Source organism: Balaenoptera ricei, chromosome 3, assembly GCF_028023285.1.
Source record: "Balaenoptera ricei isolate mBalRic1 chromosome 3, mBalRic1.hap2, whole genome shotgun sequence".
In the NCBI taxonomy this organism is placed as follows: domain Eukaryota; kingdom Metazoa; phylum Chordata; class Mammalia; order Artiodactyla; family Balaenopteridae; genus Balaenoptera; species Balaenoptera ricei.
The window spans coordinates 23,258,674-23,330,762 of record NC_082641.1 but is presented as its reverse complement, the minus strand read 5'-3'; the positions used below and the strand labels follow the sequence as shown (position 1 = coordinate 23,330,762).

Below are 72,089 nucleotides of genomic sequence, written 5' to 3'. Positions count from 1 at the left end.
ACATGAAATTACCAAATTGATGCTGTGTGTTTGAACCTCAATATGACTATTATTATATGACATTATGATTACGTGACAGTAATAAAAAATTCATGGGAATGTCCAAATTTTTCATTAAGCTGCAGTGAAGTTATCATTCCCTCCTGAAAAAATTTTAGAGGCAGTATAAAGACAAAAAGAAAGTTTCTCCTTATTAGATTTTAATAATCATGTGCATTTAATGAAAACATTTTATACCATATAAGAATTAAATCATGTTAATATTTTATTTTCTAAAGATATGTACCCATATTTATATTATCAATAACCATTCCAGGCTTCCAAATAATTTTAGAATAAATATTCAGAATTCAGAATAAAGTGCCATTGCTTGCCTTATTTTAACCATTGTTGTAGAGTCCTAGTACACTGGGCAGGTCAGTAGAGGGGTTTTCAAAACCTATAGATTACCTACTGCTGACAGGGGACTATTTAAAATTCCACCTTCCATTCTGAACTTCCTTAGCTGACGTTATTACTGTATCTGCAATCAGTGAATTTCAGATAACAATTCTTACGGTAAAAAATGATGACAAAATAGGACTTACTTTCCTAATACCTGGTTTATCAAGAATTGCTGGGTATTTTTAAAATATTTTAAGTTAATTGAAGATTAATAAAACACCTAAAGCCTCATGCAATTTAAAACATAGATTGATAGCTTTTGTATTAACGCATTGTAAAACATACCTCCAATAAAGTCCTGAGGTAACAGCTGTTATTTTGCCAATGAAGAAATGATTCTGGAATAAAATTACTTGATATTATTTGATAATTGAACCTGAAGAATTATGTTGTGGATGTTCAACTAATTGCTAGGAAATGTCTTTTTTTCCCAAATCCATATGCCAAGTTCAACTGCCCTGATTTTTTTAAATCCCCAGATCTCTCTTTCACTGAGATCCAACATAGTCTCTCCTCCTCATAGTAGATATTAAAACCTACATTGAATAAAATGCTCATGAATAACTTTGGAACCTGCATATTTAGGTTCACTCTTAGTGCCATCACTAGAAGCTGTGCCAGTTCAATTAAGAATTTAACCTCTCTGTAAAACCTAAAAAAGCCAAACTCATAGAAAAAGAGGATAGAATGTAGGTTTTCAGGGGCTGGGAGGCGAACAAGATAGGGGATGTTGGTCAAAGTGTACAAAATTCTAGTGATTGAGTAAGTTCTGCGGACTTTATTTTTTTAAAAAAGGAATGGATTTTTAAAAAACTATAAATAAAATTTTCTGTTCCTCAAAAAATAAATAAATAAAATAAATAAGTGCTCATGAGATATTAAAAGGAAATGCTGAATGATGCAATCTTTTCTTCATTAACATAGTCTCCTTTAAAACTGTTTAGAAGTACTAATTTATCCCATTCTTTAAAAAATATAAATCTTTACTCTGCTGAATTTGTACTTAATCTTTTATTGGATAATTAATCTATGATAACACAAGGGTCTGGGTTGTCAAATAAAACTCAATGTAAATAATAGATTTTACCCAGCACCAAATTCCAATTGATTCAAGAAATCAAAGGATTTCTTGCAGGCTCTGCATGCCAACACTACTTGAAAATGAATCTTTGTTTTTCTTTTTTTCTGAGAAGTCTAAGCCCATCAGAGAAAAGTCCATAAGACACCTTTTCCTTCTACAATAGGATGAATTGGGTTTTGGATATAACTGACAAGTTTCTTTTCATCAAAACACGTGGGATCAATAGGGAGCCATTTCAGTTATGAAGCATCTCTGCTTTATAACACATTTGCTAAGAGTCTGCATGACTAGCCCTCATGACTAGCTATGTCCCCTGTAATTCCAATTTCACATATATTGAAATGAGCAAATTTGACAGACTTTGTATATCTTGCTAAAAACATTTTAAAGATAAGAATTTTTCACTCCTTAATACCATTAGTGGGTTTACCAGGAGGTCTTGTTAATAGCAGGTTTTCAAGGATATTTGATTAAGATCTTTCATTTTTCCAAGGAATTCCATAGTGCAAATATCTGTCATCTCTTTGCTTAAATGAAAATTTGATGATCTCTTGCGCATATTCTACATGAATATCAGGCATGCTTAAACAAACTTCTTCCACTACAGACCTTATTTATTTGTTTATTTTATTGTGGTAGAATACACATAAGGTAAAATTTATCATTTTAATCATTTTTAAGTGTACAGTTCAGTGGCATTAAGTATTTTCACATTGTTGTGCAGTCATTACCACTACCTCCAGAACTCTTCTCATCTTGCAAAGCTGAAACTCTATATGCATTAAGCAATAACTCCCCAGTGTTCCCCCAGCCTCCACACCCAGCCTATTCTACATTCTGTCTCTATGATTTGTCTATACTCGGTACTTCAAATAAGTGGAATCATACAATACTAGTCCTTTCATGTCTGGCTTATTTCACTTACCATTATGTCCTCAACGTTCATCCATGTTGTAGCATGCGTCAGGACTGCATTCCTTTTAAAGAATGAATAATGTTCACTGTAAGTATACACCACATTTTATTTATTCATATGTTTATGGACATATGAGTTGTTTACACCTTTTGACTATCTTTAATAATGCTGCTATGAATTTGAGTGTACACATGTCTGTTCAAGTCCCTGTTTTCAACTCTTTTGAGTACATACCCAGAAGTGGAACTGATGGATCATATTGTGATTTTATGTTTAATTTTTTTGAGGAACCATCATACTGTTTTCCACAGTTGGCTGCACCGTTCTATATTCCCATCAGCAGTGCACAGGTTCCAATTTCTCCACATTCTTGCCAACATCTGTTAGTTTCTTGTTTTGTTTTGGTTTGGTTTTTTTCTTGATAATTGCCATTCTAATGGATGTGAAGTGGTATCTCCATGTGGTTTTGATTTGCAATTTCCTAAGCTTAGTGATGTTGAGCATCTTTTCATTTGCTTATTGGCCATTCATACATCTTCTTTGGAAAAATGTCTATTCAAGTCCTTTACACATTTTTTTCAGATTTTTTTTTATTGTTGAGCTGCAGGAGTTCTTTACATATTCTTGACATTAACCCATCATCAGATGTATGATTTATGACTATTTTCTCTAATAGGTTGCCTCTTTCTTTGATGCACAGAAGTTTTTAATTTTGATGTAGTCTAATTTCTCTATTGTTTCTTTTGGTGCCTGTGTTTTTGATGTCACACCCAAAAAGTCATTGCCAAACCCAGTGTCATGAAGCTTTTAGACCACATTTTGGATATATTACCAAGGAGTAACATATTTGTTTTTCAATATTATTACAATTACATAAGTCATTGATTTTTTTAGATAAGGATTATTAATGAGCAAATGTCAACATTAGATTACATATACTGGTAATAATGCCTCTGGAGATCTTTCATGTTAATACCATCAGGACAGTCAACATTAATAATAACAGGCTCTTGTTAGATTGCTTTAAGAGGTGTTACGTGGTAGTATAAGAATGTACCCTTCATTTTCTTCAACAAACCTACCTTTGTTTAGCATAGTTCTAAATGATTAGCTAACACTAAAACTATGGCTCTAAATTATTTGCCAAATTCACGTATGCTATGCCTTTACTGCCTTGAACAGGAATTAAATAAAGTGTAATTATACAGACCTAATTGGAGTCACATTCTACATTATGCCTATTACTCCCCCAAACTGTCAAGGTCATGAAAAACCAGTAAAGTCTGAGAACCTGTCATATACCATATTAGACCAAGGAAACATAACAATTAAATGTAATGTGGTATTTTGGATGGAATCTTGGAACAGAAAAAGAACAATTGTGGAGAAAATAGTGAAATCCAACTAAAGTCTGGATTTCTGTCAGTAGTAATATACCAAAGTTGGTTTCTTTGTTGTTGTGCATAATGATAATGTTAGATATCAAAAACAGGGGAAAACAGGTGAAGGGTATATCGGAACTCTCTATTATCTTTGCAACTTTTCTGTACATCTTAACTATACTAAAATAAAAAGTTTACTTTTTAAAAACTATACATATATACTTATATTTATGTATAGATAATCATAAAAAGATCAACTATTTTAAACTAAAATTATTATTAATTTTGGCAGAGGTTTCCTCACTATAGTCTGTTTAAAAATATCAGTCCATATAACTAGTTATCTCAATTGATTAGGTTGGCATAGAGTATATAAATGGTTTATCTTATAGACTATATAAGTAATATTGTTTAAAGCTAGACATTCTATAATATATTACTGAAAATCTGTTTTGAATGAGGAACATTTGGACCGAAAATTAACTTGAATCTTTTTTTTTCTTATACTAACTATAAAATTACTAGGGCTTTGCAATATGCATTAAAATTTTTGTGGCTTCCATGGCTGAATGCTTGCTTGCTCAAGCAGATCAAAGGGAATATATTCTGGGAAGTCTTTTGAGCAGAGGGAGAATTAACTCCCTTACAGGCACATACATCTGTTAAACAACTGCACTTTCACAGAATATCAATTTTACCTTCACCAATTTCAGTTTTATAATTCATTCAAAGATGTTTAACTATCTTCAAGTAATACTATGGTATAGGTTCACCAAGCCCTAAAGCTAACTGTGCATCATTTCCTAAAACAAATACTGATTAATCAAACTCTAATAAGTAAACTCAGGACACATATATATATATATAAATATATATATATATATATATAGAGTATACCAGAGTTTGCATAACAAACAAAGGAGTAAGATTATCTAGCACTAAATTAAAAATAGAAGAACGTGGGTGTTGCTGAAAGTTCAATGGTGGGGAAAAAAAAAATGCTACTCAGGAAGGAATGGTTGCATGACATACCATTTCCCCGCACTTATATATATACTAGTATGCTGCTGGTCTATGTCAGACCAGGAGAGAAATACTTATGCAAGATGATTAAATTGTACATCTCACCCCTATACATGCACATTATTTCCCTCCCAGGTATCCTTTTTTTCTGAATGCATTTGATGCAGTAACATTAACAATGAAAGTAATCACTGTATATAAAGTAACCACTGCGTATTTCATAAGAATTTTATCAAAGATATTTTTAGTGCTGTCAGTCAGTATATTGTTCATGAATATTTGTACTTTTGCATTGTCTCTGTATTTATCTAATGGTTATTACAATTGTATAGCTAAGCAGGTTTGTTTTTGTTTTGCAGCAACATAGCATAAAGCTAAATTTTAGCCCATTCAATAAAATCATACTCTATGCATTTCAATTTTCTTCCAATCTCTGGTTTATATCTAAGCCTTGCCTTTTCAACTTATTTCCTCTCAGTTTTAGTTTTTGTTATTTTGTGTTGTGTTTATTTTCCTGCTTAAGAATAACCCTAGGCTCAGTCTGAATCTTTTTTAAGGGAAATGCAGATTTTTAATTAAGCTTAAACAATGTAAACTCTAGAGATCCAACATTTTCCCTGCTGGTGAAAGCATGTTTTTCCACATAGTTGTTACTAGGCTTCTGTTATCTAAATAAATCAAGAATGCTATAGAGGTTGACAAAATGCATATGTAAGTAGAATTATTTGAGGTACAAAAACCACTCAAAGATGTCAATGTTTTTCTTTTTTACAGTGGCACCTTTTAACTCTTGGATGAGAGGTTACAATTTTAAGGCTTTCTAAGCAAATGGAGTCTAATAAATTTAAATATTGCCTCTTAATCCAGAGGCAAATTTTTGGAGTGCAGAGATGAAAACAGAAATATCTCTCTTTTGATAAACTTTGGTCCTAGATTTAGCATAAATCTAGTTCGCTAGAGCTAGAAATAGGAGCCCTCTTAAAGGCAGAAATCATGGCTCTGACAGAATTGAGCTTTTAATAAACTGATCAAAAGTGGCTGGTCTTACAGTGTAATTATTTTGTTTTTGTTTATTTGTTTTGTTGTCACTGTGTGTATGTTGTGTGTGTTTATTCTGAGGTTGATATGTAAGAGCATGACTCAATATCTTCAAAAATCCCTAGGATGATCTCAAACTTGATTGCAAGAACAGATACGATTTTTTACCAGTGTTCTATGTTCTAATGCACTACTTCTTGATGTCACAAAGAGAGATTCATTTCAGATTGATCATTTCTATTGTTGGGTCTTGTGCAGAAAGGGGAGAAATTCTCAGATATTTATTTTGTTAATCCTTTGACTTTTTATCTCTGGAAGGTCTTTGTTATTTATGTTGGTTCTATAAATCTTTCTATGATGTATTCATTTAAAAATACTCAAAATGGGGCTTCCCTGGTGGCGCAGTGGTTGGGAATCTGCCTGCTAATGCAGGGGACACGGGTTCGCGCCCTGGTCTGGGAAGATCCCACATGCCACGGAGCAAGTAGGCCCGTGAGCCACAACTACTGAGCCTGCGCGTCTGGAGCCTGTGCTCCGCAACAAAAGAGGCCACAATAGTGAGAGGCCCGCGCACCGCGATGAAGAGTAGCCCCCGCTTGCCGCAACTACAGGAAGCCCTAGCACAGAAACGAAGACCCAACATAGTAATCAATCAATCAATAAATAAATCTTTAAAAAAAAAAAAAAATACTCAAAATGAATGAAATGTCCTAACCTAGCACATTGCAGGGATTTGAAAGAGCTTCTCAACATTTCATTAAAATCTCCTACTACATACTTATATATCTGAAACATTTATAATTTAAAATAATAAAAGAATACCAATGTTAGCCATAAAGACTACAAATTCTGGGACAATCTGGAAAGGTTTAAAATTCTTTCTAGATTAAAAAAATGTGGTATGAAAGAAAATACATTTCACTATAATTCAGAAATCATAACTAATATTGATCAGATTAGTTAGAAAAGTCTTCATGAATGGAAGGGTCCAGTCTGGTCCTAGTAAGATAACCTCTGTATAGTTGGAAAAAAAAAAAAGGAGACTAATTTATATCAGGAGGAAAAGAGTTTAAAAACTGTGGACACTACAGAAGATATTAAGTAAACTGCCTGATTAGGGTAGAAGGTACCAGGTATGTGAGCTAACTAAATGTAAAACTTCATGCTAATAGACACTGCATGAAAAGTTCATAAAGCTCACTACGTAGATTTTGACCCCAGGCTCTTCTCAGTCCTTCAGAATATATGTCAACATAAAAGAAGCATGAATATTAACTTCATATAGATTTCTTCAGGCCAGCTGACACAGAGTAAGAATAACATTACACATTCTCTCCTGAGAAGCACAGTATTTAACTATTCATGCCATACTCAGTGTTAAATGTCAGGGCTGGAGAGAATACAAATATACAAAAATTTGATTGAAAAGGTATTAAATTCCTATTTGGTGATTTAATCTGATTTTATTTTAATTGCCTATTTTCTTTCTTCTGCAGATCACTGAGAGAAATAGGTGATACTGGTAATGAGTAAGAATCTGCAGTGATTATCAAAACGAAAATTGAATGTTCTCTCTCTCCTAAGGTTTCCTGGTTTCTTCCTTCCCACTAACAGTGATCTGGGTATGTTTCTTCGGGCTGCTATTTTATCTGCCAAACGTTATTTTTTTCTTATCTATTTATTCTATATTCCTCTTAGTAAACCCTATGGGACATAGCTGGCCTCCATCATTCAGTAGTTCTTTAATCTTGGAATATGCAATATTAAGAGTCTTTTGTTTTCCCATTTAGAGTTTAGCCTCAGCTCTGGAAAAACAGGAAATAACCCATTCAGTAGTCTATAAAAATAAACACATGGGAGATGAAATGCAGAAATTTAAATGCAATGATGTAAGAAATACATTCACTTATTTTTGCTAAAACACTGAGTTGCGGAAATCACTTGGACAATTTTCTGAAATAATATCCTACAACAATGAACACTGCTTTATTGACATATAATCCCTTAATCTAAAAAAGAATGTCTTGTATTTTTCTTTTATAGCACTTAAAATAATTGAAATTGGACAAAGATTTGTACATTTGTTTGTCTTAGGATATGTCTCACCTAATAAATTATGAGATTAGATCCTAAGTATGATTTGTTCGCTGCTCTGTCATAAAAACAAATACAAGGGCTTACCTCAGGCACAATCAACACTTGTTGAATTCAAGAATAAAGGAGTGAATGAATGATTTGCCATCACATAGCTTAAGGTCTGGCGCAGGAAGTAGATGAATGACCAGACAAGCAACAATTCTGCGTTATACATGTGTATACATCGAAAATAGTTCTGTGGGAGCAGAAGGGAGGGACAACTCATGCACACTAACAGATTAAAGAATATTATTGTTAGTAATACAGATGTAACAGGAGTGTGCTTGTGAGGACAGGTGTATTCTAGGTCAGAGGAGATCTTTGCAAAATCCCTTAGGAGCTCATTTAAAATATTTTCTAGGAACTGAGCATTGACAAAGAGAGTCAGAAAAGGACGTTAAAAAATAAACAGGATGTAGGACATCAAGGCAACTTTCTATGCAGTCTATTCTTTGCCAGCTCATTGAATATATGTTGCTGTTGCTTGGAACTGATTAGAGGTTTACAGGAAAGCCCGAGGAACATGATGTTATTTTAAATGATGGCGTGTTGAGTACTTCTAAGAGGTGAATTAGGGTAAAGACTGACAGTGATCATTCCATATATATCCAAAGACTTTTAATGGCCTTGAAAATAATTGTCCAGTGTCATAATGGTGTGTGGTTAAGATGCCCATGTTTATATGGTACTGAGTTGAGAATAAGTAAGTGGGAAAGTAAGTGAAGGCAGTAGCTATGCATGCATTTTTCATAAAGTTTTAGTGGGAGGAAAATGAGAGAACAGGCTGTGGAAGGAGACAAACTCAGCATCAAAGGACAACTATATTGTTTTTCCATTACTTGGTTTTACAAAAGAGACCTCAATTGTGCATGTTTAAAATACTATTAGAAGGAGTCCTTAGAGAGAGCAGAGGCTGAACCAAAAAAACAAAGAGAGGGAAAGAGAGGCAACTAAGAACATGATCCATTTAACAGCTATTTAGATTACACTGAGAAGAGCCACCTATTTTATTGTGAAAATATTACAAGTGAAAAAAAACTTGAATATGGACAGGTTAGCTGGTAAGTCAGTGGGTTGGTAGTAACAATGTGTATGTATGTGTGTATTTGTCTTTCTTTTATATGACGTCTATTTTTTTTTTTTTTTTTTTTTTTTTTTTTTTTTTTTTTTTTTTTTTTTTTAGTTGTTTTGTTTGTTTTTTTATACTGCAGGTTCTTATTAGGCATCAGTTTTATACACATCAGTGTATACATTATGACGTCTATTTTTGTCTTGAGGTAGAATGGAGAGTTGGTTGCTGAAAGGGAAATATGGTGCAGGGAGGCTTAGGGTGATAGGAGAAGATGTGCAATAACCTGTGTGGAGCACGGGACAGATAAGTAAACAGAGAGAGATAAAAGCTTTGCTAGTTAGTCTTTAGGCTTTTATTGAGATTGGAGACATGGCTGAAAGATTTTCTCTAGGAATTCTTTGCATCTTGGACATAGGCAAGGGGAAAGTGAGTAGATTTATTATTGGAATTTTGCCAGAAATGTGGAAAAATGGTGGTGTCTTACAAGAAAGAGACTCACTGAAATTTAGCTGAGAATTAACTTCATAGTGGAAAACATAATTGTCAATGGAAATTAGACGGGTAAATCGACTGTCCACTTCCAGGAAATTAAAGATTGATGAAGTGGCCCAAATGAGAGAGGGCTGAATGGCTGTGATATTTTTGTGAACTACTATATATGATCGAATTTAGCGCCTCTGAGGATAGATGTTTTGAGTCATCACGAATATCAAAAGGAATGTGGTTAAGTGCCAGTAAAAGAACACAGATTAATGTGTTAGATGTATTAGCCATGTGGCTGCTGAAATGACCAGAGTTTGAGATAGGGACTAAGACAGTGTAGTGTGTGATCTTTTAAAAATCCCAGATGTACAGGGAAAGAGCAGGGGAAGTTTGGCTAATGTTGGAGAAAGTATAACCCATTATGGAAGTAAGAGTTGGGAAGAGATGTTTGATGAGGGAAAATTTTGGTTTGGTCAGTGAACGAGAGATACTGGGTATGAGGCCTGGTGAGTTCATATTGTCTTATCAAGTGTGGTAGTCACAGTGGAGCTCTGGTGGTGGCGGCGGCCTCATGTTTCTGGGTTTTAAAATTTAGCACCCAGAAAGAGAACCCTGTGATGTCTGGACATTTACTCCATACTCTATGGCCCTAGTCTCAAGCAGAGAGAATGATAACCAACTTTTTGTTTTCCATCTGTTCAGACAATACTGGGGAGAAAAATTTAAGCCATATGCCTTAAAAAAAATCAATGTTCTCTTAATATCAGTTTACATTGCATTAACTCATTCAAATATATATATATATTTGAATACAACAGTAAACTTTGTATTCTATCTTTATCAGTAATTAAATATTTACCTCAGGCAAAATACTAAAGAAAAAGTGCTAAATGCCTTGGATGTGCCAATCTCTCATTTATTGTAAATACTGAATTTACATAACAATATAATGAGGTTATAATTATTGTCCCCATTTTATAAATGAGGAAACTGAGATGATTACTCAAACTTACAGTAATAAGTTAGGTGTTAGAATTTGAACCAGAACAATCTGCTCCTTACATAATATCTTCCTAGTGTTCCTATGCTGCCTTTCAAAAAATAAAGGAAATGAAATGAAAATATCCTTGCTTTCATGGAGTTCACAATTCAGTTTGGGCTGACAGTATATATTAAAATACAGAGCATGGTTTTTTATTCTGATAAATATTGCATAAAGGCATAAAGTTTCTATGTATATTTCAAAGTTTAGTACAGTGAGAGCAGAGTGTAATGGAAATACCGTAAAATTTAGACTCAGAGTACTGGCTAATCAACCAAGTAGCTCTGTGACCTTGGGCAGGTTACTTCTGTGCTCACATAAAAAGGAATATATAATTCATGCCTTGAAGAACTATTTTGTAAGGATTGTAAAATACTGGATATAAAACCTTTATTTTAGTGTCTTGGAAATAATAAGCATTAAACAAATGGTAGTTCCCATTAATGGCAATTAAAGACTACTATGAATTGTAATTCTTAAATAAATAGATTTCTTATATCAGCATTATTAATTGACAATAGTAGGAACATCATGTAAAATTTTTTGAAATGTTTTTATTATAATTCAGAATTTATCTAAGTATCATACTCCGCCTTTGCTTCTACTAATCTTATGTAAATTATAATTTAATAAAATATGCCTTCATTGTTTGATTGTAAATCTGGTATTGCATAAATATCAACTGAATCATACTGCTCTATGTAAAGCAAAAATCATATAAAATTCAAATCAACCTTTGGAAATCCTAAAACAATATATATAACTTTTAATGTCAAAAGCTAATGGTATAAGATGGTTTACATAGTCATTAATTAATATTTGTGTCAGTTTGTTAGATCCAACTGTCCAGAAAATGAATAACTTTTACCTATGTGGAGAAATATTTTACACATACATGGACTGAATCCATATAAATTTGGCAGTATTGCATTCAAAGTATTTCACATGTCTAGGATGGTGAGGCAAAGAGAGTCAAATGGAAATAGTCATAAACATACTTAATTTATAAATTGAGAATGAACAAATTCACAGGTAAATTAAAACTATTTTATATTAGCTTCAAATATTTTTTCAGAATTATTAAAATAAACCATAGTATAATACTAATTATGCCTTGGAGATTTATTTGGCTTTAAATCTTATATAATGATTTTGAACAATGTGGAATGTGTCCTCTAAGAAATGTTTTACTTAAATCTATAATACTAAATACACCATTATGAAAGAAATATATTTTTAGAAAGAAAATAGCTGATTTCCTCAACACACCAATGCAACCCAAAATATCCTTCTGTAAAGTAGAGCTCTACAGTATATTAGCCTCTATAGTCTGATGAAGAACAGTTCAAAAAATTTATTTTCACATTTTCATGCATAAGTAATTTCTATATATTTAACTCTCTACTGCATCTCATAGTATAGAATAGGAAAGAAGCATTTGAAATAAAGATACTGATGTTGATCTCAATGAGGATTTTAGTATCTCACAGACTGAACTAAAATAGGGGAATTCATAGCAAAAGAGACACTAAGAAGAGATTGTTTCATGTACTCTTTCACTATTAGGCATAAATCCAATTTAGAGTTCTTTCCTAGTTGTTGATGCCTAAAGTAATATGCCCACTAGACAGTTCAGGAATCAATCAGTTTCTACTGCCCTTGGAAAGATAATGACCCAACCATGAATATTCAAGAGACACCAGAAGTCATTACAGACATCCTTAATTCTTTTTATTTTTAAATGTGAAAAAATCTTGCTCAGGCCTAGAGAAAAGTTGGAAAAGCTGCATGTAATTAATATATAACATTCTAGATTCTAACATATTTTTGCTTTAGGAACTTTTTACCAAACCAACTAACTGCTAGACAGGTGAAAACTGTATTTGACAACAGAGAAAAATTTGCACTACAGAAGATAGATGTTGATGTGGCCATTTGATAAAAAATGGTTTTCTTATTTTCAGGAGGTTCTGAATCACATTTACAGTGCATCTGGTTTGTCTTTCCCATATTTTTTAAACTTTAGATAATAATATTTGATTTTTTTTCAAAAATAATATTTTACTTATCTTCAAACACTTTAATGTGTGACACCTTATCTTCTTATTCATTTCATGGAAACTGGTACATATCACTAATGTATTGCTTTGCTCATCTGAACACAATAAATTAACACTGAAGTGAAAAATTGTCTCTTTTACCTTCTATTGAATTATAGGAAAAGTGAGAAATTATAAATATGAAAAAAATTGTGAAATCAAAAACCATATTGATTTAGATTAAAATATATTTTTAAAAATAGCATGTATAAATATTTAATAGTGTGTTATTTTCTCCTATTCAGTGTTTTAATCTTTCATAAATAACAGTGAATTTTGGTTAAATCAAGAGCACAGCATTTTTTGGCATCTTTAAATGTAGAGAACTAATCTTCAGAAATTCATGTTTTTCTTATAATAGGAATAATGCGTGACAACTAGGTCAAAATGCCAGGTAAAATTCGCTTTATTTTAGTAAATGAAAAGGCAGTTATATTTAGCTTTAGATATTCGGGCCTTAATTTTCATAGCTGTGTTTTCCCCTTCAGATTATGCATTTGTCGATGTATCAGGGGCAAGGTGGGAGGGGAGGAGAAGGCAGCTAAGAAGAAAAACATGTATCTCATTTTCCTGAAGTTAAAATATCAACTAAATTATTTTCACTCTCCTTTTAATTCAAATTATATCATAAAGTATTCTGAATTCCTCGTCAAGGATCATGAAAACACCCTGAAGCTTGATTCAGGAATGCCACAGACACCGTGACTAAGTTCTTCCCAAATCAGAGAGAGGAAAAGCTTACACTTCTCTCTTCTTCAATCCATTCAGTACAAATATGCGGATTAAGAGGGGGACTAAAACATGCTGTTTATATTAAGGGTCTTAGTTCTGTTGACTGGAGTGGCAAATCTAGAAGATGGGTAGAGTAGTGCTTACCGTGTAAGGTCTGAACACTGACAGCCAGGCAGCTCCAATACTTGTGAGCTGACTATTTTGGGCATGTTATTTAACCATCTTGTACTGTTTCTGTAAAATGGAGGTAATCTCACTTCAACTTTCCTCAGAGAGGTGATGTGAGGATGAAACAATTTATATGTTATTTATAACAGTACCTGACTTATAAAAAGCATTCACTGACAGTGAGTGATTATTATTTTCTTAATTAGTTAGCTTGACGTAGAAAGTAAAGAACCACTGTCAGGGATCAATGTAAATGAGAACTGCGTATGGTTTCAGAACTACCATTTTTAGTTGACTGCACTTATCTATTTCACAGGAGGCTGAAGTGAACTCATCAATTAGATTAAATGAGGAAACCAATAAATTCATTCAAAAGGAAAAAAAAGTTGAGATTTACTTGGTGTTTTGAAGTCATAAAAGCTACTTTACTTTCTTCTACTTTTCGAAAGCTATGTAGACTCTTTGGAAAGATATTCTAGGTCACCAAATTTGATTTTTTTTCACTTCAAATAGGTAAAAATTGCAAATAATTTACAAGTTAATAGCATAGGCAGAAAAAGTCAGTGGCAAAATATAACTTTCTCTATCATTATATAATACAAAATACTTCCTAAAAGTCTGACTAGAGACAAAAGGAGATAGAAGATAAAAGAATAATTTCTTAATATTTTTATCTCAAATATAGTGTCTCTGTGTGTATGAATTTGACATGTTCTACCAATATTTTATATAAAAAATAGATTTCTAATGAAATCAAAATAATTCCATTATAATGCTCATTCTGTCTTACCAAGAGAATTCCACAAAGCACACTGCTATACACTAAAACTAGTCCTCCCTACAAAATTTGGGATTCCATTGCCTATCTATCACCCCACTCAAAAATATTTTCAATTTTTTCTTTGCAAAATGTTTCACTCCATTTCTTTTCAAGTATGTAGAGGTGTCCTGTTTAAAATATCAATGTGTGTGAGAGTGTGTGTGTGTGTGTGTGTGTTTTAATATATATATTCACCTGACACTGGTGGCCCTTAGTTCCCATCCTACTACTTATTTCTTTCTGTTCAAAAGCAAATTCCTGAGGATGTGTGATCTATAACTGCTGCTTCATATGTTGCCCATAAGTTTAACGTCAGGAATTGATGATCACTAATCAGCAACTTTGTCAAATCCAACAAATCTTTTCTTCCTCAACTGCTCATAGCACTTGACTCAATTATGGAGAATTCAGTATTTAAAAGGCTGACTTTGGCATGCAACAGCCTTTAACTTACTCTCTGTGTAACCTTAGGAATGTTACACAACTTCTCTGAGATACATATTCCTCATCATTAAGAAAAAATAATTAATACCGCATATAGAAACTTTATGAAATAATGCAATTTTTCCAGTTCCTGGAAAACATTAAATATTTAACAAATGGAAACTGTTATAATTATTGTGATTATTGTTAATGTTATTATTGACCAAATCATTCACCTTTGAAAATTTTTCTTTGCTTTTCTGAGACTATTTCTTTCTCCAACTCTTCCTTTTAATTTATAGTTTTCTCAGAACAACTTTTATGCCTATTACATTATATCTGTGCTAGATATTCTCTTGTGACCTGGAATCTAGAATTTTACAAATTCACTCTTGCCTATTCTTGAATCAGCTCTGTGGCCTACAGCTCTGACTGTAATTGACAGTGGCCTCCCTGGAACCGTGGCTATTAACTGGGTTTAGTTAAGTTGGGGCATTTATCCCTCTGGTCCCTTCCCTGTCATATCGCTACATGTTTACTGGGATCCTCTACTAAAGGTGGCAGCTTGATGGGCAGCCTATCCTAAGGAAACTGCCCCTCCCTCTTCCTCTTCAGATCTATGGTAGCAGAGTCCTTTTCTACTGCTGTCCCCGAGGACTATACCATTACGTGCTGTTTTCAGAGCCCTCCCCACACATTTGAAAGAGTTGCCTTCTTAAGCGATTCTCAGTTACCTATTGAAATGTGCTGTTTCCAACCACAATTCTGACTCACAAGGGAACTGAGACCAGAGTGGCACAGAAAAACAAACCTCCAGAGGTTGTGTTGGATCAATCACCTAGGAGTGCCATTTATAATCTGCTAGTTGGCCAATTTCAGGCCTAGATTCATGGTTGGAGTACAGGAGGTTGAATGCTGGAATTACTTTGCCTTTTTTATAGAAAAACAAGTTAAAAGGTTTAGAGAGTGGAAAATATTGAGATGGAATGATAATGTTGTTCCTACTCAGCTACCTCCTAACATAACCTCTAAAGGGGCTGGAGGTTACACCCTTTACGCTGTGCTAGGGAATTCTTTGGAGAAGTGGCCACCAACTTTGCTAGAAAGGTCTGTGGTGGTGGTCCTCCATAGGCAGAGACAAAGGTGGATGAAGCCACAATGATGTTATATTTCTAAGCTTAATGGAAATATTGGAATTGGAGTATAAGCCAGGTTTTATGCTTATCCAGCAAAGACATGGGAACTTAATTATCATAGCAGGTGACAGAACCAAAACAGTTCTCACAGTGTTTTGACCAGCAGGGATCTGATCACGGCTGTTTGACAATGCAGTCTGTGTAAATGAAACAGATGGGTGGTCTAATGAGATCCTGCTTGATATAAATAATCAGAAAATTTCTAAGGCTAGAGAGGCAGAATTCTAACAGAACATCAAACATTGGATGTTATCTGACCTAACCAGTCATGAAACTGGACATGTAGAGAAGCTGCACATTATAAAATAGAACTGGCAAATAGTAAACCAGGCTTCAAGACAATTAACTGCATGAGCAATGGATGAGACCAGTGCTGTGCTGGTCATGTTTAACAACCAGCTTCCCAGCTGGAAGTGATCAGAAGCCCTGATTACTAGATTTTCTGATTTCCATAGAGTAATACTCCCATCTTGGTCAATACCTGGAGATAGCAAGAGGTGTATATAATTGGCTCATGGGAGCCTGTGCAAGACAGCTCTATCACACCATTGGATCAAACTCATGAGATACATGCAGAAACTGGCCTCTTGGTGTTTTCGCATTACCAGTTAACTGGCTTACAAACAGATGAAGTGTTCAATAACCAAGTAGATCAGGGGTTGGCAAACTATGGCCTGTAGACTAAATCTGCCATGCCGTCTATTTGTGTGAATTAAATTTTATTGGCACATTTGTTCATTTATGTACTCTATGTGGCTGTTTTTGTGCTTAGAGCCACAGAGATGAGTAGTTACAATAGAGACCATATGGACCACAAAGCCTAAAATATTTACTATCTAGTCCTTTACAAGATTTACTAATTCCCAAAGTAGGTTAAAAATAAAATAAATTCATTTCAAAGTTTTGTAGATGCATTCCAGCCTTTTTAACCTTGTCACTTCAGTTTTGATCAAGGATCTATAGACAAATTTGCCATGGTGGCAGAAATGGAAGTGGGCGTGGGTTGACCAAGATCCTGCTGAGTGTCCAGTTTCCCTAAAACATTGGCCAACACTTAGCCCCTCATATGACAGTATTCCTAGAGGGCCCAGACAACAGATGGATCATGTTGGATCCTTTCCGTCATGGAGAGAGCAGCTATTTGTCCTCCAAAAGATAGACATATTACTTTGGATGCAGATTTGGCTTCTTTACCTGCAGTGTTTCTGCCACCATCATTTTTGGAATTAGAGAATACCAACGAAAGGTTTTCTTTAATGGAGAAAGTAGTGGGACAGTGAACTCAAGCTTAAAGGTTTAATTATTCTAGTGTTCCTTCACCACAAAGCAGCTGGCTTGAGAGAAGAGCAGAATGTTCTACTGAAGTTCTTATTACAGTCTCAGTTGAAAGACACCTAGAGAGTTTTCGTCATATGCCTCAACAAAAAGCCAGTATATGTTGTCATAGCCCCACCGTAAGAATGAACATGTATGAATCACAGAGTGAATTTGAGAGTGGCTCTTTTCTCATTATGACTCCAAATAATCCACTGACTAAATGCTTGCTCTGTCCCCCACAATCTGGTTCAGTAGGTTTGAAGGTCTTAGACACACAGGGAGGAATACATCGATTAGCAATACATATATTGCTTTGTTTTTCTGTTAAATCAGAAGTTAATGCTGTTTTCCAGTCTCAAACAACAAACAGAAAGTTGATTACCACAGTGATAGATCCTTACTTCAAGGAGAATTTGTACTGCTCTTATATAATAAGAGAAGGGGGACAAAATCTGAAAACCAGATTATTAGTGAGACACCGCTTAACAGTTACTAGTTTAACAGTCCTGGTTAAAGTGCACTCTCCAACAAACACAGGACACTAGGGTTTCAGATCTCACAGAAATGAAAGATTAATTTACCCCTTCAGGTACTCTACTCTGCTAAGGTTCCAGCAGAATTTAAGGAAAATTGAAAAAAGGAAGTTATTATTATCAATTTAGACTTTGTGTCCAGATATAGAAACAAAGGCTGAGACAGCCCTGTTTAATGTTATTTAACTATTTCTTTCTCCTCTTTTGTCCCCAATAGCTTATATAAAAGTCACTGGTGATTAACATTTTAAGGTTGAAGTAGTATGACTGAATTGATATTACCGTGCCACATTATAACAGTTGATATGACTCTGTACATGCCCTGTGTTGGAAAAAAGAATGTTTTGTCTGGACACAGCCCAACAATGGATAGGTTTCCTGTGCTGGATTATTTCCATTTGAATCTTCACAATGCTGCTCCACTTCTTTTTCGCTCCCTCCAACCTACTCAGTATTCATAAAACTAATTTGTCTGGATTTCATCAATGAGCGACCTTGTCCTCTGGCTTCCAAGGGAATTTGCCCACTAGAATTAGTGGCAGGTGACCAGAAAGTAACAGAAGAATAAGACTGGGATGGCTATTCCTAGAACCCTCTCTGTGCCAGAGTGCCATGTATCGGGAAGCTCAATTTTGTAATATTTCCAGATTCTTGTAATTTCTCCATGGAATAGAGCTGTTAACAGAACTCTGTTTTTGCTATTTTCTCAATGCCTTTAGTTATACATGATGTGTCAAAGGGCCAGGAAAATCTTAAAATAGATAAATAAAAGGAATATTTTAACATAAATTGTGCAGCTATACTCTCAGATGCTATGGAAGTCTTTATTGGTGGCAGTTATTGTTGTTGGATTAACTTTCATACTTTCAGCTATCACTGATCTGACCAGCTAATGCATGACACAGACTTTAAACAAGCCACTACCACCTACGTTAGGAGTTGATTGTATAGAATAACAGTGGAGTCTGGGGACCTAGTTATGAGGTCATTGCAATGGTCCCAGCAAAGATTGATGTGTAAAAAGACAAGCATACTTGCTAATATTGGTATTACTTAATAATATCCTGACAAGTACAATAAGATAAAAGGTGTATAAATATTGAAAATGAGACAGAGTTATTATTTTCAGGTGATATGTTTGGCTACTTGTTATACTCAGGAGATTCAACTAAGAAAATATTAAAATTGAATTCAGTAAGGAAGTCAGTTACTATCTGAATATATTTCCTTTTTATGAAAAACAAAGAGGTACTACAGTTAAATATTCACCATAGCAAAGATGAATGCAATATAAAGGAAAGGGAACTCTGGACTGGTGAGGAGATCTGCTTAAGGCTTTAGGCTGGAAGCCCTTATAAAAACAGCTATGGTCTAGACAACTGTGGTCTTGCCTAGGAAAAGCAAGAGTGAGGATACTGTATATTTTACCCAGAGACAATGGCAAATATATACAAATCAACTTCATTAATGAAGGAAACTACAATGTTTTTGATTAGAAGATTTTCAAGTATAAATTATTAATTCTCAAACGATTTTGTAAATGTAATCATATTTAGATTAAAATTCCAATAAAATCTCTAACCTAATCAATCACCTTCCATAGTACATGGCTTTTGGAGTTTTTTGTTATTTTTTTAACAACTTTATTGGAGTATAATTGCTTTACAATGGTGTGTTAGTTTCTGCTTTATAACAAAGTGAATCAGCTATACATATACATATATCCCCACATCCCCTCCCTCTTGCGTCTCCCTCCCACCCTCCCTATCCCACCCCTCTAGGTAGTCACAAAGCACCGGGCTGATCCCCCTGTGCTATGAGGCTGTTTCCCTCTATCTATCTATTTTACTTTTTTTTTTCTTTTTTAGATTCCATATATATGTGTTAGCATACAGTATTTGTTTTTCTCTTTCTGACTTACTTCACTCTGTATGACAGACTCTAGGTCCATCCACCTCACTATAATTAATTCAATTTCGTTTCATTTTATGGCTAATATTCCATTGTATATATGTGCCACATCTTCTTTACCCATTCATCTGTCGATGGACACTTAGATTGCTTCCATACCCTGGCTATTGTAAATAGAGCTGCAATGAACATTGTGGTACATGACTCTTTTTGAAATATCGTTTTCTCAGGGCATATGCCCAGTAGTGGGATTGCTGGGTCGTATGGTAGTTTTATTTTTAGTTTTTTAAGGAACCTGCATACTGTTCTCCATAGTGGCTGTAACAATTTACATTCCCACCAACAGTGCAACAGGGTTCCCTTTTCTCCACACACTCTCCAGCATTTATTGTTTCTAGATTTTCTGATGATGGCCATTCTGACTGGTGTGACGTGATACCTCATTGTAGTTTTGATTTGCATTTCTCTAATGATTAATGATGTTGAGCATTCTTTCATGTGTTTGTTGGCAATCTGTATATCTTCTTTGGAGAAATGTCTATTTAGGTCTTCTGCCCATTTTTGGATTGGGCTGTTTGTTTTTTTGATATTGAGCTGCATGAGCTGCTTGTAAATTTTGGAGATTAATCCTTTGTCAGTTGCTTCATTTGCAAATATTTATCAATTTTACGGTAAAATATCAATTGAGTTATTTACCCTTAGGATTTTGACTAAATTCTTTGATCCAATCTCCTACAGGATCTAATACTCTCTTGTAGTAACTAACGATTGTAAATAAGATCACATATATAAAATATCTAGCATAGTGTTTGAAGCTCAGAAAGTACTTTCTAAATGTTGATTTTGCCTTTTCCTTCACAAGCTTCATGGATGAGAGACTGTCCACCAAGACTTGTGCTTCTCCTCAAAGACCAATGACTAGGATGTACTTGCTCAGCCAGGGACCACATTCCCCAGTCCCCTTGCAGCTAGTTGGGGCCTTGTTAACAGTCCTTGTCACTCATATATAGACAAAAGTGACATGCCTCTTCTGGACAGAAATGCTAAAAATCAATATGCTGGACTTTCCGTTTCAGGTCTGACATGTATAGAGTTCGAAAGTTGTCATTCTTGGACTCACGACGTGAAGAACGATGAACTAACTGAAATCAATAACTTTTCTTGGATCCATCAGAGAACTGAGGTCACAGGGCAAACTGTAACCCCAAGATCTGGGGAGACAGATGAATCAGGTAATCACAGCCAGGATATACTTGCTAGGAGCAGAAGATGCTGAAGCCACAAACTATCATGAACGCTTTCACAGTAACTGGATGAATTGCTAGAGGTGGAGTATAATCTGTGTTAGAGTAAGAAACTCTAGGGCCCACACTCTAAAGAATCCCCTCATGTCCACAGGCTTACCTCCAGGAACCCCTCCATGTTCTCAAGGTAAGCCCCCAAGGGAAACTCTCATGCTTCTGGCTGGATGATTCGAAAAGTAACTATTCTGAAACTTCCCAGGTCATTCTCCACAAAAAAGTTTCACTCAGTAAGGAAAAAATACTTTTCCAGAGCCTCATCTGAGTCAGTGAAGGAGAATTTACCTAACCCCACTCCCTCTAAACTTTCTGTCCCACCTAAGGTATGGGAAGGCAGAGTAAGATACTTTTGAAGGTCACAGCACAGGCGCAAAGGCCCACTAAAATACCACAATTTAGGGAATTCCCTGGCAGTCCCGTGATTAGGACTTGGCGCTTTCATTGCCATGGCCCAGGTTCTGTCCTTGGTCAGGGAACTAAGATCCCACAAGCCACATTTTAATATCACATTTAATCCCCCAAAAGCACAATTTAATCATAAGATTACAGAATGCTTCCTGTCCCCCATACTTTATTACCAAATCAAAAGGGCTCCAGTTTAATAACTGTAATTGCAACTGAAAGAGCTGCAAGGCACTGACCCTATTTAAGGAAGAATTCTTATGGAACCCCAGGACAACAAGAAAGACAAACAGCATAGGTCAGAGGAATTTTGAAGCATCAGGTACCTACAGCTACAACAAAGATTAAACACAGACTTACTCTTAGCCAGAGAAACTTAAAACTTTATGCTAAAAGTCTTTTACCTAAGTTGCTATTACCAAATACATCATGTTTGATTTTCAACAAAAATTTACAAGGCATCCTAAAAGACAAGAAATAAAAGGTATAAAGAGACAAGAAAATTATCAAAATCAGTCTCATATATGACATCTGTTTTGGAATTATTAGGCAGAAAATTTAAGATAGTGACAAGTAATACATCAAGGACCCTAATGGAAAAACTATACAACATGTATGAGCATGTGGGTAATGTAAAGCAGTGTTAAGAGAATGAAAAATAGCCACAGACTGAGAAAAAATTTTTGTAAACCACATATAATAAAGGATTTGTATCCCAAACTAACAACACTTAAAACTCAATAATAAAACAAACAAAACAAAGAAAAACTTAAAAGACCAGAAAAGGACAAAAGATATGAAGCGATATAGACCAAAGAAGATATACAGATGGCAAATAAGCATACAAAAAGATGTACCATATTTTTCACTAAGGGAATGCAAATCAAAACAACAATGGGATACTACCACACACCTAATAGAAGAAATGAAATTGAAAGTAGTTCAGCAGTATATGGTCTTAATATAAGATCCATCAGTAGTACTCCTTGGCATTTACCCAACTGATTTTAAAACTTACGTTCACACAAAAAAACAATATATGAATACTTTACAGCAGTTTACTCATAATGACCAAAAACTAGAAGCAATCAAGATATCCATCAATAGATGAATGGGTAAACAAACCATGATACAACCATGCAATAAAATATTTTTCAGTGATGAAAAGAACTGATTTATGAAACCACAGAAGGATATCGATGAAACTTAAATGTATATTGATATGTGTATATCGAAAGGTGAAAGAAGCCAGTCTGAAAAGGCTACATACTGTATTTTCCAATTATATGACACCTAGAAAAGGCAAAAGTATAAAGACAGTAAAAAGATCAGTTGCTACCAGGGGTTTAGGGGAAGAGAAGAAGGGTTGAATATGTGAAGCAAAGGGGATTTGTATGACGGTGAAACTATTCTCTGTGATAATGTAATTGCAGATAAATTCAACTACATATTAGTCAAAACCTGTAGAACTTTACAGCACATAGAGTTAACCTTAATGAATGCAAATTTAAAAAAATAATTTAGGAAGTTGAGTGATCTCAAAATAGAAATCAGACTCTGACAATGAATATTCTAAATGTATTACAAATATATAAAACAATCTCCTGTAAACAGTGGGGAGGAGGGAGGAAGATGCTGACAAGCTGACCTAAGAAACTTTAGAAAGAAATATTGATAAAAATTGTCACTATTTGCATATGATTTGATATTATGTGTAGGAAACCCTAAAGAAAGACACCATCAAAAAACAATTAAAATAAGTGAGTTCAATAAAGTTGCAGGATACAATATTAATACACAGAAATCCATTGCATTTCTCTACACTAATAACAAACTATCAGAAAGAGAAATGAAGAAAACAATACCATTTACAATTGCATCAAAAAGAATCATATACCTAGGAGTAAATTTAACTAAGGAGGTGAAAGACCTATACTCTGAAAACTGTAAGATATTGAGGACACAAAAATGGCACAAATAAATGGAAAAATATACCATGCTTATGTATTGAAATAATTAATCTTGTCAAAATGTCAATACCACCCAAGGCAATCTACAGTTTCAATGCAATCCTTATCAAAATACCAATAGTATTTTTCACAGAACAGTAACAAATAATTCTAAACTTTATACGGAACCACAAAAGACCCCAAATAGACACAACAATCTTGAGAAAGAAGAACAAAACTGGAGGTATCAGGCTCCCTGGTTTCAAACTATATATAAACATGCAGTAATCAAAACAGTATGGTACCGGCACAAAAACAGAAACATGGATCAGTGAAACAGAACAGAGTGCCCAGAAATAAACCCACACACATATGGTCAATTAATCTATGACAAAGGAGGCAGGAATATACAACAGAAAAAGACCGTCTCTTCAATAAACTGTGTTAGGAAAACTAGATACCTACATGCAAAAGAATGAATCTGGACCACTTTCTTACACCATATACAAAAATAAACTGAAAGAGGATTAAAGATTTGAATGTAAGACATGAAACCATAAAACTCCTAGAAGAAAGCATAGGCAGTACACTCTTTGATACTGGTCTTAGCAATATTTTTTTGAATCTATCTCCTCAGGCAAGAGCAACAAAAGCAAAAATAAACAAATAGGACTACATCAAAAAAGCTTCTGCACAGCAAAGAAAACCAGCAACAAACAAAAAGACAAATGACTGATGAGAGAAGATATTTGCAAATGATATGTCCAATAAGGGGTTAATACTGGAATATATAAAGAACTCATACAACTTAATATCAAAAAAAAACAAACCCCAGTTAAAAAAATGGGCAGAGGAATTGAAGTCATTTCTTCAAAGAAGACATACAAATAGCCGACAGGCACATGAAAAAATGCTCAACATCACTATCACCAGAGAAATGAAAATGAAAACCACAATGAAATATCACCTCACACCTGTCAGTATGGCTATTATCAAAAAGACAACAAATAACAAGTGTTGGTGAGGATGTAGAGAAAAGGGAACTCTTGTGCACTGTTGGTGAGATTGTAAAGTGGTACAGCCACTATAGAAACAGTACGGAGGTTCCTCAAAAAAAGTAAAAATAGAACTACTATGAGATCCAGCAATTCCACTTCTGAGTATTTACCTGAAGAAAATGAAAATACTAATTTCAAAAGATATATGCGCCCCTTATGTTCATTGCAGCATTATTTACAATAGCCAAGAGATGATTGCTACCTGTATCCATTTATAGATGATTGGATAAAAAAGATGTTAGATAGATAGATTAGATTAGATAGATAGATAGATAATGAAATATTGCTCAGCCATAGAAAAGAATTAAATCTTGCCATTTGTGACAACTGGGATGGACCTAGAGGGTATTATGCTAGGTGAAATAAGTCAGACAGAGAAAGACAAATACTATATGATTTCACGTGTATGTAGAATCGAAAACATACAAATAAACAAAACAAAACAAAACGGAATCAGAGTCAAAGATACAAAGAACAAACTAGTGGTTCCAAGAGAGGAGGAGGTTGAGCAGATGGACGAAATAGGTAAAGAGGATTAAGAGGCACAAACTTCCAGTTATAAAGTAAGTAAGTCATGGGAGTGTAATATACAGAATAGGTAATATAGTCAATAATATTGTAATAGCTCTAGATGGTGACAGACAATAAATAGATGTGTGGTAATCATCTTATAATGTATATGAATGTCAAATCACTATGTTGTACACCTGAAATAAATATAACATTGTATATGAATTATACTTCAATTAAAAAAGGATAAATTCTGTAAGACTAAAGGCAAAAACATAGTACATAAGCACTGTATTTTTGTTGATAAAGTTATTTCTCATGAGGGTACAGGTCTAGTACTGCTATACTTGTGTAGTGAAATTGAGCAGTTAAATAAATAGATGGGAGCCAGATTTCTCACTGCTGGCAAGGAAATTCATAAATAAGTAAGAGGAGGAGGACTGAAAGATCCCTGTGGTAATGGAATAGAATTGAGACATCAGTTTGTACATGTTTTTAGCTTAATTAGACACAGATGTAGAAATATTTTAATATACGTGTTTATACATAGGCTAATATACACACACATTTCCTTGCTTTGTCAGCTTAGAGTGTCTAAAAGGAAGAACATTCTGGTAGCAATAAGCACACTTAGCACCAAGATCTTGGTTTCTAATACTATTCTCCAATAAAAGGAACCATGGGTCTTTGGAGAAATGGCTGTTTTTAAGACTGAGGCAGGAAATATACATGATGAGCCTGGAGTATCTGGCACAAGTATTGCTTGTAGTGCTAGAGTGCAACAAAGTGCCAACAAACAGATAAAAACAAAACAAATACAAAAATGAATTGATGGAAATACATCCAAGGGGTACAGCAGGACCCAACTAAAAGAGCACCCAATGGCCAAAGCTAGAAAATTTGAGTAGCAATATTAATAAAGAAGTATTGAATTATAACCCAAAGGATAAAATAAATATCTATTAGTTCATATTGATATAAATAAACAATTGAATAAGTAAACATATGTGGAGAACAGACAAATCTCTCATGCAGAAGAATTCTAAACAATTTATGTAGATATCCTGCCCTCAAGGAGAGAGAATATAAACCCCCTTTCCATAAATGTGAGCTGCACCAGGTTACCTCCTTCCAAAGAGTACAAAATGGAAAAGAGGAAAAAGAGTAACTTTACAGTGGAGAAACCTGACAAACACGACCTCAGCCAGGTGATTAAGATTAGTATAAACAATGATCAATCATGTTGATAGTAAATACTGTTGACATGACATGATGAAGCGGAATTTTACCTCTGTGATCTTCCACCTTAAAATCCACAGTTCCAGTCTAATTAGAAGAAAAACGTCATAGAAATTACAAGAGTAGTATTCTATAAAAATACCTGACCAGTCAAGGTCATCAAAAACATGGAACTTCTGAGATATGGTCACAAACTAAAGATAGCCTAAAGAAAGCCTAAGAATAGCCTAAAGAAAACATGCAAGTAAATGTAATACAGTATCCTGTTTAGGATCATGGAACAGATAAAAGACGTTAGATAATCTGAAGAAAGTACGGCCTTTGATTAAGAATAATGTATCAATATCAATCCCTTAATTATAACAAATACTATACTAATAAAAGTGTTAATAGAGAAAACTGGGTGCAAAATACATGGGAACCCTCTGTGCTATATTCTCGATTTTTCCGTAAATCTAAAACTGCTCTAAAAATAAATGTACTTTATAAAAAACAGTGTGTCTAATGCTGTCAACTCCATTAGTTAATAGAATGCAGAACTCTTTGTAGGCCTATGAAACCATAAGACAGAAGGAGTCTTAGTCCCTGACACCATGCAGGCATCCTGCAGGAACGCTGCCTGCAGACTTGTAATGACACACCACATTACATCAGCATGAAATAAATGCCTATTGTGTTATACCATGAAAACGTGGGCATTTATTTGTTCCAGCAGCTAGAATCCCCCAATGACACACAATCTTATTAGGATGTTCACTTTAATATGTTTGGCATTCTGTATGTGTGTTTTTAGGTTGCAGATACTAAAAGGTAAGAAGATATCCAATAACTGGGTAAATGTAGCTAGATGTAAAAGATGACAGTTAAAATTGGGGATTGATCTTATCTTTCAGAAAGTAAAATTAAGCCAGTTTTATAAGTTTGGCACTGTGTTAGTCACTAGGGATACAGTGATGAACAGCAAAAGTATCTGCTCTTTGCATTAGGAGAGCAAAGTCATCTGGAAAGGAGAAGAATGTGGAAGGGGAGGGAGAGGAAAAGAGGAAAAGGAAAGGGAGGAAAGAAGCTGTGATGTTAGAAAAGAGAACAAGGGCCCTGGGGGAATCTTAATACCGGTAATTGCTGAAAAGGAGAAAGAATGAAAGTAAAATTTAAATTTTTTTCAAGTTATTTCTTCCTCAAATTTGCTGTGTCTATTTCAAAATGTAAAAGAAACGATGTCCTGAAGTGGAAGAACTTCTAAACAACATCAAGGAATGTTTAAATATTTATATCCTTCGGATTTTTAGCACATGTTGGGATATCTATAACTTCCAGAAGGAAGATATATGTTCATGGGTAGTATATGAGGAAAAAAAAAGCAGAATAATTCATCTTTAATTTACATATGTGGGTCTCTCATAACAAAGGTTTTTAATATCTGTATTTCAATAGTCAAATAGTAAAAGGCCTACTACAAAGAATATGACCTGTTTTTTAAATCATTTTAAATAGGCATATTTTAGAATAATAATATATAAATCATTTTTACACAGTTTTTTTCTGTTAATAGAAAAATAATTATTTCCTCTAATCAGAGCCATATTTTATATTGGGTGAACATGTAAAACAATTTGCCTGTAACATTTAATTAATTGGTAAAGGTTAGTTTGAGGAAATGACTTACCAACTTATTTAGAAAATCAGATTGTGACCAAAAAATAAGTTGAAAATTAAATAAATGGTAGCATATGTTCGCGTATAAAGAAAACTTTGATAGATGATAGGATTATTAATCATATGTGGAAAATTAACTTTAATTCTCTCCCTGCATGAGCTTTTATTTTTGACATGTTTCACTACATATGAAAGGTTGTATGTTTATAAAGACAACTTATTATGCATTCTTTATTTTATTTAATCTCTTAAGAGATATCTTAAAATGGGAACTCTTAAATTAAATGAAACTGTTCATGGAATTGTTAAAATGAAACATTAAAATACTACTTAAGTTTAGGTTTCTTAGGAACTTGCTCTAAGAAAGAAAAAAACTGAGTGATTTTTTTTTTTTTTTCTTTAAATCTCTTTTATGAGGCCTAACACAGACAGTGTATCTGAATAAGTTCGGGTAAATTTTCAAGAAAAAGAGAAGAATGACCTTACACAATCAAGAAAATGAATAATTTAAAAAATTTATAAACTAAAATATGACAGTAATTTTCACAAGCAGTCAGGCACATTGCCCTTTTATATTACTAGGCCCAATGAATTATGAATGTTGGCTGGATAAAAAGCCTGAGGGTGACAACAGAGCCATGTTTTGTCATCTGCACTTACAGAACGTCTACTGCCCTAGCTGGATTTCCAAATCTTACCATTATAACTGGCTGCTAAGTTCTGACTGCTAAGGAAATACAGGAGGAGTACTTCGAGGTGGAGAACATGAAATGCTAATTGCTAACCATGATAGTGAGTCTAAAGCATGTAGACACTAATCTTTTGATCTATGTGAGCAGCCAAGCTCAGCAAACTCCCACTGTCCTAACCAACCTGAACACAGAAAAGCAAAAATCAAAATGAAAAGGCAGTTTTCAAGTGCATACATCTCAGCTGCAGGAATTATGAGTGGGAAGAACAGGTGTTCTGAGAGATTCTACAGTGCTTTGGTTGCTAAGGAGACCACTTTCATCAGTTCAGAAAGGCTGATAACCTGGACTTTTGCTGCCAAATTGGTATCAACAAAGGTTGGAACTGATATAAACATGATACACAAATAAAAAAGACAAGGGTAGTTTTAAAAATAATTCAATGATAAGGCTGCAGTGTACCTGGCAAAATACTTCTATATTAAACAAGAACAGCTGCATAATTGCTAAATAATTTGAGGTAGATTAATCTGAGCACATAATTCCAAAATTAAAGTATAAAAATAGAAGTTTATTTATGCGCATGATCTCATTAGAAACAATGTTAATGCAACTAATGACATACATGTTTCAGTAATTACATCAACGTGATGTTAATTATGAAAAACAGAAAAGTGAGTACTAGATAATTTCATTAGACATTAATAAATACTAATTAATTATTTCCTGGGCAAGCTGTGTATGAGATGCATTTATGAATAATGTGATATAACTGGTATTTTAAGAGGCAAATATGATTAACATTTCATTGCCCCAAATATTTTTAATACAAATAATTGGCTTAAAAAAGCATTACAGTTATCTGATGAGCTGTTAAACTATTTCTTGATTGATATAGTACCATTTTTTCTTTACAGCATCGAGTTACATAAAGTATGTATCTGAGAAATGAGAAAAAAAAGGAAATAGCAAGCAAGTATGAAAGAAAAATCTCTCTTCCTTCATAGATTTGATTAGTGTAGGACTAGAAATATTCAACATTTAATATATAAGATCTTTCCATGTTTCATATTACTAAAAAATAATTAAAATCATGATCCATAAACTAATGTTTAGTAAAGACTGTACCTTTCAATTAGGTTCCTTTTATGATTATTCTTTAAAAGTTTCAAAATGATGAAAATAGCATGGTAAATTTACCTTTAAAATATCAAGGAATATTATAAAACCTTAATATTTGGAATCAAATAGGAAAGCATGATATATTCTATAATATTATGCAATCATTTTTAAAATTTAAATTAACAATTAAATTTTTCTCACTCCATTACATAAAAATAAAAAATTGAAGGTAGAAAGAGACATTACATTTTTCACTTTGCCATTTTCATCATAAAGCCATTTGTTTTAGAAATAGTTATATAATTTTGGCAAAGTTTGACAGAACTGGCACATCTGCAGATAATGGTACAATTTGATATTTATAAAGTATCAAGTTTTCTATAAATATATGTTTCTAGTTTCCATGGAATTTGAGTAATCACTAGAGCTGATCTTTATTTATCTTCTTTTACTGAAATCAAATAATGTTATTTATAGGGCTGTTTCTAAGGCTGTGACAATTAACTCTTCGATTAACCATTCTATAAAACTAATATACTTTTGACTATTTATAAAGTCAACACATATACTTCAAGACAAAATCTGCAAAAAATAATCCCAGATTTAATTTAAATGCTCAAGTGAATATTACTTAAGCTCTGGTGGTTTTTTTCTTTTTTCTTTTCCTTTGCTTAATTTTGGTTTACTAGCTGGTAAAATTAAAATATTAATGTAATTTATTTTACAAGGTTGTTGTAAGAATCAAATGAGTTAATACAAGTACAATACTTAGAAATGTTCCTTGTGCATGTTTAAGTGTTACATAAATGTTTTCACTACAACATTTGCAAGCTCTGCAAAGGAAGGGATTTCTGAGGGTAACTGGCGTATAGGAGGCATTTAAAAATATGTTATTTAAATTTGGAGTTCACAGATTATATCTTTATTACTGGATTTTAGAATAGTAAATGTGAAATAGGAACCCACATTTTATACCAGTGGTCTTCAAACTGGGAAAGGTGACTCTCCATTTAAACAAGATTTTCCAAGGTGTATGTAGGCAAAGATAGTCATAGAGAATTAAGTTTTAAATTGCCAACTACAGTAAATATTCCACATTACCAAAAAAAAAAAAAAAAAAAAGTCTGCCTTAGGTGACTTTTGACATTTTTACATTTCCATTTTACACAAAGAAGGTCTTCATTTTTCCTACTCCAATTCGTACCATAGCCTCTCCCCTTTTGTGTTATAAAAAATACTGATTCATTGCTCAAATTGTTCCAGCTGTAGTCACTAGGAAATCCTTCAGGGTGACTCCTGTATTCTTTCAATACCCCTTCTTCTTATTCTTCTCTTTCTTCTCCTTCTCTCCTTCTCTTTCCTCTTCTCCCCTTCCTCCCCTTCCTGCCTCCTTCTCTCTCCCCGTCCCCCTCCCTTTTCTCTTCCTGCTCCTCCTCTCCATCCCCCACTCCTTTCTAATTATGTTCCTACTTTCTGGAACCAGAATATGTTCCAGACATGTTTTATAATGTCTGCCTCAGCCCTAGAATCAACTACTTCTACAAGGAACCCTGGTTCCTTTTGTTGGACACTGGTGCTCAGAAACCAATGTAAAATATCAATGTGAACATTAGATGAAGAGAGTTAAGGGATATAACTGAACTCTTCATACTGTTTTGCAATTTTTATAAGACTTAAATTATTTTTAAATTAAAAAGGTTAAAAATATTAATGTTGACTGTAAAGAACAATTATCCAAAATTTAGACATAAAGCAAGAGGATGAATGGATGAGCTTACAACATCACACTGGAGCACAGACCTTCACAAGGATAATTTGTTCCTGGAAAAATGTATCTTTGAATTTGTTATCTGCTATTAAACAATATTTCAGATACTGTGAAGTCACTTCTTAACTTGTAAATTATCTAATAGATAGTAAAATATAACCTGAAATGTTTCAGTTTACTACAAATAATGCCTTAACTATCTTTGTATCTATTAGCAATTCATTTTAGCATTCCTTTGGCTGACTGATAATAAAAGTCTACATTCCTCAACTTCTCCTTTGGACCAACTTCAATATCATATTGATTCTCTAATAAAGGAATCAAATAATTTTTGCCATATGTTCATTTTACCTTTTTTTTTAATAAGATTCATGATTTTAAGTTTTTTCAAAATAAGATCATAATAAATTTTCCAATAGTGAAGGCACTATAAACCCATAAAAAGTCTTCTCTTCCTTTTACACATATTTTGAATAAGGATAAAACTATCAATACAAAATGCAATACTTCAACCTTCATTGATATGTTCCAAACTCAGATATATTCAGAGTAGGGCCATAGAGTGGAGTTGAAATTTTAAAATTAATTTACTCGACTTTTTCATTCACTAGTTTTTATTATTTCTTTTTGTACTTGTTATGCTCTTTATTTCACAATTGGATCCACAGTGTTAAAAGAACTACTTTTTTTTCATATACACATTGTAGAAAAACTATTAGATCAAAAAGAGAAAATCAATTTCTAGATTAATTTTGTACAGCTAAAGTATTACTGATGTAAATATGTTTCAGTAATTATCTTTCTTTTTTTAACATCTTTATTGGAGTATAATTGCTTTACAATGGTGTGTTAGTTTCTGCTTTATAACAAAGTGAATCAGCTATACATATACATATATCCCCATATCTCTTCCCTCTTGCGTCTCCCTCCCTCCCACCCTCCCTATCCCACCCCTCTAGGTGGTCACAAAGCACCGAGCTGATCTTCCTGTGCTATGTGGCTGCTTCCCACTAGCTATCGGTTTTACATTTGGTAGTCATTCACTAATTATTGTCAAAGGATGCAATGTACCCGATGGAGAGGTCTTTGTGAGCCAATAATAGTATCTATAAGAAATATTAAAGAAAATGTGATTTTATAATGATATAATTATATGCCAAAAAACTGGATAACCTAGAAGAAATGGATAAACTCATAGAAACATACAACTTACCAAGACTAAATCATGAAGAAACAGAAAATCTGAACAGACCAATAACAAGTGATGGGTGAAATTTTCACATATTGAGGAATAACCTGTCTGTGGCCTATTAAACATACATTGTACATCTGTTTTGTTTTTTTTTTTTAACTGGAGTATAGTTGATTTCCAATGTTGTATTAGTTTCAGGTGTACAACAGAGTGAATCAGTTATACATGTACATAAATCCACTCTTTTTTTAGATTCTTTTCCATATAGGACATTACAGAGTATTGAGTAGAGTTCCCTGTGCTATACAGTAGGTCCTTATTAGTTACCTATTTTGTATATAGCAGTGTGTATATATCAATCCCAATCTCCCAGTTTATCTCTTCCTCCCCTTCCCCCCTGGTAACCATAAGTTTGTTTTCTACATCTGTGACTCTATTTCTGTTTTGTAAATAAGAACATTTTACCATTTTGACATTTCTCCAAAGAAGACATACAGATGCCAAAAAGCACATGAAAAGATGTTCAACATTGCTAATTATTAGAGAAATGCAAATCAGAACTACAAATAAGGTATCACCTCACACCGGTCAGAATGGCCATCATAAAAAAATCTACAAACAATAAATGCTGGAGAGGGTGTGAAGAAAAAGGAACCCTCCTACACTGTTAGTGGGAATGTAAATTGGTACGGCCACTATAGAGAACAGTATGGAGGTTCCTTAAAAAACTAAAAATACAGCTACTATATGATCCAGTAATCCCACTCCTGGGCATATATCCAGAGAAAACCATAATGCGAAAAGTTACATGCACCCTAATGTTCACTGAAGCACTATTTACGATAGCCAGGACATGGAAGCAACTTAAATGTCCATCGACAGAGGAATGCATAAAGAAGTGGTACATATATACAATGGAATATTAGTCAGCCATAAAAAATAACAAAATAATGCCATTTGCAGCAACATGGATGGACCCAGAGATTGTATATCTGCTTTAACTATTTAAGAAACGGGTACATGGCCCAGAAGTAAAGAATGTCCATTTTAAGATAGGGATAAATGCCTCCCTTCCTGGCATGTTAGTGCTAGTACTCCTTAGATGATAAGGCTCCCTTCCCAAGAGCCAAGGCCATACTGACTGCCTGTGTAGTTGGTGATCTGTCTTTTTTGAAATCTTGAAGGAATGTATCCCTGTCATGTTTAATGTTCTTTGTTCTGACAAGACATAAAACTGTGCTGAAAACCAAGCTTCTTTGGAACAGTTCCTCAGAGCTATCTGAGAGGCTATCTCCCCTGCTACAGTCCTCAGTTTAGCTTGAATAAAACTCTCTTCTATTCTTATTGTTGACTGGCTATTGATTACGTCCTTCAACACAAGTAAGGAGATAAAATCAAAAACCTCCCAATACAGAAAAGCCTAGGACCAGATTGTTTCAGCGGTGAATTCTACCAAACAACTAAAGAATTAATGCCAGGCCTTCTCAAACTCTTCCAAAAAATTGAAGATGAGAAAACACTCCCAAACTCCTTTTAAGAGGCCAAAATTACCCTTATACCAAAGCCCAATAAGGAAACTATAAGAAAATTACAGACCAATATCCCTGATGATTATAAAGGCAAAAATTATCAAGAAAAATATGAGCAAACTGAGTTGAACAGCACATTCAAAGGATCATATATCATGATCAGTTGGATTTATCCTTGGGATGCAATGATGGGTCAACATATGCAAATAATAAACGTGATGCACCATATTAATAGAATGAAAAATAATCATATGATCATCTCAATAATGCATTTAAATTTTGCTAAATGCTGAAAAACGAGTTAACAAAAAACAACATTCTATCATGATTAAAAAAAAAACTCAACAAATTGGGTATAGAAGTAACATACCTCAACAAAATAAAGGCCATGTATGACAAACCCACAGCCAACATCATACAAAATGCTGAAAAGTTGAAAGCTTTTCCTCTTAAGATCAGGACCAAGACAAGGGTACCCATTCTCACCAGTCCTACTCAGCATAGTACTGAAAGCCCAAGCTGGAGTAATTAAGCAAGAAAAAGAAATAGAAGACATCCAAATAGGAAAGGAAGAAGTAAAAATATCTTTGTTTGCAGATAATTTGATCTTAAATATAGAAAATAATAAAAACTCGACCAAAAAACTGCTAGAACAAATCAACAAATTCAGTAAACTTGCAAGATACAGAAAATCAACACACAGAAAGCTGTTGCTTTCCTACACACTAACAACAAAACATCAGAAAAAGAAATAAAGAAAACAATCTCATTCAAAAACAATAGTACTTGGGAATAAATTTAACCAAGAAGGTGAAAGATCTCTTTCTCTTATGTGTTTTGTCAAAATGGATCTTCCTCAACAGCCCCCCAGAAAAAAGTGCTCTCCTTAGCTTGCACACAGGGAATCAGCTTTTCACAGTGGTAATTTTATTTTTGTTGAAAGTAAATTCCAGACTCTTCTTTTCCAATTCTTTCCTTCTTATTGTGCCTCCTCTTGAGAAACTTTGTAGATTATATAACATAAAAATATTTTTCTATTATTATGTGTATACTCTGGAGTACCTAATGCAAAAAAATCTATATTTTCTAAAAATTTTAAAACATAATTTTTCCATCATTTTCCCTTATTGGAACTGGACCTCAGAAGAAAAATTTTAATAAAGAATTGGTCATTGTATGTTTGGTATGTAGATGAGTAAGCAGAGCCGAGTTTATTTTTGTTATTGTTGTTTCCATTATTGTTGTTTTGCTGTGTTATTTTGACAAATTTGTACCTAAAACAAAATAAATTCTTATTTTTCTGGGAACAAAAAAAAAGAATTGGTAATGGCCTTCCTTCCTAGGTAAGAAGAAAAAGTAGATACTTAGTGATTTTTGTATGAATTAAAGAATTGTAACAAATTTTGATATAAAACTTTTGATTGTAACTCTCTTTTGATACAGAGTTTTATTTTTATTAAGAGTCCAGGTAGTATTTCTGATAAAGTTTTTTCAACAAATTAGAATAATTTCATTTTAGTTTTAAAATATTGTATGTCTTTTTTTTTTTTATTGTATGTCTTTTAATTGATTGTATTGTCATTTAGTTATGCTAACACATTATTTTAGTTGATATATTATATACATATACATATGTAATGAAGCAAAAGTAAATATTTTAATTGGATTTTATCTATTATAACCATAGTTACAGATTTGCACACGTCTAAACACACATACAATACACACAAACACACACACACAGCCCCCAGCACATTAAGATTAAACAGCATATTAAGACTAAAACAAAGGTAATCAATAGTAAAAAATAATTTAAATACAAATTGAGGTCACAATGCAAACCTAAAAGGTCAGATAAAATCATCTCTACTTGCCTTGGTTTATCATGCTTTCCAACAATAAATTCAAAAGAAATAACAAATTGTCTTTCTAAAATAAAGTTTGTTTAACATTAATGAATTTATTCACGCAAGTAGAATAATTTCTACTTTCCTCTAATGGAGGAACCACAAAAAGTAAATTTAAAATCTGTATTTGTTTCTATAAAATGACCAAGATTTTTGTGCTCAAAACAGTTTAGTTTAATCATTATATTATTCTGTTGGTGCTCAAAACATTTGGCATACTCCTGGTTTATTTATACCAAAAATTTCTCATTTAAAGAATACTTGCTAATTATCAATTTTGCTTGTTTTTATTTATTTTCAGAATCTGCCAGGAACTGTTTCTTGCCTTTAGTACTGATTTTTGTTCATATCTTGTGTCCTCTCACAATCCTTCTTGATTTTGCTCATGATAAATTAAATCCCTAGATTGAGAATAATTAAATATTTATTGACTACTGAATCCAGTCTTGATGGAGTAAGCCCACTAACAGCCCATCTGTCTTGCTGGTCACAACTACAATCTCTGCAAAAAATTTAAATAACACCCTGAGAACTTGTAAAATTAAGCAAAAGCCAGCAGAAAGGAAAGGGAATGAAAACTTGAAGGAGTGATTCATACAGAGGTGAGCTATATGGCTTTGTTTGTTTGTTTTGGTCTTTGGTTTTGTTTTGTTACTTCTTTTCCTAGCACCCTCTGGTGAGATCCTAGCAGAGTTTTGTTGCACAGCAAAAATTCCAAGAGAAACAATTATTTTGGCCAAAGAACTAAGAAAAGTGTCCCTGTGCTCTGTACAGTTTAGGGAGAATCTCCTTTTTTTTTCTTTTAAACTTAAATCATGTTTGGGTTTCCTGGAATCGTCACCAGTTTATACAAAGATAGACTCCCTCACTTTTTGAAAGGAAGGAGAGAAAAAGTAATTATGTTTCCTTGGCATTCTCCAAATTTAATTAGTTCAAATCATGTGGTGCTGTTTCATTTTTTAAATGTAAGAAAAATTATCAGTATATCTAAATGATTGCAATTTTTAGGAATATAGTCATGTTCATGTACAAGGAAAAATACAAGGAGTTTGTTTGGATGCCTGCAAAGCTTACCACTAATAGAAAATTGTCTCATTAGCTGAAACCACTAAACCTTATAAGGGTACTGATTCAGACCCCGCAAGCTCCAGAAGATAATGACTTCTCCTTCAACTGAGACATCTTATTCACATTATCCTCTCATTGACAAAATTTAACCTGAAACCAAACATGGGATGGGGTTCTGGGCAATGCAGTTTGCTGCTTTAGATGACTGATTATGAGTCTATATATATATATATATATATATATATTTTTTTTTTTTTTTTTTTTTTTGGCTGTGTTGGGTCTTTATTTCTGTGCGAGGGCTTTCTCTAGTTGCGGCAAGCGGGGGCCACTCTTCATCGCGGTGCGCGGGCCTCTCACTATCGCGGCCTCTCTTGTTGCGGAGCACAGGCTCCAGACGCGCAGGCTCAGTAATTGTGGCTCACGGGCCTAGTTGCTCCACGGCATGTGGGATCCTCCCAGACCAGGGCTCGAACCCGTGTCCCCTGCATTAGCAGGCTGATTCTCAACCACTGCGCCACCAGGGAAGCCCGAGTCTATATTTTAATTTACTTAAATGAGAGTAATATAGCATATCAATACTTCATTAGTGAAAGCCCTTTCACCAGAGATTATTTCCTATTAGTTGGAATTTACCATGGATGAGCTGATGACTTTCTTAATAATTTAAGGCAATTCAATTTTTAGGGTATTTTTATCCTTTGAAAATATGTATTACACCAAAAATCAAACAGTTTTGCAACAATTTCATAAAATTGGTGGGCTATGGATATGATTAAACAGAAACAAGCTATTTTTTTCCCAAAAAGGTTATTTATTAACTCTTCTGTACTTTACTTCATTTAAACCACAATTATAATTTTAATAATTATACAGTTACTCAAAAGTAAATTATAATTTGAGAATTCAGGAGCTGTCATTATCACTGAAATATGCACATACAGATTATATTACATTATATATGTATCTCCTCCAAAATTCATAAACATATATTATATATAAAAATTATATGTGTAAACTTATATATTATATGTATGTATTTTTATATTTCTCCAAATTCAATGCTCACATATGATTGATAAGCTTCCATAATAATTTCTTTTTTCTTTTCATTTAAATTATAATAAATTATATTTTATTTAAATTATAATTAAATTAACTTTATATAAATTTATGTAAATTATATGTAATTTATTAAAATTAAATTATATGATTAAATTGAATTATTTAAATCATAATATAAAATTAATTTATTTAAATTATAATTAAATTATTGTTTAAATAATAAACTACATATTCTTAATTTTCTTTTATTTGCATTATATATATAATACTTTGTGTGTCTCTCTAAATACTTAGAGAAGTACCAAAATTTTTGAGGTCAAAAATATTATTCAGTATTCCATTATTAACATACTCTAGTGTAACTAATCATTTTTTGAATAGGCATTGGGGTTGATTTACTCTTTTTTTTAAATGTTGCAAAGTACATATTGATAAGTACATCTGTTTATATTTAGCTAAATTTACAGAATATTGATGAATAAAACTCTTCATTGGGGCGGGGCTTCCCTGGTGGTGCAGTGGTTGAGAATCCGCCTGCCAATGCAGGGGACACGGGTTCGAGCCCTGGTCTGGGAAGATCCCACATGCCATGGAGCAACTGGGCCCGTGAGCCACAACTACTGAGCCTGCGCGTCTGGAGCCTGTGCTCCGCAATAAGAGAGGCCGCGATAGTGAGAGGCCCGCGCACCGCGATGAAGAGTGGCCCCCACTCGCCGCAACTAGAGAAAGCCCTCGCACAGAAATGAAGACCCAACACAACCAAAAATAAATAAATTAATTAATTAATTAAAAAAACCAAAAAACAAACAAAAAAAAACTCTTCATTGGATGGAGCGTCAAATGCAGAATTACAAAATTTAAATGTTAACACATTCCCAATACAATTTACCTTATACTCTGTAAGTGGAGAAACTAAGGATCTGGAAGAATATGACTTGACAAAAACACAACAAAAAATAAAAACAAGAGCTAACATTTTTATTGTACTTACTCAATGACTAATATTCTCCAAGTGTTTACTATTTCTTTACATATATTAACTCAATGAATCCTCACAAAGACAGGCATGCTATTATAAACCTCAGTTGCAGTGGACAAAACTGAGGGACAGAGTAGAAAACTGAGCAGTAGTTATGGTAGCATTAGTAACAGCCACAGTTGTGTTAACAACTAACAATTATACAGTGCTTACCATGTGCCAGGCATTGTTTTAATAAATTTATTCAGTTACCCAATGAAATAAATGATTATCATGATTATTTTACAAGGAAATAACTGAGGCTCCAGCCTATACATGCTTTTATAAGATATCTACTAGCATATGGATCAATTATTATATATTACTCACATCATCAGCATTACTATCCAGAGAAGACATATATTTACTCCTTCATTTAATGAATATTTCCTAAACAACTATTGTACATGTAACCTTTGTTGCTTGGGGCTTTTTTGAACCCCTTTCTCTTTATTCTATATAAAAAGGTCTATAAGAAAGTGTATTAAAGTTTTATAACAGTTTAATTATTTCCATGCAGATTATATCCAAGTGTACAAGTCCACATATTTTTTATATTACCCATATTACTTAATTTTATTTATTGATATTCATATTATTATGCATAGTGTTATGCATGTGTACATGCAGTTTACTATATAATATAAAAATCATGACTATTTATTAACATCAGTGCTTTGGATTGTTTTTTTTTTTTTTGGCCGCATGGCATGTGGGATCTTAGTTCCCTGACCAGGGATCGAACCCGTGCCCCCTGCAGTGAAAGTGCAGAGTCTTAACCACTGGAACACCAGGGAAGTCCCTTGGATTCTTCGAAATACATAAGGCTATGAGAGACATATTTTGCTCATTTCAGTGCCTTTTTATCAGTCTTTATAGGAACTCCTTGTGGAGATATGTACAATATACTTTAATTAGATTCCAATTCACTAATTTATTCTAGAAAAGAGGAAAAATCAGCTGGATTCTCTATGTTATGTGAACATTAGAATATTTTTATTGCTAGCTAAAATCAAACTAAGGAAAATTCACAGTACAATGAATTTTGTTGACCTCAAAGGAAATTCTCTCACATAAGATTAGGTTTTCTTTAAAGCAAATACTAATTAAGTGTTGAAGAAATAAATTTATTTGAGGAGAAAAAGTTAGTCTCCAAAGTATTTATGACATGAAAATGTGATAAAACAATGACAGATTGATGTGAAAAAGAGGGTTTAGGCATACACAGAAAGTACCTTCCACCATATGCTTGTGTAATGAAGCCAAAAAAATCATTCAAATTGTTTTAGCTATAAGGAAGGCATTGTATTTAAAATATGTATTCCTTATTTCAATTGAAAGAATTCAATAAACTATTTTAGATATTACTATTTACCAAACACTGTGACAGTAACTTGGTGTATAAAATTATATCTATTTAAAATGTTTAAATCTCTATAAAAATATAATTATATGAAAAAGTATGAGATAATTTCAATACTGTTGTATAAATTTTAAGAAAGTAAAGGTAATAAAGTAGCTAAAGGAGACGTAATTCATCCAACTTATTGCACTGCAGTAACATAGGTAGATGTTTGTCATATGCCATTCATTTAGATGAACTACTTATATTCCTTTTCTTGTTTAATCCTCCATGGGAATCACCATGTGAATCAATTACTATCACTATAATTATTGCTATTCTGCTATATCCTTATTTTGTAATGAGGAATATCAGGATTAGAAAGGTTTGATAGCTTTTCCATTGTTCCACAGCTTGTGGATGGTGGAGCAGAGATTATAAACCACAGTCATTTAACCACAGAATTTACAGAGATGACACGTGATCCAAATCTGAAGTGTGATTTACAATTACTTAGAGTGGAGAGTGATAGAGCTGTGGATCGTGTTTGCTGCGTTGATGGTGACGCTGATGCTGTGGTGTGTGGGGGGTTGTGTAATTGGGTGCAGTAAAAAAACCAATCACATAATAGAATAAAATAGAAAGCCATTTCAGGAAGTGTATAAAGACATAAATTACTGTAACATGTTCAGGAAAGTAAACATATTTTTTATTTGAACATGAAGGTATTGTAAGAAGATCAAGTTAGAAAGTTGGGTAGTTAGAAAGTAAAATAGGCAATTGTGAGTTAATCAGATCAGAGAAGCCGCTGTATAAATGCTATGAAGCTTGATATTTTCCTGAAGAATATTAGGAAATAACTGAAGTGCTTGAAGAAAAGTGGTGGAGCAGTCATATTTGTGTTACAGCTCATTCTTCCATATGAAAAACAGATATTTTATTCAGTTTCCTGAGATAAAATTTACACACATTAAAATGCACCTGAATGTGTATACTTGCATAACTAACTCCATCACCCCAAATGTTCCTTCATGCCTGTTAGCAATCAAACTCACCCATCTTCAGCCCCAAATAACCAATGATTTACAGTAGCCAAAACTTGGAAGCAACCCAAATATCCATCAACGGGAGACTGGATTAACAGATGGAAGTATACTTATGCAATGAATTTTTTTTTAGCAATGACAAAGGATCAACCATGATGCATGCAGCAACACAGAAAAATCTCAAAAACATTATGTTGTATGAAAGAAGCCAGGCACAAGAAAACACGTTTACATTAAATTCCCAAACAGCAAAACTAATTATAGAAAACATCAAGCATGCAGAACTGCTTAAGGTAAGGAGATTGTTTTGATGGTTTGATAAGAAAACCCTTAATTATGGAGGTAATGATAGTTTTTTGATAAATAGATTTGGGATATTAAATTTCCTGCACTTGTATATTACAACTAAAACTTTTTTTAGGAAAACATTATTTTGGAAATCAAGATACCTGAAATTCAGATTTAAGTTACAGTTCTATTATGTATTAGCTATAAACTCTTTAGAAAGTTATGGTGTCTTACTGAGATTCAAAATCCTATAACCAGCGTTTGAGATAAGTTTTCTCATTGAACTTTGGTAATTATGAAAAGGCATGACAGATATTAAAGTGCTTAATGGAGTATCTGGCTCACAGTAAACTAATTTCAAGTGAGGAGTAGATAGATATCAATACTGTTATCCTATCAGTACTGTTATCCTATAAAAAAATTATTTTTTCTTACCTTTTTCAAAAGCTGAGGAAACATCTGCTCAGTCTTTAGGGTCCTTGAGAACTGGTGACCCTTCCCCTCCTCAGTCTCTGCCTGGCCGGGTGCTGAGATGGCATGGGGGGGCGTGGGGGGGGCGTGGGGGGGGTCACTGGTGCTTCTGCTTGGAGGATGAGATCAGGCAAGGGGGCAGGTCAGCGGGCACCCTGTGGCCCTTGAGCTTGACTTTGGCGAGGTGGTTGCCCAGGACAAATTCCTCGTCTCCCAGCAGCCCGTCCTGGTCTACATCGGCCAGCTTCCAGACCTCCCCCGGCAACGTACGGGGCTGCATGGACTTCACCATCTCCTACTTGGCGTTGGTACTCATGATCTGACTGCTGAAAGGTGACAGTATGTAGATCTCGTTGCAGGTGGGCTTCTCCTTGTCCACCACCCACTCAACGTCATCAGTGTCCTCACCAGGCCCCTCATAGTCATGCCCCAAGCACCTGTTCTAGAGCAATACAAGGCACGGCCCTTCACAGCCTGGCCCGGCACACCATGCCATCATCTGGGCGTGTCACTGACCAGAATATCGTCCATCATGTCTAGCAGCTTGGGCTTCAAGGCCTGGAACTTCAACCAATGCATCTCTTGTCCTCCGGGCCTTGATGACCTCTGAGAACTCTTTGGAGATACCCACTTCAGAAGCGTCAAAGAGCAGGATGATGCGGTCCACACGCTTGGTGAACCACTCCAGGCCCTCCACAAGGTCATAACCTCTCCTGAGGTGCTTTCTTTCCAGACAGAATCCCAGGAGCGCCAAGGATGTGTATGCTGTCCAACACTGGGCTAGGCAGCTGGGCACGCATGAACCTGTTGGGGAATCTGTACCGAAGACGTTGAGCTTGTGGAAGTGGTGCCACAGACGTCACAACGAGCAGGTGTCGCCGAGCACCACATCCTCGGCGAGGCTGTGTTTGGTGGCGAAAAAAGGAGTCAGTGGTGTGCTCGGCCCTATACGAATTCCCAGGAAGCCCTTCTTCATCAGGTGCCTCCTGAAGGTGGTTTTGCGCATACTGTACAGGCCCACGAGGAGTAGCCTGGGCTACGGTCAGAGTCGGCGTCGGAGTCCTCCAGCGGCGGGGAATGGAACTCGTGGGAGCCTTACTGCTCCTCCAGGGGCAGCAGCTTCCGGGGGATACAGTGACCGCAGCCCCTCGGCCACCATTTAGAAGAGCTCTGGCTCCTTCTTGTGGCGAGTATTCTTGCCAAGCCAGCTGAACGTGCTGCCAGAGATGCGGCTGGCTGTGGCTGGTCAGATGGCTGGCTGAGAGCCGGAAGAGGGCGGAGAGCCAAAGGCGGGCCGGCGGCGGGGACGGCGTGCGCTGCGCGTGCGCACCGCAGGGTCGGTCGCAGGCGCCTCTCTTCTGCGGATAATCGGCTGGGGCTGAGGAGATTTGAAATAGGGGATTGGAGGGTTTACCTTAAAAGAACAAGGTAAATGCATCTGTCTGATCTTGTGACATCTACCATTTTGAAGCACATTGTGTGTTGCCAGGGGGAGGTATCTCTACTCTCACTAACTTAGAGAGATAGTACGAGTTAGGTGTTTTTATTGAGAAGATCAAGACCAAAGAAGACGTGACTAAATGTTCAGAGACTCAATTTATGGGGATGTTATTCAAAATGTAAGAATATAACTAGGTGAAATTACCTTAAGAACCAGTTAGAAAATAAGAAAACACACTTGTATATATGAGACAATTCATAATTTACTGCATTTATTTCTTAATTTATACTTTACCCATTGATGTTTAATAGACAAGGTTTGGTAATTTACTACCTCAAAGTATGTCTTTTTTAAAAAGGAACTTGTAATAATGTATTAGCCCAGACTCAGACCAAAAAGTGCCTTTACTGCCCTATCAGATGGTCAGTGTTGGGACACACATTACATGGGAACTTCAAGATGCTCAAGTTTAGTTAATGATGGACTGTTTCACAGCAAAAGATCAAATAGTTTGTTTCCTTATACTTCCAACTAAATTATTCTGTTCTGAAAGAAACTAATCAAGTAGAATCAACTACTTATGTCTTGCTTTCATTTATGAAATTCTTTTGTTTTCCTATCATGGAATAGAGTAAAGCTATGAAGTCATAGGTGTTTAATTTTAATATACATTAAAGTTTTATAGCACATGATGGGATTCTTCTTGTGTATTTTTGCATTTCCCAGAAATGACTCAGTGGTATTATTTTTAGTGTGCCCATAAATATTTAATGAACATTCAATGAACCATTAAGAGAAAAAGTATTTCCCACTGCCCCTAATAGCTTTTTATCAAAAAATAATGAAATGAAAAATTGACGGTCCAATGTGAGTTTGATACAAAATTGGAATGCAAAACATGCTGTCATTCACATGAAAAATAATAATTAATGTGAAATGCCACTACGTGACAATTTGCATTAACCCTATTCATAAATAAGACTATTGTTCTGAAAGCCCTGAAATGACATTTATGTTTTGTTAAAGGTGAATATATTCTGAATCAACTCTCAGAACATGAAGAATTATCTTTGATCAAAGTTGTGCCATGGAACTTTGTTTAATGATAGAAATGTCCTGCAATTCTGGATTATCTGACATGGTAGATACTAGCCACAGGTAGCTATTAAGCACTTGAAATGTGATTAGGATGACTGAGGAATTGCCTTTTACATTTGAATTAATCAAAGTTCAAATTTAAATAGTTATATGTGGCTAGTGGCTATTGTATTAGAACAGTCTTAGATTGATAATGGGACTTATTTCCACATTGGACAATTATCCACAACAGGGATTAGTAACTGTGAGGGAGGGAAGCAGGATTTTTTATTTGACACAAGATCAATGATCTGTTCTTCCTCTGAACTTAAGCACCAAAGAGAAAGCTGGCACATATTTTACAAAGATTTCCCACAAGTTTTTCTACGTATAACTTGTTCACATGATATGATGAGAAATTTTCTTTTCCAAGAAAGGTATTGAGAATTGACCTTCATTAACATAGCCTAGGAATCTTAACTAAGAATTGAACCCCACCCCTCCTACCATTTTCACTTGTCTTGACTTTGTCCCTAGATATTCTTGCTCATGAATTTAGGGCTAGAAACCAGTAGGTAGATATTGTATTTGATTCAAGGAAATCCTGTAAGCCAATATATGATAACATAATTTGCTTATTTAGGCAAATAGTTCTTATAAAAGGAAAAATTTTGCTCACCTGGGCAAGCAGTTTGGTTATCAGACAAGTTTACTTATTAAGGCCATTTCCTGCCTGTGCCTACAATCCTAAACTTTTGTGTGAAAAATGTTTCCAGCCCCAATGAGCTTCTCACAATGAAAGACTTGCTTTAAACCAGTTGGCCCCAGACTCTGATAATTCTGTATGTATCTTCCCCTTCTGAGATGCACTAAGATTCAGTCAAGGCAGTGTTCTCCATACCTGCACTGGTCTAAAAATTAGTTTGCTTAATTAATAAGTTTTCTGGTGACCTTTTTTAGGGAGTCAGTATTGCACTGAGATATTGATAGTAGTCCCTAGTTAATAATGGTTAAAATTCACACTTTCTTCTTTCTGGAAAGAAATGGAAAGAAGTTGGTAAAGGCCCAGATCCAAAGTTAGCCACGTTTTGTTTCACTCTCCCTCTCTATAAAATGAGAATATTAATAGTACTAATGCCACATGGTTGTTAATAAGGTTTGAATTCATTGATCCATAAGATTCAGTTAATTTTCTCCCATTTAAGCCCTGAAGTGACATCGATTATTTTTAATATTTAACCCAAAACAGAAATATCTCGTGAAATGTTAATATTTTCTCAGTAGAGTGAAAAATATCATTAAATGTTTGGATAAAGCAGGATTTATGTATTAATTATATAATAATATTAAATATGATATATGTTAATTATATTTAATTATATAAAATTACATTAATTATATAATTATATACATTAGCTATATAATTAATATAAAAGTCAAATTGAGCCTTTCTATTCATAAAAATATATATTATATATATATAAATACATTGGAGTTTTTTAAGAGTAGAAAGGCTGTATTTAACTTTGAGTTTCAGCCTTACGCTACAGTCCAGATAACCAGAAAACTATGCGTTTCTGATTTCAGACACTGGCCCAGGGCATAGTAATGTTCCCAAAAAAATTCATGGGAAGAAGGGTGGTTGGAATAATGCAGGACTGTACATGGTCCTCCAATGCCATAAACAGCTGCACTCTTTCCTTTCCGGTAAAATTATCACATACACCAGCTTTTACAGTTTTCTATGAGAGAAAAATTGTCACTATACAATACCATATTCAACTTCATATAGAAGTTATTCGTGAAATGTTGAAGAGAAATGAGGAAAACTGTAGAATTAATATACTAAAGACTGGAACTGACTATACTGACAAATGAGAGCACATTTCAATTAACATTTGCCAATTATGGGAAATCCAAATTCAGCTTAATCGACACCTATATCAAATCCTTTAGTCCTATAAATTAGCTTCCTGGGACACATAATTCCAGGAAAGTTTAACAGAGACATGTATAATTGATGTGTTAGCACTCTCACAGTACGCCAGAGAGTGCATTTAGGTGTCACTGGTCTATTTCAGCACTACTGGAGATGAACAAATTAACCAGCTGCAGAGCCTATGGAGTTTCACAAAAAAGTCTATTTTAAGGTTTCATGTACTTGGAGAAGATTTAGGATGAACGTATGGGATTAAGGAGTTATACAGATAATGGTAACAGATTTTATAATGCAAGAAACACCATCGCTTATTCAACTATTTTTGTCTATCAATGCAAGCTCTTTATCACCATAGAAACACATAATAGCATTATGAAATCATTGTATGCTTAGTGATTGCCTACATAATAACAAGTGTTAACAGCAGAGTCTAACTCTACTTGACATTGTTAATGCAACAAAATATTTAATTTTTCAGGAACATGTAGACTCTAGCCTGGATGTAAACATAGACGAACATAATGCAAATTAAGTATAAGCTATTGTGGAAAGGTAAGTGAACCCAGAAAATAAATTAATTTAAAACATATGCATTTATACTTACTCTTTCACCAATTAACATATGTATGCATTATTATTGTTGTATTCCTGGAATATATTTATCATTGTCTAAAAATTAAATCCTATCTAGCTAATATGAACATGACAACATAATTCAAACAGTTTACTGTCAGGGAGATGATTGTGCAAAGACATTGCTTTGGTTAATTAATCTTTGTACTTGACAAAGTATTTTTCACAAATAAAAATTTAAATAATTGGATTTATTGTATTTCCAGGAAATATCAATTGCAAAAAAAAATGACAATGTTTGAAGAAAAAGCAACAGAAAGCCAAAATAATCCTTGTATGTAGATTAAAATAGTTGAACCATAATCAATAAAGTGTCCGAAACCCCCCCATAATTATTCCATGAAATATTGTAACAATTGGCAAATTTTTATATTTAATAACAAATTTACTCTCTCTGAATATTTTCATATTAATTTAAAGGAATAATTCCTAGAAATTTACCAAATCTATATATTTATAGAATGTTAGAAGTTTTTAAATAAGTAGAAAACAAACACATTTAATCAATACAGATATTTTAACATACTAAATAACAATAAAACATACTTGGGTGCCTTTATAATATGTCCATTTGGCTAGGCCAAACTGCCTTTCCCAGAAATCCTTTTCCTACTAATTTCCCATTAAGATAGGTCATAAGAGAGATTCTTGTGCATGATAGAGTCATCTCTCAGTGTCTGTGGGGGACTGATTCCAGGACCCCCGAGGATACCAAAATCCTCAGATACTCAAATACCCTATATAAAATGGCGTAGTGTTTGTCTATAACCTACGTATATCCTCATATATTTAAAAATATCTCTAGACTACTTATAGTACCTAATACAATGTAAATGCTATGTAAATAGTTGTAAATACAAAGTAAATGCTATGTAAATAATTGCCAGTGCTATAAATTCAAGTTTTGATGTTTGGAAATTCTGGAATTTTTTTTTCCAAAATTTTCAATGTGTTGTTGGTTGACTCCTTGGATGTGGAACCCTAGAATCTGTGGATATGGAGGGTAGATTGTATTTGAAAGACAGAAGTGAAGCAACAGCCATTTTGTATATCACACATGCTGCTGCTTAATTACTTGCTCATGTTATTAGCGTGACACAGCTGCTGACCCTTAAAATATTCCACCTTCCCTAGGATCTTCCTTCAGCTTCTCTGACTCTTGGTCCAGGTAAGTGTGTTTAGTAAAAGTGTACAATTTCAAAAGATACAAATGCTGTTTAGGTCTATGGTGAGAGTACGTGGATGAAGCATGAATTTCCCTGGGTGGGGATGAGGATTCCACTGGGACAACCTATGAGAGCTGGGATAGTGGGAAATAAATATGCTGCTTTTACATCCTGGGTGTCTATATCCTGACCAAATGCCAGCTGTTGCCATCAGTAAACCTTACTTGCTGCACTTCCTGGTAGATGGAATAAACAAATTGATTCTCAGGGAGACAAAGAGAAAAGAGTCCATATGAGGTCTTGAGTAGTGACCCAAGGCAAATTTGTCCAAAGCTCACCAGTGTTTTGAGACATTCTACTTGTTGGCCTTCAGGGCTAATTCACATTGTTAGGTTTATTGAGCATATTCTCCTACCTGTTGCCACTTTCTCTTATTAGCAACAATAAAATCTACAAATATAAAAGGGAAACAATAATAGAAAATAAAGATATAGGCCAGGTTTCACTCAGGGACATAAAATGACATAATCTGATCAGATTCCTAAATTATATACTTAATCTTATGAATAAAAATAAACAACAGCACAGGGTTCAAGAAAAACTTTGAGATTATATTCAGCATAGTATTTCACTGTAACAAGCTAGGTGGTCTCTAACAGCTGGAAGTAAAGGGGTCTCACATGTGAGTACTATAATATTATTGAGTCCACCAAGAGGGGGCAACCAAGGACACACCTCTGTTGTAATCAAAACTGAGTTTATTACCATGTTGTGCCTAGAGCGAGAATGCAGCACAAATGAGCCTCAGGAGTGACTCCTATTTCTTCTGAATCTATGGGGAAATGTTTCTTGTGGTTTTACTTCAGCCAGAGGTTCATTATTATGGCTTACAAATTAACATTTTCGAGGAGGCCTGTCAGTGGTTTCTGATTATAGCAGACTATGGATTTGTTACACACGAATATCCTAGAAAAAATGAAATATAAGAAAACTCAGTGGTTCAAACTTTACATTATTTAAAGGTCAATAAATCTAATGATAACTTTGCTACATTTGCTTTTTAATGGTAGTCTTACACCCAGCAATGGGTTATTTAATTTATGGTTGATTTTTAAGGGAATGATACATATCTTCTAAAATATGTTTACCTAAAGCTTGGCCTAGAGCTGAATTTGAGCATCTTTAGCTTGTCTTTTAACTTATGGGACATTTGAAGAACACTTGAAAATTCTCAGTTACTCTTGGGGCACTATGTTGGTTGCTGATGATAAATGGAAATCTATGGACATAAGAGGAAGTTGGATTCAAATCTAATCTTTGGATACCTGGGCAGGCACATATCATGACTAATGTAAGATCTGGGTATAATCAATAGAAATGATGTGTGGGGTTAGGAATTGTCCTCATCCCCTTTCTGGTTTACCTCACTTACTGATTATTTCAACAGCACAGAGGACTAATCTTATTCACTACAACGTGATTCTCTATCTTTTACAAATTATGATGCAATGTCTTATCAATAAATCTTCAGTTCAAGCAACATAGATTTCCAGCACTGCCTTGTATGATTTTCTACTGTATTGTTATCCAACTATCAATAAGTATAAAAAAGCAAAGTATGTGGTCAAATATGAAAAATTTCACATCAAAATCTCATTTTTATATCAATTGTGAGATAATTATAAAATTACCTAGAGACAAATATTAAGAAGAATGTGAAGAATGTCTTTGGAAATAGATTTCTTTTTATAAGCCATCTAAATACATTGTCCTTTTATCTTCAAAGCATTTGCTATCTCTAAGGAAAAATGATAGTTTCAAAAATAATGTTTGCATTGATTGATTACATAATTTGAGAGACTTAAAAATGTTAGAGATTTTCAGAGAGAAAATTCTTGCAGGCAATTGTTACATGAAATATTCTGATTATTTTTCATTTTAGAAGCCAAGCACAATCATATTAATAGTTTTATGTAGAGAGTTTTCTTATTGTAGGAATGTCCGTACCATTTTATTGTCCTTTTAGCGATGTTTTATTCTTTATAATTTTAGCAAATTTTGTGTATTCATTACTACTTACCTTAAAAATACTTTGGTACTTTGGCATCCTTTTATCTGCCTTTTCTGTGTGTCTATGTTATTTCTGTAGTAGTAAATGATTCAGGAATAATAGAGTCATTGTTTATTTGTGAAAAAATATTAGATAATCTTATTTTTACTATTGCTATTACTTACTATGTCAAAAACTACTTATTGAACAATAATTACATTAAGCCTTACTTCAAGACAGTAAATAAATAGACTGATTAGATTTAACAACTTGAAGTGATACCATGGAGAATTATAGTGATAAAATAAAAATGTTTAAAAAAATGAATTAACTCATTTTATTTAAGCTTAATGGCTTTAAATAATGTCAGTCTCTTAATAATATCTAATATTTAAGGCATGCTAGATTGAAAGGTACTAGTGACTATTCTTTTTCTCTCTGGCCATACATATATGACATATATATATCATATATAATATATCATATATGTTATAGATATTATATATATGATATCACATGTATATGATAGCTCTATACATATATCTATCTCTCTACTTATCTATTTATCACCTATCAATATCTATTTATCATCATCTATCTATAGAGAGATAGGTGTCTTAAATTGAGCTTTTAAAAAAATCTCATCATTGATTATGGGGTTTATTCATTAACTTTTTTCTCCTTCTTAACCAGTTTCCTAGTTAATTGCCAATTTTACCTTCTCCATGACTCCCCATTTTATTTTCTAACATCTATAGCCAAGTTTAACATGTTAATTAAACCTCATCATCTTGAGTTTAGGCTCTTTTTGCAATATAACTGGTCAACTTTCAATATTTTTACCTTTAACCTATTTTTCACAATACCAGCAAAGGTTTATTTTTGCATCATGTGCCAATGATGAAGCTTAAAACTCTTAGCATGCTTACATGGATATATAACATCTTATATGGATATATAATATAATTTTTACTAATATAGCATTTCTGTAAATGCAGTGAATAATTTCAGCAGGGCCAAGCTACTTCTGTCCTTAATGTCCAAATAGTTTCATACTTCTGTGTCTTGGCTTATACTATTTCATCTGGCTGGAATAGCCTTATCCATTGGTGTTCCCTCTTAAACAAAGTCACACAAATTCAAGTTCTAAAAATGTTCGTATATCTTGACAATTCATTATTCTTTGTTCTTCACACTCATTGCACTGTGTTCTGTACTCAATTATGGCATTCCTTATTGCACTTTTACTTGATTATTTCTTGTTGTCTTAATTTTCTAATAAATACTTTAGAGTCGGAAATTAAATTTAACACATCTTTATATGTATACACCTAGGCACGTCTCAGAATGTAGCAAGTACTCAAATATACTTTTTTTTAAATACAAAACTTTGTCTGACAATCATTGAAAAAAGAATCTGTTCACGTACAAACTATTTCATGTAACCAAATACGATGAACCTTTTGGAATGTAATACTTTCTAACTAGCAGTGTGGTTGATCCTATAAAGCAGCAATATATAATTTGAATTATACCTTTTTTTATAAAAGCATCATATCTAACAGCAAAATGAAAAGTGGCCTTATGTTCTGATTCTATGTACACTTTACTATAAATTTCTCTCCTATCATTAAACTGTATTAATAAAGTATAAACTGACTGGAGGAAAGGAAAAATTGTTCATGTGACTATATCTCTTCATTTTCAGGAAGTTAATATTACTATGTTAAATCTACTTTTTACACTTTTCAATATCACTGAAACTGTCTGACAATCAATGACATTTAAAATTGCTATCAGCCCAGCATGTGCCAACTTGGCTGTTATTCTTGGTGGTATGACGGCCCAACTGTAAACTCTCAACAGTTTAGTCAACAAATAAGAAACAGTGAAAGCAGGCACATGAGTCCTAGTTGTTGGGTGAAAACGTTCACTTGCAGGAAACATCGATTAAGAACAAGCATCAAAAATATAAAAATGGATGTCAACAATTTGGGAAAATATTGAAGATTTTTGGAAGAAGCCCTTAAAGAGAAAACACTCAAAAAACTGCTATATTCTCATGACTCTTTACTGGAAAGAGATGATACTGTGTGGGAAAAGTATTTTAAAAAACCTTAACCGTTTTATTTTCTCATTGACCATATATTTAATTTTAAAATGATATATTCTTAGTATCTATGTCTAAATAAACCTAAAATACCTTTTTATTATGAATATTTGTTTAAAAAGGATATTCTATACTGGATAATATGTGGTGATAATATCATAAGCTTATTAAGCACTTATCAAGCTATTCATTATGGCTATAGTCCAGACTATAGCTAACATGAGTAATAGTTACTTAAGCTTAAAGTCACATATTTTAATTATTATATATATAGAGTACATATATACATATAAGCACACTTGCACAAACTAACAACTAACAAACATACATACACACATATACATAAATGCATAATTTAAATCTTATTTTGGTAAGAATTTGGCTGAGGAAGATGATAGTACTTTTATTTCAATTTTCTACCTATCTATGTCCTTGTTCTTTAATTTTCAGAATTAATATTTACCTTTAAAAATTGCCCTTCAGGCTCAATGTTTATTTTCATAATTGTCTTTTCAAATTCTAATAGCAAAATCATACTTTGGGTAGTTTAATTTTCATTTCTCTTAACTTCAGTGATACCCAAAAAGTTTTGTGTATTTATTGTTTTTTTCTACAACCCCTATTGATTCTCATAGGTTTTGGGGAAGATTTTCTTTTTAATCAGACTCTAACTCATAACTTCTTTTTTTCTGTTGACTCAGGGTTAAAAATATTACTGCTAAAGTTTAGGCATAAACTATGGGGGCAAATGTCATGACCATTTATTATATATCTTCAGGAATATTGTTTGTTTTTATTATGTTAATTCATCTATTTATTGACAAATTTTTATAAAATGTCTTTATTTGAAGAAATATATAATAGAGAATTATATACTTTATGAATGAGAATCATTTTTCAAGGGATAAATTTTAATTTTGAATTTGTTCATTGTATTATCTTTAGATAAGGCAATATACCATGCACACAGATTTCAGAAAAGACCCTCTGGTCTTTTTACCTCAATTTTTCGATTCATCGCTTTAAAATCAGCAGTGGTTTGCTTCTCATTTGTGGCAGAGGTTGCCCATTTGTTCTCCAAACCATTTTTTTTCTTTCTGGACAGAGCCAGATTTCCTTTCCTAGGCTCTCTGCAGTTAGTGTGGTCATGTGACTCAGTTGTGGCAAGTAAGTCATCAGAAGTTACATAGATGACTTCCAGGCCTGGCCCCAAATATTTCCCGTGTGTTATTTCTACCTTCTTTATCAGACATGCTGGCTGAATTCAGAGGAGTCAGAGTTCTGAAGCAGGGTAGACCAAACTGGGGAGGGGACCTGTGTACCTGAAAGACCATTTATAAGACCACATATTCATCAGACAAACCCATTTTGGATTTCCCATGAGTAAGAAAGACACTCCTATTGCATTAAATCACTGGATTTGGGGGTTAATGTATAAAAACAATCACTCCAAGAACAGTTTTTTGTCTTCTCTCTGACCATAGGAACATTCTTCCTCTGATTCATGGTTGAGCTGTATTTCTACTCAGCCACTGACATTCATTGTTCAATTATTTCTTGACCTTCTCCACAATTGATTCCAGATATGGTTATTCTATATTCTTACATGGCCTTGAGATTCTTCCCCTAGATTTTTAAATGTGACATGAACATTATAATTGAAATAATCATAGCATTTTTATAATAGGCAGAAACCTTATATGCACAATGCAAATGCAATTATAGACACACTGTTTGTTAATTTTATGTGTCAAATTGGGCCGCAAAGTGGCCAGATATTTGTTCAAACATTACTCTAGGTGTTTTTGTGAGGGTGTTTTGGGTGAGATTAACATTTAAATTGGTAGAGTGAAGTAGATTGGTCTCTATAATGTAGAGACCATCTGTTGATAGCTTAAATTAAAAAAAAAAAAAAATTAAAAAAGCTTACCTTCCTCCAAGTAAGGGAGAATTCTTTCTGCCTGATAGCCTTCAAACTGAATGATTGGCTTTTTTCCTGACTTCAGATTTGAACTGAAACATTGACCCCTCCTATGTCTCGAGCCTGCTGACCTTTGGATTGGAACCACAGCATTGGCTTTTCTAGTTTTCAAGCCTTCTGACTTGGACTGAAACTAAACAATCAGCTCTCCTGGATTTTCAGCTTGCTAACTCACTCTACAGATCTCAGGTCTTACCTCTTAATATATATATATAATAAGAATATATATATATATACACACACACGTGTGTGTGTATATATATATATATATATACTACTGTAACAATACTATATATATATATATATATATATATATATATATATACTATTATACAATGTACAATATTGTAAGTATTGTAACATGGTATTTCTTGGAAGAACAACTAGAAAACATAAAATGAAAACAGCAAACAATTTTTTGTAAAGGCAGCTATTTATAGAACTAGACAATGGGATTAATTGAATCCTATCAACAGCATAATGAGGAAGAAAATAAAGTTCTCTTACTACTAAAATATTAAAATCATTGTGAAGATCTAAGATTTTTTAGGCTAGTGAAGAAAATCAGGCACTTCACTAATTAGCTTCCATAAACACAGGAAACTATTAGTAGAAAAGAGAAACTTAGAAGAAGAAAACATTTTTTAAAACATCATTAATTCAGTGGAGGATTACTGGACTGAATGTCAATACTATGACATAGTATGAGTGTGTTTCATGTTTGGTAATTGCAATCATTGTTGCTTTTGTTGTGGTCATCCATGTACAATGCTTGGTGTCAGTCGATTTATCTCTTGTAAAAATAAAATACAGTGTGTGTGAAAAAAAAAAAAAAAAAAAACAAAAAAAAAAAAACATCATTAATTGTAATATGCTGCTTAATTTTTTATTTCAAAGTGTCATCATTTAATGTGTTATTCAACTGAGCATAAGGCAAAAAAAATCTGTTTTATTTTTATTCTGTCATTTGACAAGTATTGACTTAGTGTCTACTAAATGCTGGATACTGAGATTATAACAATTATAAGACAGAAGACCTGGTTTCAAAGGCACTCAAAATTTGGTGAAGCAAAGTCATATTTAAAAACATAATAGCAAAAGTAAAGTGTTATAAAAGGTGTAATTCCAAAACATCATAGTGACATAAAAATAAAGAGGTAAACTCAACTAGTCTTGGCAACGAGATTAAGAGAGGTTAAGGAAGGCTCTCTCAGAGGCAGTTACTTGGGTGGAGTCTATTAGGTTAAAGCATTGGTTTGGTAGACCAAGTCTCAGAGTGCAGATCAGTAAAAAGGTAGCATAAGAAAATACAGACTTGAAACAATATGTTATGTTTGGAAGATCATAAGTTGTGGGTAAGAGGGCAGATTTGAGAGAGGAGGTGTTAGCTGCAGGAGAAAGGTAAAAATGTACACAGGCATCAGTAAGTTTTTTGTATGTTATATGCAGGAGACATTTTGTTTTTTCTTTAACTATCCATTCATGCTGTCCTATTCTTCTTCCTGAAAGCAAATTTGTTGAGTCAACAAACTATGAAATCATAAACCGCAGGGATGGTTGTTTTCTTCCCACTGTATATTAGAATGTGTTCCTTTCTAATGATTTAGGCATTGGCCTGGATTACAATATTGGCTAATCATATTTGGAGTTAAGTTAACTAAGGAAGTTTTAGGAGGGTTTTCTTGCTCTTAAAAAGAAATTAAAACAATTGACTTATCCAACACTGCCTGAATTTCTGAACTCTTCGTATTCCTTTCAATTTTGCTTGAAATAGGCCAATAATTTTTCTAAACTCTTCTTTTTTGTATTAACTTGATAAAAATTTACAATAACTTTGAACACTCACATATGGCTTTCCAACCTATTCACTTAGAACCTACAATGTTTTCTTTTTTAAGAAAAGTCATCCATTTTTTTAAAAGCTATTTTGCCACTGCATAACATGTGGTACCATCTTTTCAATTTCTGAGATTAGCATCCTCATTTTTGGAACTTACTTTCTAAGCCATTGCCACACATTTAGATATTTTGCAACAATAACACCGAGTTCCTGATACCAGTATTCTAAGTTAGTAAGCACGGACTAAATTATGCTGCAGAAACAACAATGACAATATTCTCAAGGGATTTATATAGCAAAAGTTAATTTTCTATTCACACACCATGTTGCATGTAGGTTGGCAGGGGACTCTGGGAAATCAATAATTCTGGGTTACTGGATGATGGAGAGTTTACTAGTTTTAAATATATCACATGGGACATACAACCTCCTCCATTACAGCAGTAGAGAAAGAATGGAGTAGTTAACAATAAATAAAGATTTCTCTGACTCTTCTTGGAGTTGAAAAACATTTCTGCCTGTATTTCATTCACCAGAACCTTTCCTATAGACTAGAAAATTCAGAGCAGGAGAATATCTCTTCCTCTGCTTTAATATAAGTCATATATTTTATTGCTATTGAAAAGGATTTTAGGGAATTCCATAGCGGTCCAGTGGTTAGGACTCTGCATTTTCACTGCTGATGGCCTGGGTTCGATCCCTGGTTGGGGAATTAAGATCCCACAAGCCACGTGGCGTGGTAAAAAAAAAAATGATTTTATTGCTTTTTAAAATATTTTTGTTTATTTAAATATTATCCACATTTCTGCATACTTAGGGAGTTTTTTTACTATTGATTTATTGAATTCCTTATAGTGTTTGTGATGTGCTATATGCATATTACATTATCTCCTAATTATAAATTTGTGTTTTCTTTCAAATTCTTATGTTTTATTCTTTTTTTTTTTTTTTTTTTTTTTTTTTTACTGTTTAAGAGTACTGGTTAGGCTCTAGAGAACAATAGGTATAATGGAAGTTACTGTTTACTTTCTGAAAGTATACATTATTATACTCTTCTATCCACTGAAAGTGTTGCCTTTTGGGCACATGTATCCATGTGAAGATGTCTGATCCAACCTTCCGTCTTGCTGCCTCCAGACTGTTGATTCTTCTATCCCCAATTCATGCTTAATTAAAGTTCAAAAATATAGACCACAGGGATAAGCAACGAACCTGGAGGGAATTGATACTTTCAATGATACTTAAATCTCTGGAATAGTCATTTTCTTTATGGTACTTTTTGGCTTTATAGAGCAACCTTGTTTATTTTAAATAATTTATTTTCTTATTGTTAAGTTTTGATTTTTTTTTTTTAAATCCTGAATATAATCTATAGGCAGGAATGCAATTTTCAATTACACTATCCCATCCTGTGACTCTTTTCATTTTCTTACTAGTGCTTTTTGAAGACCCAACTTGTAACATTGATAAAGTCTAATTTGCTATGATTTTTAAATGCTATTTTCAGTGTTTTAGCTAAACTATTTTCAACTAACTTCAAGGCACTAATGTTTTTTTCCTATATTTATTCTAGAAAATTTATGGCTTTAGGTTTTACATTTAGGACAATGACCTATTTTTAGTTAATTTTTTAAAGTTGTGTATATGTTGTGTGTGTGGTTTTTTTTAATGTGACTATTCCGAATATTCCAGCACTATTGGAAACACCCAGCTTTTTTTCCATTGGATTGGAGTCCATTAAATCTCAATCAATGGACAAGTATATGTAGTACTCTTTCTGGACTCTGTTCTCTTTTATTGATATATTTGCCTATACCTTCTCCAACCACATGATTGTGATTAATGAAACATTACTGTAGGTCTGGGCACGAGATAGTTAACCATGTGAAACTTCCAACTTTTTCTTTTTCAGTATAGCTTTGGCTATTGTAATTCGTTGTCATTCCCAGAAGTTTCAGGTTTTTATTCTAAAGGAGACATGGAGAGAAGAATCTGAGTTCCACAGTGGCCACTGTTCACCCTGCCCCCAAAGCCTGCAGCAAGAGTGAGACTTTCTCAGGACCTCACAGATTTTGAGTGAACGCCTGATATTGTCCTTAGAAAAGAGCCTGAGAGAGGTTGGAAATGTCTTCATTGTATATGGCTTTAAAGGGTTCTGTAATACAGAGGTCCTCAACCTTTTTGGCACCAGGGACCTGTTTCGTGGAAGACGATTTTTCCACGGGCGGGGCGTGGGGCGTATGGTTCAGGCAGTAACTGAGGAGTAACTGGGGAGCAACGGGGAGTGGCAGATGAAGCTTTGCTCACTCGCCTGCTGCCCACCTCCTGCTGTGCGGCCCAGTTCCTAACAGGCCGTGGACCGGTACCAGTCCATGGCCCAGGGGCTTGGGACCCCTGCTGTAATATTTTCCTAGCTTCTCTTACTGATTAATTAAAATGTTTCCAGAATTCTTCTTACTGGTGGCCAGCAGCAGCTGTCCCAGGCGAGCTAGTACTGGCATCACTTCTCTGTTTAGAAGTGCCTGTCTTTTCTTAGGTTTCTGGTTAGTTGGTCACCCTGTGACCTCAGTTTTTGATGGAAACAAGAAAATTTGAATTTGCTGATTGTCTGGTGTCTTCTGTGTGTTGGTTTGCTTTTGCTGTTATTACGAGTGGGAATGATGCTGTTTCAAGCTTTTTACATCCTAAATGGAAGCCAAAAGGCACACAGTCCTTTAGCCATATTTTGAAGACTTTCAGCATAGCAGGCACACGTTTCCAAAATTCAGCTTGGTTCCCCTCCTTCTGGTTTAGCTGAATGGTAAAAATCTCCACCCAACACATATCTTCTTCTTATTTGAGCTGATTTTTTTCCAAGACTCCTTGTAAGATCAGTAACGCGACCTTGCTGTTGAGAGACATGGGGCTAGAAGTAGGTAAGTTTGGAATGATCCTGGATAAGAAAAAGTTCAGACTCTTAATGAGGAATGTGGTAATATGGATGGAAAAGAAATGGTGGGTTCAAGAAGCAGAAGAGAATTAATTTAATGATTTATTTATTTATGAGATATTTAAGAAGTAGATAATGAGAAGGATACCCATGTTTTTTCTTTGTGTGACTGTGAAGAGTGTGAAACTCTTACTTATAGCAAGTTATACAAGTAAGATAAAAGGTTTTGGAAAGAAGACAAGTAGTAGACATTATTTAAGCTCTTTTCTGTGTATATGAACTGAGCTGTTGTCTTTCAGATGTATTCTTTTATTTAATCTTCACAATTACCCTTTAAATATATATTATTTTGATAACATTTTTACAGGTTAGGAAACTCAGTTGTAATGAAGTTGAGTAGCATGGATACTATGTGGCAGAACAGAGAACATGCAGTAACCCAGGGTTTGTAACCCTTGGCACTGATGACATCTTAAGCCCAGGTAATTCCTGGGGGGAGTTGTCCTGTGCATTGTAGGATCCCTGGACTCTACTCATTAGATGCCAGTAGCAACTACCTTCTCACTCAGTTGTGACAACCAAAAATGTCTCTAGATATTGCCAAAGTCCCACAGGGGAGGGGAGATTTGCCCAGTTTTGAGAACCATCGATCTAATCTCCCTTACTCCAACCTTTGTGCTATTAATGAGTCATATATTGCCTCTTGGAGTTCAGTATGTATCTTTGAATTTGACGTTAATCGATTATGAATATTATAACTACCCTAATTCTAAATGGAGGCAATGGTGAAAAATAGCTTATAAGTATTATCAGAAATTTGGGAAAATTAGTGAAATGGTCTTGGTCTGATGGTAGTTTTAATCTCTCTAACATATGCATAATTAGTGATACTAAAGAATTTCACCTAACCCATTTTGTTTCATATAAGATTTTATTAGCACAATTAAGCTACTCTTTAAAATCCATAAAAGTCCATCTGTCTGTAGTCTTGAGGCAGGCACATCTTTTTCAAGGTCATTTTGTAAATTGATAATTAACCTTCTAAATATAGGTACTTCATACTCAAGGTCTTTTGCCATATCTAATTAAAGCAAAGCAGTTGTATTTTTATCTCCCAGAAGATATGTGGCTTGCATTTATATTAGCATTTCAATTACAATGATGATTTCTTGGTTTTTATCAAAATAAAATGGTGGATGAAAACAACATCTGTTGAGATATTAACAGTAGTATTTGTGTATATATTATTATTATTATTATTTTTTTAAATACAGAATTTTACGTAGAAACTGTTTAAAGTAGCAAAAAACCCTGTCAAGACAGACCAGGTGGAAAATGGGTTCCCTTATAATGGAATTTTAGGGGAACAAAGTCTAAAAGGCCACAAAAGAGAAATAGCACCACTGTTATTTGAACAATGGCTAGTTACTTGCATTTTTTGGCATTGTTAGTCACTGAATCTGGGTTTTCCTCTGAATTCCACACAGAGCATGCACTACACAACAATTTTATCATAAAATACTTGCTTGCTACACACATTTTAGGACAAGCTACCACCAGAAACAAATCAATACAAATACATCAGGGGCAGAACAATCTCAGTAGTGGGTAACACACATTTTGCAGAATTCTGCTGAACAAAGGAACTGAATAGGCTGTGGGCAAAGCAAATGAGGGAGTTAAGGAATGAAATATTTTAAATATTAATAATTAACTCAGACATGGTACTGTATTTTCTGCAAAAGAAAATTAACATTTAGTAACACGCTAACATTTTTATCTCCAAAGAGATTAGTGCACTGGCACTAAGTATTTCGACAACAGTGGAGGGCTGTGGACAGCGGGTACCGAAAACACCCAGCCTTGCAGATCCCAAGGTAGCAGTGGCCTTCCTTCACTGATCACTCCCTTTGCCAGAAGTCCAGAAAGAACTTGCAGCATGATCACCTGCCTGCTGAACTTCCACGCTAAGTAGCAAACTTTAAGGAGCCAAAGAGGAGTCCCCAGTGGGCAAGGACAGCAGAGAAGAGAAACATGTTAAATGTAAACTTAAAAGACAGTAAAATGGGACACAACCCCCATTCAGATCCCAGAGATGTGGGCAAGTCCCCAAAAGTAGTTGTTAGATTTAAGAACTGGACACACCTCATTTCAAAACAACAACAACAACAAAACACAGTACATAGAAATATCGGGGATAACTGGAAAATTCACCAGAGAAATGTTCTATGAAAATCAAGCTCTTCGACTCAAAACGTCTCAGGGCTGAAACACACCCTCTATTCATCCAGGCAACAATGTTTGTTGCTTCTTATCAGGGATGCAGCTGGTCAAGGACACTAAATGGCTTTACAAAGCAACTTTTCAAACTTTCCTTTTGGGCCAAGGTCTGGGCCTGTGAGGACCAGGCAGCCCTGTGAGGGCTGGGAACAGCAGGTCCCAAAGGTTCCAGGTTCTGGCCCTTCCTTCCCAGACACAATGTCAAACACACAAAAGCTACTGTCATGTTACATTTTACATTTTGAAATATGGAAGCATCTTTTAAATACTCTTAAGGCATTTATTTATTAAAACGTTCTCTGTCAAGATTTCACATTAGCTTAAAATTCCAATCAGTCTTTACATTTCTCTGCTGAGGTCTCCACCTTCTCCAGCCATCAGTGCTACCGGCATCTACACAGTGAGCCCCATGGTCAGGCTTTTTGTTCCCTGGGTGAACCAACTAGATGTTAATACTGCTCTGCTACAAGGTAAAAGCTCCTAACTCAAACTTATTGGAAAAGGAGTGAAACTTCTGCAAAGTGCACTTTAAGAAGAGGTGCTTTTTGCTTATGAAAAGAAACCAGTGAGTCCTCTAAGAATAATAAAAGGGAATATTTTACAGTTAAGCACATGATTTGGAGTGAAGAATTCGGATGATGCTCGGCTGGTCCAGGCTGTTGATACTCTTCTTGTTCCTCCTGCGGGCCCCCTTCATCAGGTATCACGAAGCCTTCATCTGTGGCATAGAGAATATCCACAATCCTCTGCAATACAGGGTTGTTTTCCCCCTCGTTCTCCTGGCAAATCAATTCAATGTTCCTTAGCTTTCCAAAGTAGAACTCTCTCTCTTTCTCCAAGTCTTCGATGGTAAGTTTCAATACGTTGACCTGCTGCATCAATTCGGCTGCTTCGTCATCCCCGTTCCCCACACCAGGATTCTTCGGCATCACGCCCGGGCCAGCCTTAGGGGTTGCAGTAGTTCTGTGTGTTGCAATGGGCCTCTGTGGAGCTGCACTGCTAGAGCTGAGAGATTTCTTCGGTTTGTTCAGAGCTGGAGCAACAAGGCAGGGGGCCACCGCAGTTTCTTGACCTTGTCTGGCAGCTACAGGGTCATAGTCTTTCCCATCATAGTTTGCATCAAAAAACTTCTTGAACCACTGAACGAATTCAAAATTGTCCTGAAACTTTCCTTTTACTAATTTGTCCACAGGAATTATTTTGTCAACACCCATCCTCTTAAAACCTGCTTGTAGTATTTTGAAGTTCTGGATGTATTCATGTTCTAGCTTAGCTTGGAATTTCACTTCCTTCAAGGCAATGGAGCCAGGGAACAGCATGTCCATAAACTGACAATAGGCAGCCCCTGAGCACAGCTGTTCAATCTTTGTCAGATTCAACTGCAGAGACTCATTGATCCAGGCCAGCATGTCATGTCGACTGCGGTTATCACTGGTGACCGACGTTGAGTACACATTCACTGCCATCTTCGGCTCTCAGCTGGACCGCGTCCGCTGCCCGTTCCCGGCTCCGGTTCCGTCTTCGTCTCGTTCAAACCACCTGACCCCACCCGCTCCTGTGTATATATTATTAATAAGCTTTTATTAAGCACCCACTTGTCTGAATCAGAGATTTATAGATTCCAAAAGAGATCACACAGAAAAGTACTAAGTGGGAAAAACAGAGTCTAATAACTGATAAAAATTTAAATATGAAAAAAAGTCATAGACCTATTGATGTATAGAATCCCAAATTGGTTTAAGATTGAGAAATTAGAACGCTAAAATGAAAGACTATTGAGGAAAAAGCCAGATAGGCACAAGTTAAATGAAGATTAATTGAACAACATAAAGAAGATTATCATGCAAGGATTAAAACCAAGATATTAAGTATTCCAATAAAACATTTATTATTGTTTAGCTGTTAAGTAATAAAGCAAGGGTCTAGTTACTGGAGAATTGAAGGAATGCAGTTAAAATATAATGGGCCACAATACAAAAAATACAATTTATTCTTTCGAAAATTTGAACTACCTTTGTAGTTAGGTGTCTGCATTCAAGATCCAACACGAATTGGTAACTGTAGAAACTTGGGAGGGCTTTATTTTATTTTATTTTTTTAACATATTTATTGGAGTATAATTGCTTTACAATGTTGTGTTAGTTTCTGCTGTATAGCAAAGTGAATCAGTTATATGTATACATATATGCCTATATCCCCTCCCTCTTGCATCTCCTGCCCACTTTCCCTATCCCACCCCTATAGATGGTCACAAAGCACACGCTGATCTCCCTGTGCTATGCAGCTGCTTGCCACTAGCTATCTATTTTACATTTGGTAGTGTATATATGTCAGTGCTACTCTCTCACTTCATCCCAGCTTACCCTTCCCCCTCCCCGTGTCCTCAAGTCCATTCTCTATGTCTGTGTCTGTATTCTTGTTCTGTCCCTAGGTTCGTCAGAACCTTTTTTTTTTTTTTATTTAGATTCCATATATATGTGTTAGCATACGGTATTTGTTTTTCTCTTTCTGGCTTACTTCACTCTGTATGACAGACTCTAGGTCCATCCACCTCACTACAAATAACTCAATTTCATTTCTTTTTATGGCTGAGTAATATTCCATTGTATATATGTGCACATCTTCTTTATCCATTCATCTGTTGATGGACATTTAGGTTGCTTCCATTGTTCACATGATATAGATTGTATTATAAATCCATTTTTAATTTCTTTTTTAACAGTTTGAAGACAAAGCTAAGTAATATCTGTGTATATAATTGGATGATATAACCCTCAAGTCTCTCTTTTTTTTCTTTTTCTTTCTCAGTTTTTAAAATTAGAAATATAATTTGCACTTAGTGAATTTCACAGATCTTATGTGTACATTGGATGAGTTTTTACATATATATAATCTTTAGATCTATTTATCTATCAGTTGAGACTTTTAAGATTTCCTTTATCCCAGAGAACTTCTTTTTATTTTAAGTGGTATATTAGATGGTTTTAAGTGTTTTGTTTGTTTTATTTGTTTTTAATTTAGATATAATTGACATATAAAATCATGTAAGTTTAAGGTGTACAATATGTTGATTCAATATATTTATATATTGCAATATGTTTACCACCTTAGTATTAGCTAAAAGCATTTCTTTATGTACCTCTTAGGGCAATTTTTTCCCCAGAAGCAATCACAAACCACATTTCTGATTTCTCTAAATATAGAATAGTTTCACCATTCCAAATTTCTTTGTGCTTCACTTATCTCTCCTTCTACTTGTGCAAACCCTGGAAATCACTGATATTTTTATCATCCTTATAGTTCTGCCTTTTCATGAATATTACATAGTTAAAATCATACAGTAAGTGGCCCTTTTAGACTGGCTTCTTTCACTTAGCAACATACATGCAAGATACCTCCGCGTATTTTCATGGCTTGATAGTTCATTTCTTTTTATTACTGAATAATATTCCATTGTATAGATATAAACATGGTATTTTGTTTATCCATTCATCAATTTAGGGACTTATTGACTGCTTCCATTCTGGCAACTATGTGTAAAACTACTGTCAATAGTCACACGAAGATTTTTGTGTGAATATTAGTTTTCAGTTCATTGCAGTAAATACTGAGGAGCTTAGCTAGATCATATGGCAAGACTGTGTTTAGCTTTGTAACAAACTATCAAAAAGTCTTGCAAAGTGGCTGCTCCATTTAACATTCCTGCCAGCAATGAATGAAAGTTCCTGTTGCTTTACATTCTTGCTAGAATTTGGTATTGTCAGTGTTTTTTGGATTTTAATAGCGGTGTAGTAGTAACAAATTGTAGTTTAATTTGCAGTTCCTCTCAAGATTATTTCTTTATCTTTGATATTCTGCAGATATGATACACTTAGGTATAATTTTGTTGTTGTTGTTTTGTTTTGTTTTATCTTGGCATTTTTCCTGCCTGGTGTTCTTGAGCTTCGTGCATCTGTGGTTTGGTGTCTGGTTTGGCGGTTTGGTATTAATTTAGGGAAATTCTCCATCATTATTGCTTCAAATACTGCTTCTGTTCCTTTCTCTCTTTCTTTCCTGATATCCCTATATATATGTATGTTACATTATATGCTATGTTACAGTTTTTGTTCTTACCCCACATTTCTTAGATATTCTGTTGCATTTTTTTCAGTCTCTGTTCTCTTTGCTTTCAGTTTTGGAAGTTTCTATTGACATATCTTCAAGCTCAGAGATTCTTTAGCTGTATCCATTCTAGTAGTAAGTGCATCAAAGACATTTTTTATTTCTGTTTAGTGTTTTTGATCTCTAGCAGTTTCTTTCTGATTCTTTCCATCTCCTTGTTTAGATTATCCTTATGTTCTTGAATATTGTCTATTTTTTTTTCTATTAGAGGCTTTAACGTTTTAATCAAAGTTGTTTTAAATTCACTGTCTGATAATTCCAAAATCCCTGCTATATCTGAGTCTGGTTTTCAGTCTTGTTTTGTATCTTCAAACTTTGTTTTTGTCTTTTATTATGCCTTGCAACATTTTGTTGAAAGTTGGACATGATGTGCTCAGTAAAGGGAACTATAGTAATTAGTCTTTTAGTGATGCAGTGGTGAGGTGTAGGGGCAGGGGAAGCATTCTGTAGTCCTATGATTAGTTACTAGTCTTTTTGTGAGCCTGTGAATATCATAAGTACCTGTCAATCCTCCCACCCCCATCTTAGGTGGGATAGTATGGGTGGAGGGGACTGGAGTTGGGTATTTCCACCGCCGTTAGAAGGCTAGAGGAGGCTGGATTTGGGTATTTCCCTTGCCCTAGGTCAGTGAGTCTCTGACTAAACCCCAATAGGCTGTGGTGAAATAGTTCCTTTTGAGGGTAGGTCTTGTTAAGAAGAATGGAATGCTCTGGCATATTTCAAAGTGGTTACTTTCCCACTTGGTTACTTTCCCAGTGGTTACTTTCAAAGTGGTTACTTTACTTTGGTTTGTAGGAAACCAAAGGGAATATTTCTCCAGTATTCACCTTGGGAAACTGGAAGAGCTACAGGAAATAAAACTAAAGTGTGGGGCTCCCCCATGGAGTTTTAAACTCACAAACTTGTTATCACTGATGGTCCAGCAATTTTTCAATTCAGATTTTCCTGCCCTGGTATTGAATCCCATGGAGACCTCTGCCCCCTTATTTTTGCTCTGGAAAGCTGCAGTTCTATCTACCTGTCTGCCTCTCCAACTTTTAGAGAAGCAATTTGCCCTGTGACCTCACTTCTCTGACATATCTAAGAAGAGTTGATTTTTCACATTGTTCAGCTTTTTACTTGTTATTAGGGCAGGCTTTCAAGCCCCTAACATGCAGGACTGGGAACTGGCAGTCCTGATGTGCAGCTTCTTAATTACAAATGATGTTGACCATCATTTCCTAAGCTCACTTGCCATCTATATATCTTCTTTGGTGGTCTATCTGTTCAGATATTTCCTGCATTTCATGTGGGTTGTTTATTTTCTTATTGTTTACTTTTAAGTGTTCTATGTGTAGTTGGATATGGTGATTTCAAAATAATTTCTCTCCCTTGAGCATTTTCAAAGTGGTTACTTTTCCCCTTTCTCTGCCTGAACTACTGGGGAGTAAGGGCTGAGGAAAGGGGATGTTTTTCCAATTTTTGCAGTGTGAACCTGGTGGTATTCCTGAAGGTAAAACTAATGAAACTGTGGGGGCTGCCCTTATACTGGGCCTATAGGAATTTAACTTTCAGTCTGTTCCACACTCAGTCTACAGCAGATCATCAGCAACTGTTTGGGCTTTCTACCAGTCACTGTCTTCAGTGGCTTCTCTCCTGATAAATCATGATTCTCTGTACTTGCCTTTTCCCCCTGTTTTCTGAGACAGTTTGCCTTGTGACCTCAATTCTCTGATAGATCTAAGAAGAGTTGCTGATTTTCAGTTTTTCAGAGATTTTTTTTTCTTGTAATGAGGGTGGAAGCTATGACTTCCAGGGTCTTTATATGTTAGAGTAGAAACCACTATGGTGTCACTTGAAATTATATAAACAGTGGTATATATATGAACTCTTGTATATAGCAATCTTGTTTTTTCCTGGATGTTCTATTCTTTTTTTTGAAATGTATTTCTGTATGTGTGACAGTTCCAAATTATTTACATTATAGAGGCCTAATAGTACATTTGATGTCTTAAAGAAGTAATTCCCCCTCATTGCTCTTCTTTTGGCATATTTGTTGTTCAAAATAAACTTTGTAAATGATTTTAATAACTATTAAAAAGTGGAAAATGACAGCACTTTATTTGGAATTGTAATAAATTTATAAATTAACCTATAAAAATGTAATACCTATTATATTGATCACTCCTATTCAAAGAGAATTTTTCATTTTTTTCAAATCTACTTTCTTTTGATTCAGGAAAATTTTATAGATGTTAACATCTACTTTAAATTGATTTCTTTCTAATTTTACTTCCAGTCATCCTTGTAAATTGTTGTTTTTTTATTGTAAATGGGGGTTTTCTCTATATTTTTATCTTTTTTGATAGGCTTTCTTTGCCTATATGTAAACTATTGGTTTTATGTACTTTTCATTGTTATTACTTTAGTAAGTTTTCCTATTTTTCATGGTAGTTTTTCATTGGATTATTTAGTCTGTGACATCATCTATAATGTTTAATTTCTTTCTCTCAAATTCTGTTTTTTCTCTTCTCCAATTGCATTGACTAATGTTTCTTATATTATTTTAAATAGTAGTGAAAATGGAACGCCTTATATATTTGACAGTAGCAGAAAAGGTTTTTATGTTTTTCCATTAAATAGATAAACATCTTTGGGTGAATGCATATTGTTCTATCAATTATTATTTTATTTAGCACTCTACCACAAATGGGCATTTTTTTCATTTTTTATAATTTATAAAATTATAAAATATTTTAAATATTTATGTGATTCTCCTTATATTATTATGATTGACTATATTGAAACAGTTGCTTCTATTGAAATGCTTGGATTTCTGGGATAGTTGAAACTATATTTAGTCATGTTTTTAATTTTTTTTACTTTTTCAATATGCTATTGAATTCTATTTGGTATTTTTCATTTAATATTTCTGAATTTATATTCATAAATGAGCCTGGTATATGGCTTTCTTTTTGGTGTAGTTCTTGACAATTTTCTTAAAGAATTTTATGGTTTCATCATAAAATTAATTTGGAAGTTTTCCTTTATTCTCTATTCTCCATAATAGATTAAGCAGCATTGGGATAAACTGCTTTTTAAAGGTTTCTTTAATACTTTAGAGAGTAAATTTGGGCACAATTAATAATTATGCCAGTCCTGTAGTGTAATAAGTAAGACATATGATAAAATTCATAATGTGAGAATATAAAGTCCTATGACTCAACTTGTAATGTATTAATACTAACTATATTTATATGCAGCCTTGAGTGTAGTTTTTTTCAAAATGGCCATTTTGGAAATATACAAGCTCTGTTTCATAATTGCTTGTTAAAATGTAATTTAAGTCATTTTGGAATTGCATGCAAAATATGTTTGCATGGTATTTTAAAATATGATCATCTATTTATATACATAATGCTTCTTAAATTGACAGATTCCTAATTTGGTTACTTATAATTAATTATAATTAATAATACTATAATTATAATTTATTAATTCATGGATGCATACATTAATTCTACACCCTCTTACTAGTGCTATGTTATGGTCATGTGATAAACACAGGATATTAAAATTAAAATAAGACTTAATTTCCCACTTTAGAAAAAATAAAGGTAGTGTGACACAGATCCACAGGCAAGGAACTCTATAGCTCCTAATGGCAGGCAAAAAACATACTATATTTTAAGTATCATATATTAATGAAATGATCTTCAGAAATGTTAATAATTTAAGCAGCTTAATCTTATGGGATGTTCTGCTGACACCAAGTTCAAGACTTTCAGAAACTGTAATGCTATTCTTTTAGATTTTTAGCATGAAATTGAATATGTATGAAACCCTACCTTATTATTTTGAATAATGTATTGGAAGAATACTCTCAAGGTATTCAAATGTGACTGCAAACTCAAGAATGATATTACATGATGATGAAAATAATGATTCTTAAATTTAATTGGCTTGGGTTATAATAAAAACTCCATCAACCTTAATTACTCTAAAGACTTTGGACAAGGTATTTAACCTCCAAACTTCTGATTTTCAATAAAGGAAAAGATGACCCTAGTAAAACCTAGCTTATAGACCTGGTGTAAAGATTAAATAGTCCCATCCCTTACTAAGCAGTCAAGTGTTTGCTATATTTTTTATTAAATAAAAAAGGCAAATGACTGATAAAATTGAAGCTTCTTATTCTAAGACCAATCAAAACCTAAAAATTTCTTCTTCAGGTTACTCTGTGAATTCAGTTGATATTTACCAAAATTTTAACAACAAATTTGATTACATTGAGCACATTTCCTAGTTTAGGCCCCTCAGCTCACCACTTGAAACAATTCTCCTCTGAAGCAGATATTTCAGGAGAAGATCTGGTAACACACACTCTGAAAGTGTACAGCTCATTTCTGCCAAGTTTGTAGCAAATATCTGGGATGGATACAAACCATACATTATTCTGATACTTAAGGTCCTTGCAGCAGGAATTCTCCATTACCTGCATCCTCACCCCTACCATGAAGCTCTCCATGTATCCACCCACTACTGGGGCATATTCTCCAACTGTATATTCATATAAGAGATGGAGGAAAGAATACGGATTATTTTACTTCATTATGGAATTTGTTTAATACAGTTTTTATCCTTACCTAGGAAACAAGTTCTCTAGTCTAGCAATAGCAGAAAAAAGATACTTTTATTCCCATTTGAAGAATATGTCTATTAAATGAAATTCTAATTAATTAGAATTCTTTAGGGAGGAGTGATAATTAGGTTCTCCTGGACCCCCTACAGTGTAGAAATTAATTAAATAACAAATTAAAAAATGATTTTTTACATTTTCAAAGTGAGGTTACCACCTTCAGTAAATTACTTTCTATATCATTGATTTTTTCCCTTTATACTGGCGATAGAACTGAACACCTCGACAAACAATTTCTAAATATCTCAATTTAATCTTCATTACATACAAAAAATTATCTCCCCACAAGGTATGTATTACTTTTCCCTTCAAATGTATATTTGGGGTATTTAAAATTATTGCTCTAATTGTATTAAATATACATTTGTGTTTTTTCTCATTTTGGAAGCTAATACTGAAAAAGTATGTCTGTTAACTATTTTGCGTAGTAGCTAACAAAGGACAGAAGCACTCATATAGACAACTGATGATGTTGTACAATTGCTGAGAAACTCATCATACCTAAAAAGAAAAATGGGCTATGGAGTCAGAACAGCACACGTCTCAGTTCTGCTCTGTCACTGACCACACCTATGCAGGTAGACCAATTACCAAGTCTTTTTACACCTATTTGTACTTAGGTTACCTAGGGTTAATAATCATTACACAAAGGTCTACTGGAACCATGTGTATCTGTCCTGAAATAATATTTTATCCTGTCATTGAATTCCAGTATTTAAATTGTCAAAAGTAAGTATCTGCTTTCTTTAGAAAACCAAAATGAAAACCTATTATGTAAACACTTTCTAGTGATATAATTTAGGACCATTTTACACCAAGGTGCTTAGCATTTTGTTTTTATGGTGATTAGTTTATAATTGGATTGGAGAGACCCAGTTTATTTTCTCTACATAAATTACTTAAAGATACAGAATACATAAATTATAAAAGAATAATAGATTCAGGACAATATCTTCTCATAAGATACCACTTACTATACGGAGTCAGATTATAAATTGAATTACTAGACAAAACTACTTCAAAGGATTCTAAATATCCCTTGAAATATTTTTCTAGTAGATTTTCAATTATCAATCATCAAGGAATTATCTATATATTTATTTAGTGTCTGAGAATATTTCTCAAAAACAAGATTGTTTTCACAGTAGGTATGAAGTAAGAAACACACACAGAGGAATACATAGAAACATTTAGTGAGTAATTAACTTTTAAGAAAGCTAATTTATATGTTTTGAAATATACTAATAATTTATTGATATTGAAAGTCATGTCACAAGTTGGTTGTAGAAAAATACAGAAAAAAATAAAATTTAAAATTAAGATAAACTGATTATACTAAGAAGAAAACACTATTACATACAATACATAATA

The 72,089-nt window shown here is 34.0% G+C and overlaps 1 protein-coding gene and 1 pseudogene across 1 annotated transcript; both read right to left on the bottom strand.

Moving 5' to 3' along the window:
- Positions 1-42,530: 42,530 nt before the first annotated feature.
- On the bottom strand, positions 42,531-44,172 carry LOC132363307 (EH domain-containing protein 1-like; annotated as a pseudogene).
- An 18,082-nt stretch (positions 44,173-62,254) lies between these two features.
- LOC132363550 (microtubule-associated protein RP/EB family member 1-like) lies at positions 62,255-63,391 on the bottom strand. The gene has a single exon (XM_059919234.1). It carries the CDS (start codon positions 63,343-63,345, stop codon positions 62,371-62,373), a length of 975 nt encoding a protein of 324 aa, XP_059775217.1. The 5' UTR covers positions 63,346-63,391; the 3' UTR covers positions 62,255-62,370.
- Between the last annotated feature and the right edge of the window lie 8,698 nt (positions 63,392-72,089).

Bases quoted from the DNA above. Each gene is read 5' to 3' on its own strand.
- LOC132363550 (XM_059919234.1), bottom strand. From the start codon at position 63,345: ATGGCAGTGAATGTGTACTCAACGTCGGTCACCAGTGATAACCGCAGT.